The following is a 72089-nucleotide window of genomic DNA, read 5'->3' on the forward strand; positions in this document are numbered from 1 at the left end:
TAATAAGTAAAGATAAGACAAACGTACCAATTAGCTTGTTACTGTTAGCGATATTGACTGTTGGAATAACTGAGAATGATTACATAAGCTCCAAATTGGAAAATTGTGTCGAACTTGTATTCCCGTGTCGAGGTAATTCCGGACAGGTCGTTAAGTAATACGAGTCCAATATTCATTAAGTGAATCTCTATTGTCAGGTTAGGTACAAACACGCAATGAGTTTAAATGGCCTTTCATATATGAATTATGGCGTAGACATTAATAACATTAAGATAAATCGTTAATGGTAATCTGTTATACTTCAAATTACTGGCAGTAAATTTGTGGTTAGTAGTTCAATGGGAAGCGTCCAGAAACATACTGTTACTTCGTAAAGGAGTGCTCAGTTCACCCGGAAAGACGTGGGTTCGATTCCGGAGTGACACTTGGCTCAAAGGTTCACTAAGCCCACACCAAAAATTAGTACCAGGTTAAATCCTGGACATAAGGGCGGCCGGTCATAGAGCTAATCACCCCACCCCACTTTGTGCCACTTGTACCGTCTACTGGCAAACCAGTTGGTAGTTACACTGGAGATAAGGGCGGCCGGCCATAAAGCTAATCACTCTACCCCACTTTGTGCCACTTGTACCGTCTACTGGTAAACCAGTTGGTAGTTACACTGGAGATAAGGGCGGCCGGTCTTACAGCTAACCACTCTACCCCACTTAGTGCCACTTGTACCGTCTACTGGTAAACCAGTTGGTAGTTACACTAGAGATAAGGGCGGCCGGTCATAGAGCTAACCACTCTACCCCACTTAGTGCCACTTGTACCGTCTACTGGTAAACCAGTTGGTAGTTACACTGGAGATAATTCATGGCAGTATGGTTTGCATATTACCACCTACGTGTACGTGTTAGGAAGCCACCGCCGTAACAGGCGCTGGCTAGGCTTACTTTCACTTTAGAATGAGGTGTAGCGAGCAAGATGGCCGTGCCGTGGGTTCGAATACCACTGTCGGCAACACTTAAGATGGTTTCCCGTGGTCTTCCATTTTCACACCACGCAAATGCTGGGGATGTACCTTAATTAAGGCCATGGCCGCTGCCTTCTCACTCCTAGCCCTTTCCTTTCCTATCGTCACCATGAGACCTATCTGTGTCGGTGCGACGTAAAGCAACTTGGAATGTATTGGCTGTGGCCTTAATTAAGGTACGCCCCAGCATTTGCCTGGTATGAAAATGGGAAACCACGGTAAACCATCTTCCGGGCCGCCGACGGTGGGATTCGAACCCACCATCTCCCGAATGCAATCTCACAGCTACAGGACCCTAACCGCACGACCAGCTCACTCGGTGCTGGCCCCTCTATATTCAGTACAGTATCAGGAAAGTGAGGAGAACGTTACGTACTGTGTGGCTGGAGGGAAGAGAAGGGAGGAGAGAAGTAGGATTTACTTATACTGTATTTCTCTACCCTCCTGAGTTCTCTCATCGGTGCAATGAAGCTAAACCACAGTTACCTCGTTTATTACTTATTCCGTTCCTGAAATTCATTGATCAGATACATTATGTATTCCGCTGTAGATTCTAGAAATAATCATTTTGATAAATAAACTCTCACTTAACTCAAGCACAAATCTGATTTCAACTTTCATCAAGAATGTTTCACCGCACTGCGGGCTCCAGAGGGGCCATGGCAATCGCAGAGCGCTGCCAAGCGGGAGGAATTGAATCACAAGTTCATAATGTGATTCCTCAACTCGCCGTTGTTTAATAACATGGTTCTGCTTGCTTTCTTCCGCCATCAATTATTTACCATGGAAATAGGTTATTCAATTGTATTCCACTAACTGTATAATCATAAGCAAAATTCTATGAATGTATTAGTGATGTATATCTTGTTAAGGTTTGTTATTGCCTAAGTTCCATCATTGAATTAGTTTCTCTCCGAATAATAGTATTTGTTCCCAGGCTGGCAATGGCTGAGTTAATAATTCACGACCAGACTACGTTAACCATCGCTCGTGCTGCTACCGCTCCCGGTGGGCAAGGGAAGAAACCACAAAACAAAACAAGAACATTGCGCGTTACTAAGATGAAATTAATTCACAACTGGAGAAGCTTAATATAGAGCTGGATCCAATTACTGGTCTCTACAGAAGTAAATATAATTTGTAGCCACTGAGGATATGACTTATTTACATTTTTCCTTGGGTTTTGAGTAAGCTATTGCATATGTAATTCGAGGAACGGTTCGACAAAATATATATCTAGCGAAACCTAGTGACATTCGCTGGACTTTCAACCAGATGAAGCAGATATTTTTCTTATTAAGATAACATGATTATTATTGTTGTGTTTTTGTTTCAAGGGACCTAATGTTAAGGTCATCGGCCCTGGATAAAAGTAATATACAAGAAAATAAAGTAATTTTCTGGGCTTCAGTATCGTTACAAATTTTATGATTTTACGCCTATCTTCGGGCTCTATGGTCATGAAACGCAAGCGTTCTTTATATTTATAAATCCCCTCCTTCGTACGAAGATTTCCACTTCTGGAGGTGCATATGGCCCTGAGGTTCACTCAGCCTACACCAAAAATGAGTACCAGGTTAATTCCTGGGATCAAAGGCGGCCGGGCGTAGAGCTAACCACTCTACCCCATTACGTGCCGAGGTTAACAATGGTGGAAGCCTTTACCTTCCATTCCTCCAAGGGCCTTCAAGGGCCTTCAAGGCCTGTACGGAGGTGACTTTGTTTTGCTTTGCTCTTTCGTACGAAGCTCAAACAATTTTATCTGTTCTGTTTGCAGAACATCCAACCAATCAGCTTTACAATATTCCTCTTGATTGCCTGGAAGCCAATCTCGAATTCTGCTATGGTGAAAAGAGTACCAAGATAGCAGTTCTCTTTGAAACATCCGCGGAATTTACGATTTCTGGTTTCTTTCTAGGGTTTTACATTGGATAGTAGCTAGTGAACTACTTAGTCAGGAGTTACTTTTTATTTATTTAACTTATGGCTGAAAAGTGCCGGTGGTGTCCGAGGATGTGTTCAGCTCGCCTGGTGCAGGTCTTTCTATTTGACTCCCATGGGTGACCTGCGCGCCTAGGTATGGTGTGGTGTGCTGTGGTGTGGTGGGATTATGAGATAGGGAAAGGGTAAAAAGCAATTTCAGCACATAGCCTAATCCTGTCGAATAACATCGAAGGGTCTGGCTAAGGCTTAAATTCCCCATCACAAGTGTCATTTGACCTCACTCCATATGAATACTGCGGAGAGGTCTGGCACTGAATCCAGGCTTTTGGCGTGCAATCTACTGATTATATATTGTATACCACCACCTCTCCTAACTTGCCGGCCAACATTCTGATAGTGAAAATTTTTACTCAGCCGGCAGAGAACTTGCTGGATCATTATTTTACAATTAAATAATGAAAATAAAAAAGCAAGCTCTTTTTTCATTAATTAGTTCAGAATTTGAACATCGTGAATGATGGTCTATATCTGGGCTCCATAATCAGTAACACAGGACATACCGGGCGAGTTGGCCGTGCGCGTAGAGGCGCACGGCTGTGAGCTTGCATCCGGGAGATAGTAGGTTCGAATCCCACTATCGGCAGCCCTGAAGATGGTTTTCCATGGTTTCCCGTTTTCACACCAGGCAAATGCTAGGGCTGTACCTTAATTAAGGCCACGGCCGCTTCCTTCCAACTCCTAGGCCTTTCCTATCCCATCGTCGCCATAAGACCTATCTGTGTCGGTGCGACGTAAAGCCCCTAGCAAAAAAAAACACGGGACATTGTAATAAAGAAATAAAACTACGGATTGTCCTAGGTCCTGCCGCAATGGTTAAACTTGCAATGATCTGGCAGAACCGGGCATTATCCAAAACAGGGAAAATACGATTGGTGGAATCACTGGTGTTCGGTTTTCCTGTACGGTTGTGAGACCTGGACTGTGAAGGCTAGTGACAAGAACCGAATAGATGCCTTTGAGATGTGGTGTTGGCGGAGAATGCTACGTATACCATGGACAGAAAAAAGAACCTCCATTATAGAAGAACTGAGCGTCACAAAACGTTTATCTTCCCGCGTTAGTGAAAGCTACCTCCAGCTCCTGGGACACAATTTAGAAAATACCATTCTGCAAGGCAAAATTGAAGGCACCATACCAAAAGGCATAACAACAAGGATATTACCGGTCTACCTCATCACAATATCTTAAGAAGAGCTGAAGACCGCTCAGGATGGAAAAATTTCGTCAAGGATGCAGTTACTAATGAAGTGAAGAAATGAGGTCACGACGCTCAGCAATGAGTAAACCGACTGATGATGATGATTTCTTCTTCTTGTCATTCATATTATTTAGAAAAATATATACCTGCATAAAATTATCCATGATGTTTTCAAAGGAGATATATATTTTTAATCGTTTCTGTAACACTCATAATACGTATATTTGGAAAGAAAAATGTATTTTAACCCTTTCCTGAATGTGAAATTTGAAAGAAATATAAGACGGTATGACAACGGTATGTTCACTCGTTCTACATCTGAAATCTCGTCTACTGGCACTTGGGTACCTACGCCTTCCCCCCATATCAGTCACTAACACTGGAAGACAGAAGTGTCTTTAATTTTTATGATAAAGAGATACAGCGCAGCTAGAAAATAGCAATACATTGTTGTGCATCGACAGTGTCGTTTTACTCCTCTGTTTTGGATCAGTCTACCTGAATATTATAACAAAAGCGTTTCATTTAAATGAGGAGGAGGGAACATGAGCCTACGTCATGTGTAAATTACGCTAAAGAAGGTATTCTACGTGACGCATTAATAGCGCGTAAAGGAGGTTTTCTATATGAGATGCAAATCATGCGTAAAAGAGGATGTCTACGTGACAAGTAAATCAGACGTGAAAGGATTTCTACCTTTCGTATATTTTATGGGTAAGAGAGGTTTTCCACGTGACACGCGTAAGTTACGCGCAGAAGAGGTTTTCTGCGTGACGCCTATATATACTGTACATACCACAGGCGGGCTGGCGTCACAGTCTCGTCAGCATGCTGGCTGGGAAATACGTCATGTTCCCGAAGACTCGCCGTGCAGCGCGCTCATTTCAAACAGGTGAGGTGGCACCACAATAGTAATTGTGCGTAACCGAGGTTTCCTACGTAACACGTAAATTACTAGTAACAAATTTGTCTACGTAACGTGCAGATTACGCGTAAAAGAGGTTTTCTACGTGCCATGTCAATTATACATAAAAAAGGTTTTCTACGTGACGTGTTGATTACGGACAAAAGTGGTTTTCTACATGCAACGGAAATTACAGGTAAAAGAGGTATTCTTCGAATCACGTAAATCGCACGTAAAGATGGTATTTACGTGACGTGTACACTTCTTATTTAGCACGTAATCTTGAGTGAATTTATTCGAATGTTAGTACCAAAAATCGCCTCTCAAATGGCTATCGTTGTGAAATGACCTTCTTTACAAATTCAAATTATAAACGTTTTATTAAACATAATTTGGAATTTTCGAGAAATATCGGAAGACAGACTTCTGTTATCCGTATGTGCACTAGTACAGTTCCACTGAAATATGTAATCCTGAACTTTTAGACGAATGGTATCTTCCACAGGATGCAATAGTCTCTGCCTGCTACCTCCCTTATACGATATAGTAAGTGTCGAGGGTGATGGTTACATTTCCTTCAAGCAGGTGACTGTTACTGCAATGCAAAAAAGCCTTAAATACGCACAGTTGTTGTAGAATACATCTATTATCCTAAATTTTACATTCAATTGTCTATAAAAACGATTCACTTTATTACATTTTAGAAGTGTGTATGAATGTTGTGGTTGATGACGAATATGCCCCCTAATATAGAATATATTTAGATATAACGGAACTTAATACCAAAATACGCGTTGTGATGATGTGGAGTTGCCTAATAGAGATGCAGGAAGTGCTGTTTAAATGCGCGTGAAATAGGTTTTCTACTTGACATATTCATTACGCATAACACGTGTAAAATACGTAAACGCGTAAAAATACGTAATACACTATAAACAAACAGAGAAGTAGAAGGAAACGTGGCTACAAATATGGTTATTGTTGTGTAAGAAGAAGTGGTTTAAAATAATCCTTTTGAATTTACAAGTGGTTCCATACTGCACTTTTGCAAACCTTCATATTCACGTTAAAACTAGTCTACAAGCTTATGAAGAAGACACATCACCATGCACATTTTGGTACTTTGGTACTCGTCAACACAAGGAGTTGTCAGAAGTTGATTTTCGGTTATTAATATCCTAGCATCTTCAGTCTAACTTGAAAATCTGTCCCATAAATGGTACTTCGTGCTTAATAGTATAAGAAACACAGCGCAGCTTCGAACACTCGAAGAAACTTCTTCAAATATATTACACAAATTACAAGACGAAACCAGTTATGATTATTAGTTTGATTAAAAGTGTGTGTGTGTGAGAGAGAGAGGGAGAGAGAATAATAAATATTTACAAAGTCTAAAAGAATATTTTCAGTCAAAATGACATGACATTATACAATGGCATATTTAGTGTTGAAGCATAATCTGCCATTTTTGTAAAAAATTAAAGATTCTGTTCCATCAACAATTTTTTTTCTTCTCGATATTTGTAACAAGCAACTTGTATCTTTTCAACAGTTATATACGTATGAAAATAAAGTGAAGGAATTCGAAACTGTAACTAAAGCTTTGAGATACAATCTACATTAAATAAATTGTAGTGATACCGATACAAATTTTAGAGTACGACACATTTATCAGCAAATTTTTCAATTTTTTTAAAACTAGTAAAGTACAAATACATTTTTAAAATTTGTTAGTAGCTTTCTGTAAACATTTACTTCGAAACTAACGAATTCATATTGAAATAAATAACTAAGTTGTAATATAATTAAAAAACTATTAAATGTATGTTTTTGCGGCTCGAATTAAAATACATAATAATCTGTCTAACTTCTGAAGACGTGAACGTAAGGGCTTTCCACAGTTTACTTCTTTCATGCGAGAAAAAGGCATATTATCATGATTATAACTATTAAAGTGTCCGTTTCTCTGATTTTCGAAGGGACATTAGTTTTATATATGCATAAAACTGGTTTTCTACACGAAGTAAATAAAACCAGCAATTTTCGTGTACCTTAACTTACGTAAAGAAACGGAAGAAATGCATTTCCTGGCCAACTCAAGCGACTGAACTTAACGGGCAGTGCGCCAGTTTAACAGGTGCGTGCGGCGGGTTGCTTTGGAGACGGACACTTAGATTCAAGGGGAGCCACTCAATGACTGAATGGTGACAGTCCTAGTACTTGGGTGGCGTCGTTCTGCGTTCGAATTCCGACCGAATCGTTGGATTTTAACTACGTATGATTAATTCCTATGACTATCTAATATTCGCACAACTCTCGCTGAACACATTACACTTTTCTACCCTGCTACGTAGTTTCCTTCTCACGGCAGATACCAACCACACTCATTTGAGGGTCCACCTTACAAGGACTGTACCAGCCATTAATAACTATATTAATAGCATAAAATCCGTTGTAAGGTCAACGCCCGGGCAGTAATTAAATTCAAGCCAAGTGATAACACATAATTAATTGAACAGCTACTGTGAAAAGAAGCATTGTCGATGCGTTCACTTCGAGAGAGGAAGTCAATTGGTCTCCCTAGCTGGCTGATGAAATCAGATGCATTCAAACAGAACTTGCACAAAATGTGCGTCGATCCAGCAACTCCGGCTGAGGCTAGCGTTACTTATAATTTTTAGCAGGCTCCTTCTACGAAGTACGAATTCTTTACGATATTGGAGAGAATGTATTTTGCAATTTAAAAATTTTTTTGGAAAGCAACCCCTCTGATGTGTTCCCCACGAAAATTTTCGGTCAACCAGGAATTCCTGCGCAAACTTGCAGCTTCTTAGTGCTTATAGTTTTTGAGAACTTATTGTTCATTTCATATCCCACATTCTGCCCCAACTCCCTACAAATTCTCGTTTACAAACTATCCAGGTAGATTTCCTTGAAAGAGAGTTAGTAGATACAAATTATCATTCTGCACGATAATGATCAAACTAATTTTTCAGTTATATTTGTTGAAAACTCTCCATTTTAGAATAATCGCAAGAATTTTTGACCACTAAATTATTATTATTATTATTATTATTATTATTATTATTATTATTATTATTATTATTATTATTATTATTCATCTACTTCCCCAATATCATATTGAAACAGACTTAAACACTGTATATAGCAAATAGATGAAGACAACCTGCTGACTCAGAACCCTGCAAACTTGCAGCTTCTTATTCTCTCTAGTGTTTGAGAATTAATTCATTTCTAGACACCCACATTCACCCGGCGAGTTGGCCGTGCGGTTATGGGCGCAGCATCCAGGAAATAGTGGGTTCGAATTCCGCTGTCGTCATCCCTAAAAATGGTTTTCCGTCGTTTCCCATTTTCAAACCAGGCAAATGCTGGGGCTGTACCTTAATTAAGGCCACGGTCGCTTCCTTCCCACTCCTAGGCTTTTCTTATCCCATCGTCGCCATAAAACCTATCTGTGTCGGTGTGACGAAAATCCAATTGTAAAAAAAAAAAAGATACCCCATTCTGTCCCTCTCCAACTAGTGAATTCTTGATACGTTTCCTTGAAAGGGAGGCAATAAATACAGACGATGAACTTTTTATGGAAATGAAAGGAACTCCTTATGGGCCACCTGCTTGCAAAGGTAGATAGATCCTTTTAGGCCTTTGACACTTTTGAGATATTTTTGTTTCGACGTAGAGCAGAAAGACAGAGGAAATTATTATTATTATTATTATTATTATTATTATTATTATTATTATTATTATTATTATTATGCATCTACTTCTACAATATCATGTTGAACAGACTTAAACTCTGAATATAGCAAATGGATGAAGACAACCTGCTGACTCAGAACCCTCCAGAGTAGTCTACTTCAAACCCTTTGAGGAGAATATCAATTATTTACGTTTAACTACAGCTATTATGGTTCAGTTTGAAGAAAGCCAAGTAGAATGTGGTGTGTATACTAGGATACATGCCACTTTGTCCTTGTTTCTTGTGGTCGCTGCTAATATGTAACGAGCAAATCCATGGTTTACTAGCATATGAACAGCCAACAGACCGGCACCTGCTGTGGGATTGCTACCATTACAGATAATATGGTTAAACCTCCAAGGGAGTGCATGTGCTCTAATGAACACATTGATTACCGCTGGACCAATCACGAGCACACAGAGAACCGTCGCTCATTGGCCACACAATACGTATATCAATAGCCGCTCTGTACTTGATTACCTCCTTGACACCCCAGCTCTTTGCGTAAATCAAACACAATATAATCTCCATTTCTGTTCCGTCAACTACTGTATGTATTTACTTGTAATAAAGGACAGGGCTTCCAAACTTTCAAGAGTCTGACTCCTCTCTTTCCAAGAAAAATGTAGGGAAAAATCTCTGATCAAAACCTTGAAAATAGTACTTTACATGTTGCCTAAATATTAAGATATGTTTAATCCTGTGACCATTAAATTTGTAGTTTAAATATTAAATATTACCACAAAACTGAACACGAGACTGGCTAATTATTAAAAATAGTGGTTTCTACCATTTTGTCCGACTCATTGACAATGGTCAGCGTTGCGGCTTTCGGTTCAGTGGGTCCCGGATACGATTCCCGGAGCCTAGGGGATTTTAATCGCATCTGATTAATTCTTCTGGCTCAGCGACTGGGTGTTTGTGTTTGTTCCAACACACTTCTCTTTATATTCAGACAACAGACTAGACTACCAACCACTACATGAACACATAATAGTGATTACATCCCTCCATGTAGGATTAGCGTTAGAAAGGGCATCCGGCCTAAAACTTGGCCAAATCCACATATGTGTGACCCCACAGATGTGGAAAAAGTCGTGGAAGAAGAAGAATAAGAAGGATAAGAATAATAATAAGAAGTAGCCTTTACCTCTTTCTCACTAACAATACCCCACGTTACACTTAGCTCTGACCAGACATTTCCCTGTGGGTGGGGGCTGTAGAATAACACCCACGGTATTCCCTGCCTGTCGTAAGAGGCGACTGAAAGGAGCCTCAGGGGCTCTGAACTTTGGAGCTTGTCTTGGTGACCACGGGGCCCTCAGCTGAGTCCTTGCATTGCTTCCACTTACTTGTGCCAGGCTCCTCACTTTCATCTATCCTGTCCGACCTCCCTTGGTCAACTTTTGTTCTTTTCCGACCCCGTCGCTATTAGGTTTGCGGGGGCTAGGGAGTCTTTCATTTTCACGCCCTTCGTGGCCCTTGTCTTCCGTTGGCCGATATCTTCATTTTTCGAAGTGTCGGATCCCTTCCGTATTTTCCCTCTGATCAGTGTTATATAGAGGATGGTTGCCTAGTTGTACTTCCTCTTAAAACAATAATCCCCACCACCATCTGACCAGACAGACCGTATGCTTGAAAATCCTGTGAAACTTCAGTTCACAAAGCAAACCATCAACAATCTTGCTATCATTTTATTTGTATTTTAAGACTGCATGGAGCTGATTGTTTAAAATCCGACGGCATTCTTGTATCCATTTTAACTCGTATTGATTGTGTTATCGCATAAAATCGCTAAATGCATATTTAGTAATTTATTTAAGAAAAGTAGCTTATACACTGACTGAGCAAATGTCATGGGATAGCGGAGCACTGATGCGCAGGTGTGTTGTCTGCGCACCACACGCCCCCTGTGCCAGCGGAAGTTGTATAGCAGACCTTGTGAGCAGTGGCTATGCATGTGACAGGCGTAACATGGAACGTCGTCGTGAGGTGACGCCGTTCGAACGGGGTATGGTGGTCGGTGTCCGACGGATGGGAAGTGCGATTTCGGAAGTTGTGCGGAGATTCGGCTTTACACGATCAACCGTGTCCAGGGTGTATCGTGAATGGTTGAATGCGGGTGTCACCGTCCACAACAGATGAACGACCGGCCGTCCAGCCACCCTCGATGACCGTGACCAGCGACATCTTAGACGGATTGTCAATAGTGACAGACGGGCAACCGTGCAACAAATCACGGCTCAATTCAACACAGGCCATGCTAGACACGTCTCCCAGTGGACAATCCGTAGGAAAATGGGTTCTATGGGGTATGGGAGCCGGGGCCGCACACGGGTGCCACTGTTAACCCAACGTCATCGGGCACAACGACGCGCATTTATCGCCAGTCACCAGGGATGGACACTAGAACAATAGCGTAACGTGATACGGTCGGACGAATCACGATTTCAACTGCACCATGCCGATGGGAGGCACCGTGTATGGCGCAGACCACATGAAGCAATGGATCCCGCCTGCCTCGAAGGTGTGGTCCAGGGCGCTGGTGTCTCTGTTATGGTCTGGGGTGCATTTTCCTGATATGGAATTGGCCCCCTAGTTGTTTTGAAAGAGACTTTGAATGGCACGCGGTATGTTGAGCTGCTCGGAGACCATCTCCACCCATTTTTGGCCTTCCGGCGCCCAGACGGTTCTGCGGTGTTTCAAGATGATAACGCGCCGCCACATCGCTCCCACGTCGCCCGGGAATTGTTCCAGGAACATGTAGCGGAGGTCCAACGACTGCCATGGCCACCCAGGAGCCCCGATATGAACCTTATCGAGCATATCTTGGATGTCCTGGAACGCAGGCTCCGTGCCATGGATCCTGTACCCACGAACAGATCAGCATTGGCGGCCGCTCTGCAAACGATTTGGTGTCAGCTTTGTCCAGAGGACTACCAGGGACTTGTCGACTCACTTTCACGGCGTATTATTGCAGTTCGCAAGGCCAGAGGAGGCCCCACACACTATTAGATGACTATCCCATGACATTTGCTAAGTCAGTGTACAATATATTTCTAAAATACAGGAAAAATTAGCGTCCTTTACAATTGCATTACGGAACAGAGCTCCTGACCTTCAAACACGGTAATTAAACTAATGATGTAACCATTGCCGTGATTCGCATGATAAAAGGCTCACATTAGAGGCCATGAGCTGCGAAGTGATTCTAGTTAAATTTAAAATACCCACAGTACCTTTTCTTATTCCTAGCGCCTCATCATCATTCCACAACATAATGATAGAATAGGATATAAGACGATATGCTCACCAAGTAAGAATCATTGGCCGGTACTCTCGTTGCTGCCTCGGCCCGCTTGGATAGTTAGTGGTTATACACGCCGAATATTTGAAGGTTTCTCATCAAAAGTGAAAGGGTGAATATTAATTAGTCCACAAGCGTCATGATTAGGAGAAATTTCTAAGCATTCACTTCTCACCTGAATTTTTGTTTTTGATTTCTTCTTTTAAAAAGTACATTTTAGGGATTGATACAAGAGCTGATGAGGAGAAAAAATAATTTAAATGTTTTATTGTCATACGTGTTCTGGAAAGCTATCAGCACAATAGTGCCATTAAGGTGTTAATTGAGTCATTTGTTGGATTATTTGAGATAAAAAAGGCAAAAGTAAAATATCTTAAAAGTGTGGTAACTAATTCTTTGGGGAGGGAAAACCTAATAATGACAAATGTTAACAAAGGTGGAGTAATGTAAAACACGAGTGAAAAGGTTTCCATCTATTCAATACGTATACATATTGGAAACTAGTTTCTGTCTTGCTAGACCCATCATCAGTCAAAATCATAAAGTTAAGGTAAGACATAAATTATAATACGTGCCATTTATAAAATAAGAGTGTGTTGTTGACATTCGGTGTAGGACAAGTATAGAGTTCATTGATAATGTCAACAACACACTCTTATTTTATCTATTATAATTTATGGCTTGCCTTAACTTTACGACTGTGACTGATGATGGTCTCTAGCAACACCGAAACTAGTATCAAATATACGTAACTTTTTTAGGTTGCAATAAATAGTATTGAATAGGTGGAAACCTTTTAGCTCTTGTTTTACATTACATTGCTCTGGAATACGGAATAATATGAAATTTACTACCTGTGATAGGTGGAGTAGTTTTATACAGAAAGGTTTCCGGTAGATATTCCATTTAATTTATTTCTAGCAGGTTTCTCAATATTTCATACCTGTATGGAACATTTTAAAATATATGTTTTCCTTGTTCAGGCACAGGTAGACAGCATTATTTACACAGATAGCAATGGCTCTACTGTTGCATCGACAAATTCTAGACGTGACACTTGTTGGACAATCACAGCAGCAGTAACTATGGAAAAACGTTCTGCGAGACCAGCAACATCTTTGCAGTTCGGGTTGATACGGCAATTTTTTAAGTCTAACCCAACTGACCGCCGTGTAGGTCAAGTGGGAAAGTGCTGTTAGAAGTATCTCACTCCTCACCCCTCCCTCTACAAGGTCAATTCTGCAATCATGTTACATTGGGCTCCTTAATTGTTCCAGTAATAGCAAATGCCACTAAGGAGGCTATTTCTGACTCCCTCTTCATTTTACACCGAACATTATATAGTTTATTTGTTCAATGTTGTTTCTCCACGTTTAATTCAAGCCACTCGTAGAGAGATGCAGTAAGAACTGGGTGATGTCAAATGCTAGTTAGGTAAATGAGGAAATCTTATGGAGGGAAAGGAAGAGCACTGTTGTGATCTCCTGGAAAGGACCTCATTTTCAGCACACAAGTGTAGTTTTTGTTTCTAGTTTTAATGGGTTTTCGTCTCCTTTCGTTATGAAAAAATAATAACTGTTTTGATACAATTCCATGTTATATATTCCTATCATGTTGTTAAGTAATTTATGTTATAATTTCATTTCGTCTTTGTACTACTACAAGCAGACATGTCCACAGGATTATCATAGCAATGCATGCATTTGATAATAATAATAATAATAATAATAATAATAATAATAATAATAATAATAATAATAATAATAATAATAATAATAATAATAATAATAATAATAATAATAATAATATATCCATCTGCCTCTGTGGCGTAGTGGTTAGTGTGATTAGCTGCCATCCCGGAAGCCTGGGTTCGATTCCCGGCTCCGCCACGAAATTTTAAAAGTGGTACGAAGACTAGAACGGGATCCACTAAGCCTCCGGAGGTCGACTGAGTAGAGGTTGGTTCGATTCCCACCTCAGCCATCCTCGAAGTGGTTTCCCACTTCTCTTCCAGACAAATGCTGGAATGGTACCTAACTTAAGGCTACGGCCGTTTCCTTCCCTCTTCCTTGATTATCCCTTCCAATCTTCCCAGCCTCCCAAGGCCCCTGTTCATCATAGCCGGTGAGGACGCCTGTGCAAGGTACTGGTCCTCCTCCCCAGTTGTATTTTCCCGTCCCCAAGTCTCCCACTCCAGGACACTGCTCTTGAGGCGGTAGAGATGGAATCCCTCGCTGACTCCGACGGAAATACCAACTGGAGGGTAAACGGATTAGGAAATATATAATATAGCTTCATTAGTGTTATACCTTTCAGCGTTCAGTCTGCAAGTCTCTGTGAATTAACTTAACACCTCCACAATCATCTAGTTCCAACAAGCTCCAAGACCTCGTTTAGTTCCACACCCCTTATTATTGAACAATTAAAAATCGAGTCTAACCGTCGTCACCTTGGTCTCCCTCTACTTCTCTTACCCTCCGTAGCTGAATCCATTATCTCCTAGGTAACCATTCGCCTCACATGACCATTACCCTCCAATACCGAATCTGATTTATAACTATCATCCACCGACTTTATCCCTAACTTAGCCTTTCTCATTCCGAATACCCTCCTGCTATTGCTCTATGTTTGTTGCAGCAATCATTCCCGCTACCTTGATATCTGTTACTTCTAGATTATGGATATCTTGAGTCCACTAAGCTTTCAATCCCGTACAGCAAAGTCGGCCTGAAAACAGACCGATATAAAGATAGTTTCGATCAGAAATTCACTTCTCTCCATATAATAATAATAATAATAATAATAATAATAATAATAATAATAATAATAATAATAATGATAATAATAATAATTTCTGTAGCCCATACCAGAAGACATAGTGCACTGTAAACACTAAGTCTCGCCGGCAAGGGCATAATAATAATAATAATAACAATAATAATAATAATAATAATAATAATAATAATAATAATAATAATAATAATAATAATAATAATAATAATAATAATAATAATAATGGTCCGCCTCTGTAGTGTAGTGGTTAGTGTGATTAGCTGCCACCCCCGGAGGCCCGGGTTCGATTCCCCGTGGTTTTCCGTGGTTTCCCACTTCTCCTCCAGGCAAATGCCGGGATGGTACCTAACTTAAGGCCACGGCCGCTTCCTTCCCTATCCTTCCCAATATTCCCATCCTCCTCCAAAGCCCCTGTTCAGCATAGCAGATGAGACCGCCTGGGCGAGGTACTGGTCACTCTCCTCAGTTGTATCCCCCGACCCAATGTCTCACGCTCCAGGACACCGCCCTTGAGGCGGTAGAGGTGGGATCCCTCGCTGAGTCCGAGGTAAAAACAACCCTGGAGGGTAAGCAGATTAATAATAATAATAATAATAATAATAATAATAATAATAATAATAATAATAATAATAATAATAATAATTTCAAGTAATATATCGTATTTTCTGACCTTTGACTTTGTTTTGTTTTTCAAAATAATTTGAAGGCCGTTAAGGTACTACGTTATTGTTGTAACATCCATCATCATGATAGACCACTGCCAGGATTAACAAAGGGGATACAAAGCTCATTTTTATATGCGCACTGCTAGTAAAGTGTGATGGAGAACACATTTCTAGGTAATTATATTACTCAGAGGATATGAAAGTTTGAACAACCTCTATTGGGAGCTTCTGCTCGCTAACAGCTCTTCACGTCTCCTAAGTCCAATAATTAATGAGCGTTGGGCAGTATGAAGTGTCTCTCGCACTTGAACTGTATATTCACCAAGAGGCATCGCTATGGATAGTCGGGGATAAAATTATCAATACAATTAATTCATCTCTTTCTCATCCTTCAAATTTCTGTTGTTAGTAATAATCATGTTATTGATTTTACGTTCACCTAACTAATTCTACGCTTTCCAGAGACACCGAGGTGCCGAAATTTTGTAAATAGACCGTCACGAAGATCACCTATTTGAGTCGGGATCGAACCTGCCAACTTAAGCTCAGGAAGCAGCACTCAGCTGTCTGAGTAAATAAGCCCAATATGTTGCAAGCAAAATTCAACGTTCGGTGAGAAGTATGCTCTAATTGGTTTGTTAATTCCTCAACCTGAAGGTTGATTGAATCCCCAACAGTTCCATCATCAGCTATCATAGAAAGCACAGGGATTCCTGAAGGGTTATTTTTATTTCTTTTCCTCTTTTGCTTTATTTCTCATCGACACAGACAGATTTTATGGCGATGATGGGATAGGAAAGGGCTAGGAGTGGGAAGGAAGCGACCATTTTCTTATTAAGATACAGCCTTAACAATTGCCTGGTGTAACATGGGAAACTACCGAAAATCATCGTCGATACTGCCGACAGTGGGGGTTCGAACTCGCTACCTCCCGAATGCAAGCTTACAGCTACGTGACACAAACCGCGTAGCCAACTCGCTCTGCTGGAGAAATACGCAGTGAGAAAGTTTTGATGAGCCATAAGGTGTTATTAGGCCTACATACTACCCTGCGAAACCACTGAATTATACACAAAAACTTACCCTGTATTCAAATCTTTCACACAAGAAAACACTGGATGAGGAATACTGTCACTCTCCTACATGCCTTCTAATGTCATTCCACGCGATCTCTCCACTGACAGCTCAGAACACCCCTCTTAGTCGAGCAGCTCGTCTCCTTTCTCCAGAGTCTTCCCAGGCCATAGCCTGCAACATTTTTTTTTTTTTTTTTGCTATTGGCTTTACGTCGCGCCGACACAGATAGGTCTTATGGCGATGATGGGATAGGAAAGGCCTAGGAGTGGGAAGGAAGCGGACTTGCCCTTCATTAAGGTACGGCCCCAGCATTTGCCTGGTGTGAAAATGTGAAACCACGGAAAACCATCTTCAGGGCTGCCGATAGCGGGATTCGAACCCACTATTTCCCGGATGCAAGCTCACAGCCGCGTGCCTCTAACCGCACGGCCAACTCGCCCGGTCTGCAACATTTTGATAACGCTACTCTTTTGTCAGAAATCACCCAGAACAAACCGAGCTGCTTTTCTTTGGGTTTTTACCAGTTCTCGAATCAAGTAATCCTGATGAGGGTCCCATACACTACGCTAATTGACCTTACCAGGGACTTATATGCCCCCCACAGCTATCTAGTCTTCTGTCAGTACCGAGCGAATTGGCCGTGCGGATGGGGGCGCGCAGCTGTGAGCTTGCATTCTGGAGATAGGGGATTCGAACTCCACGGTGGGCAGCCTTAAAGTTGATTTTCGGTGGTTTCCCATTTTCTCACCAGGCAAATGCTGGGGGCTGCACCTTCATTAATGCCACGGTCGCTTCCTTCCCACTCCTGACCCTTTCCTGTCCCATCGTCGCCAAAAGACCTAGCTGTGTCGGTGCGACGTAAAGCCAATTGTAAAATTTAAAAAAAACAGAAATATTTTCTGCAATTCTATCAATAACTTATTAACTGACATTGCACCAACTATTGTATGACTTTATACATGTTTTGCGCAGAATAATATTTACTTCTGTCGGTCATTACCTTATGAATGTCGTCTTATTTTCCATTTTGCCATATTGTTTCCGGATTGTCAGGCTGTTTCCTTCCAGTACCTTTGCAGTCTAGAATAGGTTTCGGCTATTCACCGTTGTCTGTTCTAGCAAACTGGCCACTCACACGAGTCGTGTGACTTTCATAACTCCTGTGATCTTGGTGTAGTTCCTCGAATTTGGTCCCGTGTACAATACAGAATATCGAAAATAAATAGTACAGTTACTGCAAAATTAATTTTATGAAATATAACAATTTTGAGTTTGAAAATGTCGCACCAACACTCATCGTGACCTGCGACTCCCCTGAGTGTCACGAGAATGCTCCATCTAGAAATAAACGTAGTGCCTTACGCACCTCACTGCAAGGAAATTAAAATAAACAGAAATATTTTCTGCAATTCTATCAATAACTTATTAACTGACATTGCACCAATAACTATTGTATGACTCTATACATGTTTTGCGCAGAATAACATTTACTTCTTTATGCAGGCTGGCGACGCGAGTCGTTCTAGCAACTGGTCATCAGTAAGATGGAGGCCGCTGCGGGGATTCCCATGGCAGGCAGCCACGTGACCGAGGGCCGTGCTTCATCCAAAGAAGAGAAACTCTCTGCCACTCAGCAGATGAGTTCCAAAGCGAACAATCAGGTGAGAGAACATGGTGGGCACTGATAATAGGATAATGACGTAGTGTGGTATGAACTAGGTGCTCGTCAGTTCTTTGACTTCAATGGTTCAAGCAAACGCAGGAAATATCTTCATGTATTCCAAAACATAGCAAATTATATACAGACATAACCTTAAGCGTCAGATGCGTTCATTGCCACTCGCTCTGTTAGTTACCACGCTAAGATTCTCAGAATGTTCCCAGAATGCCAAACTGATTTCCAGCATTTTGTAGGTTTCTACTTGACCTGAAACATGATCAAAATGTTAACAAATGTACAAAGTTACTTCTGATATTTATTTGTGTACATTAATACTCGCCAATCCCACGGTCTACGGGTAGGGAGCATATCTCTCCCCGAAAAGTCTCGTGTTCGATTCCCAGCCAGGCCGGAGATTTTTATCAGGATCTAAGAGCTTATTCGAGGTATACTCAGCGTACGTGAGATCAACTGAGGAGCTATGTGAGGGTGAAATGGCAACCACGGCTTAGTAAGCCAAGAATGACGGCCGAGAGGATTGTTGCGTAGACCAAGCGTCACCTTAAAATCTGCAGGGTTGAGCAGAGGTCGCTTGATAGGCCCCATCGGGACTATAGCGCCATAGGGTTTGATTTGTTTTACACTCCTAAATATTAAAAAAAGGGTCAAAACACTTTGTTGACGTGCAAAATTGACATTTCAAACGGAAATACAGAAAGAATATCAAAATTCAAGTCCTAAACGAAGTATTCCAATTTCTTTGCAATCCATATCTCGAAGGATGTAAGCTAAGAAAATATCACAGGAAAATGTTCACCATTTTAGAAGTTATTGTATGTTGAAGATAAGTAAAGCACTTAGAATTGTTGTTGTCGCTATCCCTCACACTATCAAGACACGTTCAGCGGCATACATCCTTATTATTGTTTTGGTCTTCATAAATAATCACCACCACCACCACCACCATCGTGATTCTCACAATCACGTATGTTGTCGGAGAAGTCATGAAATTTAAATATTCATTGTCCGGAAAAGAGTTAATAAGTTATAACTGTTCCTTGGCAACGTAATTTGGAATTGCATACTTTCTCTATGAAATCGATACACAAGATACTGCCACCCGTCACATACAACTCACTAAAGGCACGTAGTAAGAAGAACTATTCAAACAATAACAACAACAACAACATATCATTGCTAGCACTATAAAGGTTAAAACTCCTTAATCAGAGAACAATTTGAATGGTATTAAATTGAGAAATCAAACCTCAATAAATCGACGGTTTTTATGAAGAGTTTCACTCTGGTGCATCTTTTCGTTGTAATCTACCACTCACAAGCCAATTCGTTTTCTTTTCTTTTCTGGAGCATTTCATGCATACGCACTCTATATGATATCCTGACAGTCAACAAAACCAGTAGGCCCTAAGACTTAAAACTACCGAGCTCGATAGCTGCAGTCCCTTAAGTGCGGCCAGTATCCAGTATTCGGGAGATAGTGGGTTCGAACCCCACTGTCGGTAGCCCTGAAAATGGGTTTCCGCGGTTTTCCATTTTCACACGAGTCAAATGCTAGGGCTGTACCTTAATTAAGGACACGGCCGCTTCCTTCCCAGTCCTAGCTCTTTCCTTGTCCCATCGTCGCCATAAGACCTATCTGTGTCGGTGCGACGTAAAGCCAATAGCAAAAAAAGGACTAGAACTGGCCAGCAGAAAACTGTAAACCCAACCTGTAAACAAAGAAACAGAACAATGTTCCCAATTCCGCGAGAGAAAATCACTTGATAAAAAGGAACTCTGAAGAATAAATCGATGGCCTAGTTCTAATACCACGTATCTTAAAACTTTTCACGCCTCTCAGCCACGTGTTGCTATGTAGTCCATCAGAATATTTTTCGTTGGAATTTCTATGCTAATGTGAAAAGGAAAACGGCCCTTACCGTGTCGTCCTGTAGGAATTTCTGTTTGCATGACATATTTACTCACTCCTACAGTATATTTATAATTATAACTAGCATATTGAAATACATTTTAAACATAACTGGCACGCAAGGAATTGAACCATGCACTATATTTCTATCCTGACTATTGTTACTAACCTAGAAACATCATTTTGGTACTACAGAAGTCACTTTTACAACCAGTTTCAGCAATGAATACAGAGAAGCATTGTCCATATATGTATGTATGTATGTATGTATGTATGTATGTATGTATGTATGTATGTATGTAATGGGAAAGTGTTACCACGACGTCTATATCGATGTAACGACCCAACGAAAAGCGTTACTATTTTTCGTTTACCATGATTTCTACTTCAACAAACGTTGTTTAACTTACATGAATAAAGAAACTATCAACATCCTGTTTTAAGGCTAGCTTGAATGTAGTTTAAGTACAGGATCACAAACCAAACCGAACGTTGTGGTGGTACAGTTCTGATAGGCCTACTAAGCAACTGATCGTTAATCCCCCCCCCAAGATTATGAGGCATGATCAGCGACTCCTCACCACCGGTATTCTAGAATTTCTAGTCGGGACTGCTATCTCACCGTCAGATAGCTCCCCAGGCTGAGCTGACCTCGAACAAGCCTTCATATCCAGGTAAAATTCCCTGACGTGGCCGTAAATCAAACCCAGGACCTCCAAATAAAACGCAAACTCGCTACCTGTACACCGCGGGGCCAGAACAAGATCACAAGAAATATGATGTTTGTTAAAATCAGAGATAGCCACGTCTCTGCTGGTGCCTATTACACATCTAGTATGCAACCCGCAAGACAATTCATATCGAGTAGAGTTCAGCAGGCTTTGCCAACAAGACAATTTGCTAGTCATATAATTAATTCTCTTACTTTTACAACACTTTTGTGAGGAGGTAAGTAATTGGTTCCAGTCGCATAGCTCTTCATGTTCAGTGAGTAAGGATGAAATAGCTAGTTTATGATTGTCTTTATCTGTTTTCTAATGGATTTCAGATAGTGGTAGTAGAATATTGCTGTAGATGTTTAGATTTAAAGCGCGCATAGCTGTCCTAAATATAGAAAAACATCATTATTATTCGTGAAATTCAGCTGTAATTGCAGTTAGTACTTCCTGATGAACAAACAATTTGATCAGATGAACATCACTAACTGCTCGAGTGCAAACACGACCGAAAGGAAGGTGTGTTTATCCACAGACATTTTTCGGTTACTTAACATATGGAACTCTACCTACGTTTTGCCAATAAAAAGGCTGCACTTATAGGAGAGCCTGGTTAAATCCACACTACAACTAATCGGCAGTAACCTAAATATAGCTCTACTGTTGCTTTATCCCAGCATGAGGAGAAAGTTATGTCCTCTAAACATCCTGTGCTCTGACATTAATGTTGTAAATTGTGCACTAAACCACCCAAGAAACTTCAGTAAATACTATTTCTATTTATAAATTCTATTTATTGTGTTTGGAAGACAAGTTTCTTTAAGGTGAGTACTTCTACAATACTTATCCCTACTTTTAAGTAATAATACTTGCAGTGCATTGGCAATTAATTCACGGACTACAGCGGTATTAGCCATACCACGCTGCGGTACTACCCGCATTTCCTCATTTTTAGCAGAAGTATTACAATTAATGGAATTAACTTAAAAGGTAGATTCTAACATTGTTTAAAGTACTAATTAAATATCGTATAAGTAACAATGTCCACCTCTGAGGTGTAGTGGTTAGCATGATTAGCTGCCACTCCCGGGTTCGATTCCCGGCTCTGGCACGAAATTTGAAAAGTGGTAAGAGGACTGGAACGGGATACATACAGCCTCGGGAGGACAACTGAGTAGCGGTGGGTTCAATTCCCACCTCAGCCGTCCTCGAAGTGGTTTTTCGTGGTTTCCCAATTCTCTTCCAGGTAAATGCCGGTATACTACCTAACTTAAGGCCACGGCCACTTTATTCCCTCTTCCTTGTCTATCCCTTCCAATTTTCCCATCCCCCCGCCAGGCCCCGTGTTCAGCATAGCAGGTGAGGCCGCCTGGGCGAGGTACCTGTCATCCTCGCTATTTGCATCCCCCGACCCAGAGTCTGAAGCTCCAGGACATTGCCCTTGAGGCGGTAGAGGTGTGATCCCTGGCTGAGTCCGAGGGAATAACCGACCCTGGAGGGTAAACGGATAAAGAAGAAGAAGATATATGCCCCTAATGCAATACAGTATTAGACCCTACAAAATACAGAATAACTAGTGCAGTACAGAATTAGAACAAAGCAATCTTCGCACACCTTCACTGACCGTACTTTGCATGCTTACTGGTTTGAAGAAACTGCTCATCTTTTGTTGTCTTAATTTGACATTAATCTCTTGAATAATTTATACATACGGACTGCCTGCACGAGGCAGTAAAGGCGTATTCGGTTTGCCCGGAAGGACGTGGGTTCGAATCCCCGTCAGGAAGTTGTAAAATATAAGAAACGAGATTTCCACTTCCGGAGGTGCACATGGCCGTGACGTTCACTCAGCCTGCTCCAAAAAGGAGTACCGGGTTAATTCCTGGGGCAAAAAGCGGTCGGATGTGAAGCTCAAGTGCCAAGGTTACGGATAGTGGAAGCATTGTCCTTCCAACCCTCCAACGACCTTCACGGCCTGTACGGAGATGACTTCGCTTTTTTAAAATAATTTACACATGCAGATGCCTCAGATACTCGTAATATGCAGTTATGTTTTCATCGTTGTTATCTTCAACGTATTTAATTACAATGTTTAGGTGGTCTTTAATTTCACTGAGTTTTAGCTTTGGTTTAATAATGTAACCTGCTTCATCCTGGTCATCCATTTCAGAGCTTTCTCCAACTATCACACTTTCAACGATCTCCTCTGAAGACCCGAACCTGCATACCTCGTATTATGAGCTCAGCACGTTTGCCATTACGCTACGAGAAAGCTCATGGAAGGGGTTTGTGATTAATTATAAATATAGAAGAAAGGAGAGGACTAAGGGACACGCACCAGGAGGGATGATAGTATTAATTAGGGAAGAAATCAGTGAACTGGTGGAGGATATAGAGACAGATATGAAAGAAATCATATGGTTGAGATTGAATATGGGAGGGGTAGAGAGAAGGGAGAAGAAAATAAATCTGGCGTTCGTATATTGCCATCCTAGTAGTTCACCATATGCAAAAAAGTATCTTTTTGAAGATTTATTGGAGGATATTAGTATGATAAGAGAGAAGTTTGCAGGAGAAGAAGATATGTTGTTATTCGGAGACTGGAACGCTAGAATAGGGGAACAGAGCCCAGTATATGGTAGGGAGGATGGAAGGTGTATGTTGAAAAATAGAAGTAGTGAGGATAAAATTATCAACAGCTATGGGGAGAAACTCCTAGAGATGTGCGCTCAGGGAAATTTGTATATTCTGAATGGATGGAGGGTGACAGTAAGGGGAAATTGACTTATGTTACTGAGAAGGGAGGTAGTGTGATAGATATTGTTTTAAGCTCGGAAGGAGTGTTGGAGGATATTGTAAGGATGGAAGTAGGCGACTGGGTTGAAACACACCATTTCCCAGTGTGGGTTATGTTGAAAAGGGGAGAAGAGACGCATATAAGGAAGAAAGTTGAGATGAAGGATAAATTAGGGAGTGGATATAACAAGTATAAATAGACAGAGAAAGTGGGACGGGATTGGGATAAGGATAGGGTAGTAATAGAGGAATTACAATTTCTGAAATATGGTTGGGAAGGTGCGTTAGAGGAGAATAATATTGATAAAGCCTTGGAATCGATGCTACATCCAATAAAGATGATAGCACAGGAGGTAGAATGTAGAAGGAAGAAAAAGAAAGAGGGTGAAGAATGGTTTAATAGAGAGTGTGAAGGAATGCAGAGGAGGGTGCTGGGTGCGTTACACGAGTATAGAAAGAAGGGTCGGGGTGCAGAAAGGGAAGTTGAGGAAGGAATATATAAAGAATGTAAGACTAACAGCATTGAAAAAGTTTGGGAAAGGATTAACAGAATAATAAAGGGTGGAAGGAGTCTAGAGGTAAAGAGCATTGGAGATGTACAGTGGGTGAGCTACTTTGGTTAATTACTCGCGGGTGAGGAGGAAGAATGCTGGAGGAAGACGGGGGATGAAGTAATTTGAGGAAATAGAAGAGTGGCAAATTACGATCTGGACAAGGAAATTACGAGGAAGGAAAACTTAAGAGTGATAAAAAGAAACAGGGGCAGGTCTGCAGGGGGTTGTAATGGGATCAATAATAAGTTTTGGAAAGAAATGAGCAAAAATGAGACAATGATAGAAGGCATAGTGAAACTATTTAATAAGATCTTTGATCAGGGAAGTACCCGAAGGAATGGGAAACAGGAACTGTATGTCCAATATATAAGGGGAAGGGTAATGAAAACAGTTTGAATAATTATAGAGGAATATCTCTGTTAGATTCCTGAAGTAAAATTTACACAGGGGTGTTGGCGAACAGTTTGAGTGAATGGGCAGAAAAGAAATCCAAGGAGGATTTAGAAGAAAGAAAAGAACAGTGGATAATATCATGATAATGATGACAGTCCTGGAAAAGTATAGGATCCTGTCAAGAAGGAAGGTGTATCAGCCGGCAATCGATTTTGAAAAGGCGTTTGATAAGGTGGATAAGGATTAAAGAAACTGGGAAGGTTGGGAGTTACGGGACAAATTATGAGGGCAGTAGAGGGGATATATAGGGTAGTCAGGTTCTGTGTAAAATTGGGAGACGATAGGTTGAGCAGACCATTAGTGTCCAAGGTGGGCTTAAGGCAGGGGTGCAAATTATCGCCAATTTTGTTTATTTTATTTGCTAACGATCTTTGAGGGGCATGGGGCAAGCAATTGGGTAGTGCCGGTAATTAATGGGGTGGAGGTCCCATGATTGATTTTTGCTGATGATGTGATTTTGATGACTCTAACCCCAGGGGGGATGCAGAAGGCTTTAAATGCAGTGACGGGTTTTGCGAAGAAATGGGCCTTGAAAATTAATGGGAATAAATCTAAAATTCTAATAGCCCAGGCACACAAGGGAAGAAGGGATGACGGGAAATGGGTTGTGCAGGGAGAAAGGTTGGAACTGGTAAGCTAGTTAGAATATCTAGGAGTCATTATTAATAGTAAAGGCACCTGGAATGATCATATTAGAAGGGCGAGGAACAGAGGGTTGGCCGGCCTAGCCTCAGTCAAAAACTTGCTAGCGAAATATACGGGTATCAGTTATAAAACCCTGAGGTTAGTTATAAGATCGGTGATTTTCGGGAGGGTATTGCATGGCGTTGAAGTTTGGGGGATGGATGACAAAAGAGTTGAGTTAAGACGAATTATTACTAATTTCGATAAGATGGTGATGGGGCTCCCGATGTGCACAGCCAATGCAGGGGTGGAATTAATGTGTGGGGAGGATTTGGAATCTGAGTGTGTGAAAAGAATAGTTAGATATTGGATGAATTTGAAAAGACAGGAAGGAGGGAGGGTATTACAGGCCGCGTACGAACAACTAAGGAAGAGTATGTATAAGGGATGCTGGCTAGATAAAATTAAGGGATACTTGGAGATGATAGGCCTGGGGTACATGTGGGAAGAGGTGTGGACGAAGACAGAAGCTAGAGGGATGAAGGTACTGGTAAAGAGGATTAGAGATCTGGGTAGGCAGAAATTATTGGCCGAAAGTAGATTAAGAAGTTCCCTTAGTGTTTTTAATAAAGTTGAGGAAGTAACGGGGATAAATATTAGATACGTGGATAGGTTGAGAAGGAGAGGATTGGTATGGTGGTTGTTGGGGTTACATAAAAATACGGGGTGGCTAAGAGGTAGAGAGAAGGCAGTATGTATACTTTGTGGGGCGGAGAACGGTGATTTTCAGTTATTAGGTAAGAGTGAAGAAACAAATAAGATTAGAAATAGTTTATTGAGTGCCAAACATCGGAAAATTTTAGGTAAAGGGGATGAGCAGGGTATTAAAAGGTGGATTATTAAGGAATGGGAAAACGGAGGAGAACTGAACAGGTATTTATGTGCGGTAAATATTCCTGTGTGAAAAAAATGGAAGAGGAAGGGGCATAGGACGATATGTCAGGATGTAAGGGAGAAGTGGTTAAGAGTATGAGGATATTCAGTCGTTGGAGTTTGTTGCAAAATTTAGAAGCTAGCGAAGTGTGGGTGATGTGGATATAGTGAAGTAGTTTGAATTCGAGCCTGGAGGCTAAGTAGGACCAAGTGATATCAAACGTTGTTGAGGTGGTGAGGTAGTGAGTGAGTAAATGTTTAGGTATCTTGGAATGTAAATGTCTTACCGATTGCGATATTGAGTATTGTACGCAATTGTTGTCATTTGGTTAACTTGAATCCAGAGGAATTAGGTCATGGAACAAATAATGCGGAGTAAGCAGTAGTGATTACAAGGGCGTGAGCCGAAACTGTTGTAATGTACAGTCAGCGGTTCTTGCAGCACAATCTGTTGTGAAGGCCATGTGGTGAATGCAAGGTCAGGGTAGGGCCAGATTAGTTGTTTTGAGGTAGATTTTTGTTTATTATTATTATTATTATTATTATTATTATTATTATTATTATTATTATTAATAGAATTATTGCTTTGTGAACATGTATCTTGGCTGGAAGCCTGTTTTGTTCATTAATAAATACTACTACTACTACTACAACGATCTCCTCCTACGTAATTTACAACATAGCGCTCGTAACTCAGCTTTATACTGCAATAATTGCATTTATGTGTGTGTTATTAATAAACGGCTGTCCGGATTAAGCGAGGTCCGGACTAATGAGGTTCGGATTAATGAGGTTCAAATGTACTTTATCTATGGTTCATTTAACATTTACATCTCTGAATAGGAAAATGAACACATCGAACATTGTTATGACGGATTGCTTATCCTTCTTCAGAGGCGAGACCTGTCTTAAGGATAATTATTATTAGGAACAGCATGGTGATGTGTTTCTTTACGGATGATATATAAAATGCAGCACCCAACTTATACTACTGTAAGTACCCGATCCTGGTACAGATTTATGATCAAGGATTCAAGTACCGAGCTCGATAGCTGCAGTCGCTTAAGTGCGGCCAGTATCCAGTATTCGGGAGATAGTAGGTTCGAACCCCACTGTCGGCAGCCCTGAAAATGGTTTTCCGTGGTTTCTCATTTTCACACCAGGCAAATGCTGGGGCTGTACCTTAATTAAGGGCACGGCCGCTTCCTTCCCACTCCTAGCCCTTCGCTGTCCCATCGTCGCCGTAAGACCTATCTGTGTCGGTGCGACGTAAAACAACTACAAAAAAAGTATGACTCTTAAACGTGTGTACGCAATATTAAAAAGATAGAAACACGGCATATACAGTGGAAACTCGATATCTCGAACCACCTCGGAAGCTAAATTTTATTTCGAGTTATCAAAATTTCGAGATATCGAGAATACCGTTTACGAGCATGTATAACTCACAATTGATCCATATACTTAATGCATTATTTTAATAGTATTTAAAGATACACGCCAACGGCCGTAGCCGTGTTGAAACACCGGATCCCGTGAGATCTCCGAAGTTAAGCAACATTAGGCGTGGTCAGGAGTTGGATGGGTTGCCACGCGCTGTTGGTAGGGGAGGGGGTTAAGGGAATAGAGGAGCGGAAAGGAACTGGCCACCCTACCGCACGTAAACTCCTGCTCAGGAACACCTCTGCGGAGGTTCGGACCTACCTTCGGGCAGAATACACCCTTACCTTACCTAAAGATATAGAAACAAACTCTATTTTACGGCGTCACTTGAATTATAACACTTATTATATAGTAACTTTTTAGAAGACAGGATAGAGTACATACAGTAGTAAAACAAGAAACATAACATACCTTGGTTAACACCTTCGGAAAAAACCCGCTAGTCTCTTCTGTTTGTTACTGTTAACCTGTCCTCCATTCACGTTAAAACTTCTCGTCAATACCACGCAGCCGAGGTTCGTAAATGGAGCTTGTCATCCGCTACTTCGAGGGTTGCTTTCTTACGTGATCGGTCACTAATTCACACTCGAGAAACAGAGAGGATTTGCCGATTTTCCGATCATCAGAAGTTTTAGTTTTTCGGTTCCCATCATGTTAGCTCCCAGCATCACTGTAACCCTTTCTTTACTTGTTAACTATTCCTCATAAACCACAAATGACGTATTGCACAGTGAATGTTGCACAAAATTCGAGTTACAGAGTATTTCTTGCTTCAAGGGAGGAAATGTTTGCTTCGAGAAATCGAGAAATTCGTGTAACCGAATTTCGAGAAATATAAAAATAAATACAAGTGAGGAATAGGACAAATGGTTCGGAAATTTAAGTTACTTCGAGATACTGAAAGTTCGAGCAATGGAGGTTCGAGATATCGATGTTCGATTGTAAATATAATACGACGATGATAATGTTAAATGGCTGAATAACTAAACTACAGCCCAGAGCAGTTCTCAGTAATATGGACAAGCACGCTTTGTACTCTCAACAATACAACTGTAGCCTCCTGACACTTTCCGCACCATGGCGCACTCATTTTTCAGCTGGCCTGTTAACAAACGAACAACTACTTTACAAGAATGATGACGAACATGGCTTCACGTGACCCGTACTTACGCGTGAAATGAGTAGCCTATTCATTAGTGAAGGTGACCATTCTCAAAAACACAAGAAAGCTAAATTTCCTCGAGAACCCTTAGAGTTACGAAGAAATTGCATAATTCTATGATGTTTCTTGTAGACAATTTAATTTCAAGGCCATATGGTGCACTTCAATTTTATAGGACCATCCGTTTACCCTTGATTTTAGCTGATTTAGAGTGAAATTTGCCCAAATTTGGGACAAACGCCTGTAAAATCCCTCACTAGTTCGAGACGGTTAAATACCTAGGTATATCAAAATCAAAATATCCCTTGCATGACTCTAGATTTCAAGTTCTATCCTTACCTAACCCTCAAGTCTCAAGACTTAACTGACATAACAGATTGTTTAAATGGAAGTGAGAGGAGAAATAGAGTAGCTAATTTTGAGAAATTAAACACTTTCTCCTAATTTCACTATATAAATTTCGCTCTGACCAACTGGTATTTTAAATTCATCTGGTCAGGGATGTAGGCAAATAAATAAATTGGAAGGATAGGAGATAGCAACCTGCTGTAGAGCTCGCGTGGCTCCACAGGGCTCCAACGTTACTGTTCCATGTTTATTACTTCTCCGTCCAATGCTTGCCCAATGCCAGGGGTAGATCATTTAGAATTTTGTACATTATTTGAATGGTGGATGATGGTGTTGAAGTTCTCAAGTCACGAAAGTGAATAATAATAGAATTTATAGCTAAGAGATTTGTAAGATTTCAAACAGATCCGTTCCCATCTTATTAGCTCCCGGCTTCACCGTAAACCTTTCTTTTCTTGTTAGCTATTCCTCACAAACCACAAATGCCGTACCGCACAATTAATGTTGCACAAAATTAGAGTTACAGAGTATTATAATTAAGAGAATTATAGAATTTATAGCTAAGAGATTGGTAAGATTGTAAGAATTATTTTCTTTTTTAAATAATTTACACATGCAGATGCCTTAAATGTTCGTAATATGCAGATATGTTTTTCATTGTTGTTATCTTCAACGTATTTAATGTAAAGCTTTATTATTTATTTTTTAAATCATCTCGTATTAGAATAACTCCTTGTTCATCATCTGCATAGCTCCTTATTGCAACCAAGTTAACCATTTGCAATGCATTGCAACCAATGGTTTCTTTCTTTAGGGGTATGCTCAGACATAAATTACTATCGTTTAATGTGAATGACTTGAGTTCCAGGTGGGTACGGTGTTACTGTACGGTATCCCCATCGTATCGCTGGTGATTGAGTCCCAGGAGCGGCTGTGTCTAGCCCAGATCTCCAACACGCTGCTCAAAGAGTACAGCTACAACGAGATCCACAACAGACGCGTAGCATTAGGGATTACTTGCGTGCAGTGCACTCCTGTACAGCTGGAGATCCTGCGGCGCGCCGGCGCCATGCCCGTGTCATCACGTCGCTGTGGTATGATCACACGGCGCGAGGCGGAGCGCCTCTGCAAGTCCTTCCTTGGGGACAACTCCCCGCCACGCCTCCCCGAGGACTTCGCTTTCGCTGTGCATCACGAGTGTGCCTGGGGCTGCCGTGGAGCATTCCTACCCGCAAGGTGAGTGATCGTCTGGTATTATCTCTTTGAATTCAATCTCTTATTGGCAGGTCTTGTAGCTTAATTGATAAATAAATTATTATATGAAGTTGTAGCAATGAACGTTTAAAACAATCGTTTATCTGACCAAGTTATTCATTCTCGTATTAGACGAACTCCTTGTTATCGTCTGCATAGCTCCTTATTGCAACCAAGTTAACCAGTTGCAGTGCGTTTAATACGTACGGTTAACCACTGTATATCGTTTACATATGTTCTTCAGATTTAAAATAGATTTTAAAATTCAGATTTTATTTTAATTTTTTCCTTTTTTGTTATTGTAATAATTCGTCGCTGTTCGGGCAAAAGTTCATATTTCAGAATGCTCTTCCTATCCATTATTTTCCTTAAGACTGGTCACGCCTCCCAGCCACTTATGGATATGCAGATCATCAGAACAATTTTCGTTGTGCTCATTTTCGTATGCTAACGTGTAAAGGAAAATTAACCTTAAGTATATTATACTGTAGAAGTGCGTAAATAAGTCATGCAAACATACATTCCTATAGTGCGGTACGGTAAGGTTCATTTTTCTTTACACGTGAGTATTTTTTTTATTTTGTATTTATTCTTGAGCATAACAGGCGTTCATCCCAAATAAGTGTTCACAATAAAAACAACTTACAAAAAAAAAGGACAAAGGAAAAAGGAAAAAAACACGAGACTCCTTGAGCATGCCATGAGGTCCATCAGATACTCCGGAAAAGTGACACTCCCTAGGGAGAATCACCACAGTAATCATCCTCAGTCCCTACATGCCACGTCCATCGACCCCGCTGGATAAAAAATAAATAAATAAAATAAACAAATAACACAAAATAAACTACCGTCCTACTACTACTGCTGTCCGGCCATGTCATCATCCCTGGTGAGAAAAAGACCGCCCTCCCATTGATGACACGACCGGCCCTAACCGTGGGGCCCGTAAGAAGCCCCCAACCACCCCTACCAGATGACAGCGCAGCTTTCTCACCATTCCATTAGCGGCCGACCTTGTGAGGCTGAAACCGCTCTCCTTCTGTACGCCGCCTCTCTCCTCCTCGTTCAGCATATATCTCTTTTATTCCTATGCGGTAGGCTCATTTTTCTTTACACGTAAGCATAGGAAAATTAATACAACGAATATTGTTCTGATGGACTGCATATCAATATGTGGCTAGCAGGCGTGACCTATCTTAAGGAATATAATGGATAGGAAGAGCATTGTGAGATATAACTCTTTGTCCGAACAGCGACGAATTGAATTGTTTTCAATGTGGATGCTACTGTACATAAAAAGGCTCATTAGCCTCAGTGCCAAATTGTAACAAATACATTTCAACACAATCCAAAATTCTAAATTCCAATAAGTGGCAAAAATAATTTCTTTGGTATTTTTCATTTTTCCAGACGTTATACCTTCCAAAAAATAAATAAAACGTCAATAAAATTGTTTTCGAGTGGGAAAGGATTTTAAGCCGACATTATTCAATTTGGAGTTATGACAGTTGCCTTTATTTTCCTCAACAGGTATAACTCATCACGGGCCAAGTGCATCAAGTGTACGTTTTGTGGCCTCTTCTTCTCGCCCAACAAGTTCATCTTCCACTCCCACCGGACCGGCCCTGCTTCAAAGTATGTCCAGCCGGATGCTGCTAACTTCAATTCTTGGCGCCGGCACATGAAACTCAGTGGAAATCCTCCAGAGGAAGTGGTGCACGCTTGGGAGGACGTCAAGGCCATGTTCAATGGTGGTACCCGAAAGCGTCTCTTGGCATCCGCAGCCGCTGTGCAACACAATGGGTCATCATCGACTCCATCAGCCGCCAAGCAGCCAAAAGTCCAGCATGACCCCGCACCATCCTCTGCCCCGCCATTGGTACCATTTTCTGCACCTCCGGCTACTACTCTTCCAGCACCGCCCCCTAGAGTACCGCCATTTCCGGACTTGCCGTTACCCTTATCGCGTAGCCTCGTCATGGATTACGTGTGGCACCATAGTGCCAGTACCATTAAACACCACCAGTTCCCGTTCCCTCCGTACGCAGCCTTGCCATGGCTAGCGGGAGCCAAAAGGGGGGCGCCACTCCTCGGCTTTGGCGCTGCTCCACCTCAAGACAGTCCACTACACATCCATCCCCAGCTCGGCGCTCTCCATCAAGATCCCACTAGCAGCCCCGATGGTAAGCTTTACCCGTCAGCGTTCAGACCCGTGTACCCGCTAACTCGGCCTGACACGGATCCTGAGCCGGAACACGACGCCGGGACTCAGCCTGACCCTGAAGGCAGCGACGACGAGACGGTCGATATTGAAACCACGGAGGAAGAAGTGCCGGTCACACCAAGCTCCACAACCAGAGCAGGCTCCGCAGATTCCAGTGCTGCGTGTTGGAGTTCGCGGAAAGAACAGGTAAGATCTACCTTCCTTGTTAACTCGGCTATTAGCCACAACACGAGCGAACAATGGACTTGTTTCTATCTCCTGCTGTCTTTATAGTGTCTTTGTAATTAATTTGTTTAGGATAGGTGAGAACCACTTGAACCAGTTTGTAACTGATTTCATTTTTGGATATCACCTCACATATTTCTTCCGTTGTTACGGTCGGCAATACTGTTAATGGCCCCTCGGCCTTGGATGCATAATAGACAATGGTCCGTCTACATCACAACCAATCAGCATCAGTCGCTCTTTGCTGTTCGTGCTGCGAAAACCTCAGCGTAACAGAAATGCGTTTATTTGAATAAGTATTATATAATATTGTAATAAAGTTACCCGCATTTATTTCTGTGTATATCTATAGTATATGCCAAATGAGAAGCATAATTGTCCAGACAAACGACTGCAAGGTCGTCCCATCTACTCAATGCATTGCGCTCCACGGGAGATTTCATTACGTTAAGTATCACTTGCGTGAGACCAAAATAATTTTACTTCATAAAAGTGAGTTCTTCCAGAGGGCGATAAGTGTTTTGTAAACAAGCCGAAGCGTATATGATCCTTAAGCAACGAGCAGGCGTTGGGAATTTATTGAACGACATTGCCAAATCTCGGGTACAAACAGCGTTTGCTGGTCAGCACTGGGTATGCAAACAGAAACCAATTAGGTACTCTAATTAAAATTACTGTACCTAAAAAGGAAAGTGGAAAAGTGCAGTTGAGATACCCAGGATATAACATATGGTAGCAAAGCAAGTATTGTACCTGGAAAATTTTGATCGGGATGAAATACAATGGAAGGTATTCAAGTTCCCTTCAGCAAAGAAGTTGGCTCGTATAATGCATGAAGCTACTAGTCTCTAATGGGAGTAGGCCTACTTCTGTTCATAAAATGTTAAAACAAGTGAGTTTCAAGAATATAATACGTCATAATTTTTAATTGAACATAACGACATAGCTTCTTTGTGAATTCACGAAATCTGAGAGAAGCAAATTCAGAAAATGCGTCGGATACACTGCCGGGTTATTGTTAGTTATTTATATGATACGATAAGAAGCAGGCAACTTGCGGAGAATGTTCAATCTCTCAGACTGACAAATCAAAGTTTCCGACTCCTGATCTAGTAGTTCCAAGTGTACGGCTTTTCACACCCAGAACAACCTCGATGCTAATTTGCAGCAATTCAAAGTAGCTTGCCAGACACTTCTAATGTAATTCAATGGAGTGATGCATACCTCGAGGAAACCAGTAGAGAACCCGTATACTACGACTATGCGTAGTAGTAGTATGCGGCTGCATAGCTCAGCCGGCGTCTATAAGCAGCGGAATGACCTAAGAAGTAGTATCGCTGAGGTAGCGCGTTTCATGGTGATAGATCTGGGTCTTTGGGTTTGGAGTAAGGTTGTAATAATAATAATAATAATAATAATAATAATAATCCTTGTTCCTAAAGTGCTTTTCCATTCCACGCGGTGTTCCTCCAATAATAAATGACCAAGAACCAGTAGGAAATTTTGCGGAGGAAGTCTTGAAACATCCCATTCTCTACAAATTCAAACTACCTGGGTATGAAACGAATAGTCTGCAGGTTTTATTTGTATGTATGCAAAAGAAAAAAAATAATAAAGGTCATCTTCGTAAAGGCGATAAAGGCCTTTGGAGGGGTGGAATGTAAAGGCTTCTACAATTCATAACCTAGACAATTGGTGCAGTAGAGTGGTTAGCTTTACCCATGAATTAACGTGGTACTCATTTCTTTTGTAGTATGAATGAGCCTTAGAGCCATGTGTACGTACCTCCGAAAGTGGAAATCTCGTTTCTTAACATTTTTGATCTCGTGACGTGGAATCGACTCACGCCCTTCCGGTTAAACTGAGCACGGTTTTACCGCCTCGAACAGGCATCCCTTTTTTTAGATATGAATCGACCCAAAAATGATCTTCCTTCCGTTCTATGTAATCGTAAGCCATAATAGTAAAATAACAATGCGCCTTCCGCGTCACTTGGAGCACTCGCTGGCGTTATCGCGTAAACATAAAAAGGGAATGAAGAAACAAAAACTTAACTAGAGTTAATAACGCAGGAGTTACTGAATTTCCTGCTCGTAAACATGAGACGAATGGCGTTACCGTCGATTGGGGTGAAGTGAACTACGGTATGGTCATCTTCTAATGGTATACAACACAGGTGCTCAGCTGGGCACCCATTGAGGCCAGTCCAGTGCGTGCGGGCTGGCGTGACGTAAATGCGGGCAGCTTACGTAGCATGCATATGTCACAGTGAAGCGAGAAAGCGAGTACACTTGCCAGGGAAATGAAGGCGTGAAATAGTGTCGTTCAATTGTGACTACGAAGTTCTCCTCCACTAATCAGCGAAATGTTGAGTCGGGTACAGTATTAAAAAATCAAACGCTCTAATCACAAGACAACCGACATTTTCGACATATTCCGGTTTGATTTCTACTGTGCTTATATAAACAGTCCATTTTATTTTCTTACAAAAAAACTGACACATTATAATTTTTGTGTTACAATTTACAAACCCCCAGTCTATAAAGCCAAGAATAACGGCGAAGAGGATTCGTCGTGCTGACCACACGACACCTCGTAATCTGCAGGACTTCGGGCTGATCAGCGGTCGCTTGGTAGGCCAAGACCCTTCAAGGGCTATAGTGCCATGGGGAAAAATTACAAAGATACAGGGTTTAAGCATACAAGCTGCGATTTACAATTCTTTGGATGGGAATGAGAGTATTTCCATTGAGAAAGTACTGTACAATTCATTTTATTCATTCAGCAAAACGTTATATATTTACATAATTCAGCAAATGTAATGCTTGATTTTGCACACTGTTTTTGTGTTATGTGACTTTCCCTGTTCACTGAATTCCTGAAAATATTATTTACAACTTATCAGGCGTCCAATGATAAAGCTAGCCTCTAAATGGCGAGAGGGAGTTTCATCACGAGCGAGGGTATATATATTTACTATCCAAGATTAAAGTAGAACAGTGTAATTGCATATACCAAATAAATATACAGTATGCCTTCAAATAAACAATCTAACTGATGTTATACCCGGTAGTCATGATTGGATTGTTGGCGAGTTTATCAGATAATTTAAAAGCAAGCAACCATAAGGCAGACATTATTCTCCTTAAGTCCGTATTACATTAGAAATGTTTCTAAAGTACCTCTTAAGATATAATATTGAAAATTGTAATTCATTACCTACAGTACAAAAATATTTATTGTATCCGGTCAAATGACACAAACTGCAATGAACATAAAATAACTTATTTCTTACAACGTACCGTAAATTGAAAATGATTTCTGCTTTCTTTCTTTCTTTCTTTCTTTCTTTCTTTCATTATTTTCTGCCTCCATTTCAAGCTCGTGTATCACCGCAGTGATCGAGAGTGATTGGAGAACTTCGCCCAACATTCACAGCCTGTGACGTAACGACAACGTCACTGTGTCTCATCCGCTGCCCGGCTGCTTACAGTACTGTGTACCCGCTCGAGCACCTCTGGTATACAACATATTCGCTACTCAAATCGGCGAAACATTTAGTCTCGTCTGTGTCACGCCTTGAACGGAAGAGCATTAGTAAGTCCACAAGACGGCTTGTTCTCAAGTCTTCCTATCTCGAGCGTGAACCTGAGTTATAACGCAAAAGAAAGTCGCTATTGATTGGAGAACAGCCGAGTGAGTGTGTTCACTTCTCCGTAATGGTCGTTAACATGCAGGATAAAGACGGCCAAATGGCAGTTGTTTTAAAAGCTCTTTAAAAGTGCAGGCTAACGCTACTCCGGGGACTCATTCACGTCCGCGACTAAAATTAACTTTGAAGTTCATTTGCACACAATTGAGAATTAAATATGGCACCATCTAAAGGTCCGCTTCTCCTTACCAAGGACCAGTGATGTCAGCGAAAAGAGAGGAAGCATCTCATTAATCGCTGCAGTTACGTTCTCAAAGAAAGGGGAGAATACTTTCTCTTCCATCCCTCATTCCCAGGACGTGGCTACCGCATTTATTCTTTGGCGCTTCTTCGTCAGTGTTGGCCTCAATGACTTTATTGGGTTTTCTTAAATATGATTGTCTCATGTTCATATGGAATTATAATTTCAGAAACGGGACATGTCTACTTTTGGCAGAGAGTACGCCAAAGGTTTCGGAATCATACATGGACCACTGAGTGATTTTTTAAAAATCATTACAACCCGTGTTTTACCTAAAGATATATTACATGGTATTCACAGTTTATTCACAATATATACAGGGTATCCCATATAAACTAAGACCGTCCAAGCGGTGCTTTGACTCTCCGACACGTAAGCTGCAGTATAGGAGACGCGCGCATAGTTCTTGACCATGCAAGCAGCGTGCACGTGTTCGAGCTCGCAAGCATCAGTCGCCAGTCTGAATCTCAGCTGTTAACATGGTGAGACAGGTATCATTGCAACACCGCATTTTCGTATGTAAAAGTTATTTTAAGTATGCGTCGGCTCGATGGGTATGCGATTCATTTGTTCAGCAATTTCCTGCTGAAGTGCCATCTTCACCAGCACAGATTCGCGTAATTGTAAATAAATTTGAAACTACTGGCTCAGTAGTAAACTGAAAGAAAAAGTGTATCGAGCAAATCCTCACACAGTGGAGGAACTGAAAGAAAACATTAGGAATGAAATCATAAACATTACAGTGGCAGGACTCACTCGTGTCAGCCAGAATGTGAAATCAGGCGAAGTATATCATATTAGATGTGAGAGCTCAGAAAAGAATACAGAGATCTAATAGCACAATTTTAGGTTCGAGATGACATTTCATTATTTATTATCTGGTCCTAAACTTTTTTTTGCTAGTTGCTTTTACGTCGCACCGACACAGATAGGTCTTTTGGCGACGATGTAACAGGAAAGGGCTAGGAATGGGAAGGAAGCGGCCGTGGCCTTAATTAAGGTACAGCCCCATAATTTTCCTGGTGTGAAAATGGGAAACCACGGAAAACCATTTTCAGGGCTGCCGGCAGTGGTATTCGAACCAACTATCTCCCGAATACTGGATACTGGCCACACTTAAGCGACTGCAACTATCGAGCTCGGTCCTAAACTTTTGACCGGTACTGTACAATGCCTGTGTAATCCAGGAAGGAAGACACTTCCACCATCTTTTATAAGGTAAGATGTCATATAAGATTGAATACACGCTTAAAGCAGGGCGGCCGTGCGCGACATAAGTTCGACTGAGGCAACTGCCGTAAGGCAGCGTTCAAACACCGTGCGTTCGGTCTGAGTTTATATGCGAAACTGTATACAGCCTACAGTATTTTTAGAACATATTAATCTTGAAGTGTGTTGGAGATGAACTTGAGTAAGCTGGCAACGTTGACTGTGTTAATGTGGTATTGAAGCACCTGATGTAGTGGGAGAGTTCGAAATACTGCAAGTCTTTCTCTGGAAAATAGTGTGCATTCCGTCATGGGATGATTTGCCGTAGGTAGGCCTACAGATTATTAAAGCCCGGATTTTTATGCAGTAACAGGTTAGATTGCAAACTAATTTGGTTAGAAGGAAGTGTCGGCCATCCGCTCTTCCATAGTGTAGCAAGAGTTACATACATTATGGGGGTTCTGATGGGCCGTACCCCTCATGTTTAAGCAAACCCCATAGCATAATCGTTGTGAAGCTAGACTATACTTGCTACTCGCTTCAGTAAGTTTGCATTCTAACCTATTAATGCATAAAAATCCGGGCTCTACCGATTATTCAGGACAGTCACAAAGTAGTGAGGGAGCCTTGATGGTTCTGTGCTAAGCGTTACAGACGCATGAAGTTGAAATAATTTCTAGACAACAAGTGAGATGACAGTAACCATATCTCATTATATAGAGAAGGAAACAATAAAATTCAGTGTGGATTTGAAATAACATTGTTGACATACTATTTCTTAATATTCTAAACAAGTTTACAACATTTCAAGACAAAGTCTATATGTAATTTCATGAGAGTTCAATCCTGATGCAAACAAATAGGCGGAGCACGTTGCCTTTGCATGTGGACATAGACGTAGTTGATTGGAGAAACAACCGTCGCACTCACTCGACTGTATGCGAGCTCGAAGGAAAGTAGTACGTGGAATTTATTTTATTTTATTTTATTTTAATTTATTACATTTATAGAGTTTGGAGGAGTACGCATTCAAACGGCTTCCATATACCGGTATGTGTTTTTAATATAAAATAGTGATTAAATAACGAGAAATGAAGGCACAAGGCGTGGTGTAATACAGGAAGTTTTCTCGGTTACGTCTCAAAACTCACGAGTTTCAAAACTCACGGGTTAAAACTAGTTACAAATAGTATCAAAACTCACGACTACAAACTGGTGGCTAAAGTAAACATTCTAATGAGTCTCAAAATTCACGACTCCAGCCAGCATGTGCTTGCGATGACCGCAGGAGGGATGAGGTGCCCGGTGGCTCACGCTTCCCTTACGACAGGCAGGAGATACTGTGGATGTTGTTCTGCCACCGCAACCCACAGGGGCAAAATAATGGCTGGAGAATGAAATTATTATTATTATTATTATTACAATATGTTGCTGTTGCTTTAAGCGAATATACTGTATTTTTTACCTTCCACATAAATTTATAATAAAGACGTGTGGCCTCTGGGGAGTTCTGGTACAGGTCTGTAGAGTTGACACCGTATAGGTGACCTGCATGTCTGTGAAGATGAGGCCCTACTTGAGATGAAGTCTAATGCTGAAAACGGCACGAACACCTAGTCCCCGAGCCATAGGAATTAACTAATGAAATTTAAGTCTCCGACCCGACTGGAAACAAAACTCGGGACCACCTGGATCCCTTGGACCAAAGGCCAGCATGCTAAACATTTATGCATGCAGCGGTACGACATAAAATTAAATTAGATACCGGTATATTGCCCGCTGCTAGTTAAGAGAAACTATCAGTTGGTAGTACTGGGGCTTAGTTCCATTATGCAGCCAGAAGGTGGCATTTACTTTTATAAGGAATTGTATTTAGAGATATTAAAGATCAAGGCAGTTAATTCACTCATTTACTTTTAACACTTGGAGATTCATCTGGACAAAAGGCGTATTTCTATTTTTCGTAAGAGTTCATCTATTCGCTTATTTTCATAGATTGTCTACTCGACACACTTAAACCGAAAAAAAAAATATTCATGACGCATCCGATTATTCTGTGCGATTTAACTGAATTATATCTAAAAACTCATTCGATTATTTAAACTGATTATTCATTCAATTATTTAAATAATCTGATGGAAGTTATTCGATTATTAAAAGTATTCCATTTTCCCATCACTAATAGGATGGACATTTATGCATTCAAAGAAGAACTGGCCCTGCTTGAGAGTTTTGAGACTGGCCCAGATAGAGAAATCTGTTCTTACTAATCATCTTCCTGGAATTGATGAGTTTTCAAACTCGTGATTTTGAGGCTCATGAGTTTGGAGACGGCACGTTCTTCTCGTAGTGAGGGAAAGTCCCAAGCTGTACAGCGTAGAGAGAAGTTTTAGCTAGAATTCTATAAAGAAATTGCACTCAAGGCCCAAATTGGGTTGACGGGCTAAAATTACTCACTGGTATTGGGACTTCCCGACATCGATGAGAATTGTAGTTGCTCCCAATAAGATACCTGATCTCGACACCGGTGAATTAAATTATTTTCTTGGAATTACTATAAGCCCTTTTTATTCTATCGAAAGCGATTGCGATCATTTTGAAGCTATTTACTGTCTATAAGTCGGGATATTTTGCGAAAGAAATGTTTCATTTCCCACTGATGTGCTTTTAGGGCTGTCGCCCTTGTGACAGATTCACCATTAGCTGTTTACCAAGTATTTTTAAATGATTGATTTCGATGAAATTAGAAATTTATCGAATATGTCCCTTGGTAAATTATTCTGTTCACTAATTCCTCTTTCTATAAACGAATATTTGTCCTCTTGAACCCCAACTTTATCTTCAAACATTATGAACTTTCCTACTTTTGAAAACTCCAATCAAGAGCGTATTCGTCTACTATCGTCATCTCCCGCTATGTCTAAACTAACAGCTTGGAACATACCGCTCGTCTCCTTAGCTCCAAGTCCTCCCAGCCCAAAAGGTTATAAAAATTTCGTTACAAGGCTCTTTTGTTACCAGAACAATTCGTTCTGCGTTCGTCTTCTTCGCACAACAGTTTTCCCAAATGTTCACTATTTGATTTGCTTCTTCCTATACTTGCAGAAATCACTGGAATGGATCGAACACAAATCGACACAAATAACTACTGAACTATTTGGAAGTTACACTGGCGTTTACATTTTTATGTTCACCGGTATTCTGACGTAAACTTTATTAGTCTAATTTTTTCATGGAGACCTATCTATCGATGCTAAGCTAAGCCTCTGAGGTTTTATGACTTGTGGAAAGTCACTGAAGACAACTAATTGCAACACTACTGCACTTTACAAAAATTATCACTTGCATTAATGATCGTTAATCACAGCCAATATAATACGAAATATCAGTTATTCATGCTGAAGCCTGCGTTTCGGGCATATTATATGCCCTTTCACCGTCTGGTCCCGATGTCCTACCTCTCCAAAGTAGCTGCAGGTGAGTCGAGACCTCTTCTTTGGGGATAATTTTTTTGGAGTTGGTGGTTTTCTCTTCTGAGCCTTATTTGCATTTTTAGGCGTTACACTTTTTCAAGATGATTTTTGGAAGAGGAGGAAAAACAGAAGCCGGCTCCGTAAGATTTTCTATTGAGGTGGTTGATGGCGGCGTTATTGGAGCAGGGAAAGATGTTACAGGAGGACATAGTATATCTTTCTTATCTTCTGATATGAAGGGTCTACTTTTTTCATGGAGAAACATCTGTCTATAGATACTAAATCCTTGAGGTTTGATGACTTGCGGAATGTCACTGAAGTCATGCGGTGGATCTTCTGGAAGGATGGTCAGAAACTATGGATTTCTTTGTCACACTACACTAGTCTGCTCGTTCATACATACAAAGTGATCTATCTGGGTTATTTGTGGAATGTTTTTCATTCCAGCACGAACTTGTTTCGCCAGTCATAAGTAGGAATTGTTACATCTCCGCTTTCTGTGTCAACAGCGACAGGAATAATAGAGCTAGAAACCTGACAACTTTTACGGGCGACATTAATTACATCTTCAATAACTGCAGTTTAATTTTCCCGGAATGCTCTCTTTAAACAACCAAAATACAAATCAGGTTGAAATTTCGTGTGTCCCAATGACAAAAATGAAATTTTGCAACTGTTGTTCTTTCCTATCATAACTCTCCACATGAGGTATCCCATTAAGATGTTGTTTTTATTTTGCCTAACACAGTTATCAGCATAGAATTCTAAATGCTCCTCACATAATGAAAAATTTTCCAAGGAGTGATTTACAAGGGAAAAGACAGTATTTGCTCCTTTGCCCGCAATACAAGCTTCTGGAATAATGAACAAAACAAATTTGTTAAGCGGTTAACACACTACACCAAAGCGACCCACTTTGTAGCCTGTAAGAAAAGAAAATGGACCCAACTTATTGTGGATCGTATGGTAAGTGCACCTGTTTCGCAAAATCAAAACTATAATGCATTGTGCCTTCGTATGTGTTACAGCTATGTGGCCCAAGAGACAAAGGTGTTTCCAGTTGTCTAATCCCTTGTCTACAATTGTCTATGGTGTTTATATAAGCAGTCCGCTCTGCTTGGACGTGATTAAGATGTATAGCCTTCTCCATTAGATTTCTTTTTTCCTCCTCATCCATAATTGACAGTTTTCCTATTACAGTTTGATTGCTTCTTCAAGTCATACAAAGATCAGTCTTGGGTTTCTGAACTACTACGTTACTGCAACAATGTATGCCAGATGGGATACCAGGACGAGAGTGATACAGGAATTTTCTCTAATGATTTACAACAGTCAGAATATAATGTATGGACGTACTTCTTGGAGATGCTGGTTGGGAGAAGCATGAGATCACTTCTTCGTTTTGTAGGGATCCGGGCTGCCATGACACGTGCATTTTGTTCACTGAAATTATTCATAAAGTTGACTGCATGTTTATGATCACCACAAGGAATAGATTTTATCTGAGAAGTCTTTAATACGTTTCAGGGAATTTTAGGCTGCACCCCTTCTTTCTTGAATTGTCCCTTTGGATTTTTTAGCCTCTTAGAGCCACAAGCGAATACAAATTGAAAGAAAGACTGACACACCTCCTGCCCTCTGAAGTGATAAACTGTGTAAGTTTTTTCCTGTCATAATTTTTTTTCTTAGTAGCTGTCGTCATTGGCTGCTTTCCTACTAATGCATTCATCCTATCCACCATTAATATGTGGTGGTGATTGACATGTTCTCCACAATTGTGATCCAGTTCCTGACATTCTATTCTCGAAGAATGAATGAAACTTTCGGGGAAAAGACCACTGCAATTTCCTGTACAGCCACAATCCTTGTTTACAAATTCTTTAACCTCCTCCGTATATTCGGAGGCTGTTTGAACTTTTGGAACATCATGTAGAACACTTACATCCGCATCAAGAGCATCCTCCTGCAACTCGTCTGATGTGCAAATTTCAAAAGTTTCACTTTCCTCAAAATCACTATCCTCACCAGAAGTTTTACTTTCAAACTCGAGGGCTGAACTGAAATAGTCCGAAATAGCATTCGATAGTTCCGGTGGCAAGTCACAGTCTGTATATTGTTTTATTTCACAATAACATCTGATGCATCACTATACTGCTAATAATAAGAGTTGGTGTCTGACATTTCTTAGAGGGAGGTGCGTTTACTGCCTGCCGAGGCGGGATAAAGGGAGTGGCTGTGTGGTTGCCATGGAAACGAGGGTGGGGCAACTGCGGTTGCCATGGAGAAAAACTTCAGGGCAGCTCGTCTTGCTGGGAGTTGCCAAACCTGTCACTGTCACTGATAAGAACCTGATTGTTTGTATAAGAGTGATCGCAAATGGGACGATACCGCCTGGCCAGGTAGTCTACAACAGATCACAGCGGTCAGAATGAAGGAGGGAACAAGTGAGCCGGAAGCGAGGGGTAAGAGCATGTAGAAAGGAATGCTGGAATGTGGCAACATCGTGAAATGGCACGTGCAGTGCTCCTCCTTCCAACCTTACCTGTCAGACGCCAAATTTAGTTAAGTCTAGTATAGGCCCTGACATAGTGAGAACTATTTCTCCTTATTTTGGAACCGAATCTATTTAAAAAATGTAAATGAACTTAAATTCACAACTAAACGAATAATAAGGAAAACATCACACTTCTCCACACTATGTAATAGACTTAAAGACTGCATCGATATCGGAAATGTTTGGAGCAGACAGTACGTTTATTAAACCTATTACCTTTAAAAGAGCCCAGCCAGGGTTTATTTATCATAAGAAAAGATATCCGAGTCATCATATATTATGTTCGCGCAGCTATGAACGCGAGAGAGTGTGTGGAGCTTCGCTTATGATGCGATAAGTGGTCCCTTTTCTTGGTATTAAATAAAGCTCATGTTTTAGCAGTAATTATTGTCAGAGGGCTTTTAAATTCTCGCAGTGAGTAGATGACGGTCTAAGCAATGCATATATATCAAAAACGAAAATTCGGCATTTTACTCCCTCGAGTATTTTTTTTTACAATAATTATTTCGTGAACTGTTGACCGAGAAGTGGCCCCCTTTCTTATGTACGCACACCTATATTGAAACGAAAAAAGAGTCTTTGCTCGATAACCTACGGTGACCATTCTTCTGGACGGTGCTCCAAAATGGTTATTAATTTTCTGAAGTTATGCTCTCGTGTACATGCATGTCCCTCGCGCCTTGTTGGTATAATCTTACTGGAGCCTCAAGGGTGGAAAAAATTAGACATAATGTACTTACTTTTAATATTTACTATAACTCTGTTCACAATGCGGTAAGTCACGAAAAAAAAATTAACTTGATACACATTTATTACAATATGTTCATTTTTTTTACCATTATGTGTGTACCTATGTTGACTGTGATCTCTTTTTCTGATTTGCGCTGTATGTGTTCGTGTGGTAGTGAAAAAATGCAATTTATTGTGTTCTCTTCGTGTACAGTACTGTTTTGTATTACCTATTAATTTTCAAATTCTTCGTGATACCTTCAAATTAGGTGGAAGGCATGTTTCTGGAAAGTTCTACTAACATCATGTTAAATATTTTAAAAATCTGTGCTGGCTCGGTGATCGTACCCGGAACCTCTCGAATGGAGTCCGCAGTGTTACCACTTCGTTCACCAAGTACAGCTATTCAAACATGTCAACTTATAAATTCAATTATTTATCACCCGCCCCTCACGGCACCGTTGGTGATACCACTGTTACAACTCCTAATGATAAAGATGACAAGTAATAATAATAATAATAATAATAATAATAATAATAATAATAATAATAATAATAATAATAATAATAATAATAATAATAATAATATATTATACAAAATAAAAATTAATATTATTATTTATTTTATTTTATTTATTTTTATGAGTATTTGTGTGATTGAGAAATATTACTTCATGCTGGTTAATGTACAGCATAATTTTTAATTCCCTTATAAATATGAGTGAGAGTGATAGCGCGTGTGTTAGTATAATGTAATTCTACTAAATTATAACGTAGGCGTAATATATCTGCACAAAATTATACTGTGCGCGTGATTAGGTGTAAGAGAGCACCATGCGCCCTAACTTCACCACTCAAAAGTAGACGAACGAATAAATAAATAAATAAATAAATAAATAAATAAATAAATAAATAAATAATACCGTTCTATGAAGAAACAGTGACGAAATTAAATAAACCTAAATGTTATAATAAATTAAATCTTTCGTCTGGCTATTGCTGGACTGGTGCAGCCTTTTGTTAGGCAGATCCCCCGACGAGGGTGGGAAACATCTGCCGTGTGTCGGAAAATGCGTGTTATTGTGGAGGAGTATAGTATTGTGTGGTGTTTGTATTGTAGGGATTTTAGCGACAGCACAAACACCCAGTACCCAAGCCAAGGAAATCAACTATTTAAAACTGAAATCCGTAACCCGGCCAGGAATCGAGCCCGAGGACCTCTAAACCGAAGGCCACTACGCTGACCATTCAGACAAAGAGCCGGACAATATTATAATTATAATGCAACTGTTCAATGAGTAAAATAAAATTAAATTAGTAAGATGATAATGTATGAGTTTTCTATAGCACGTGCTCGGTAGACAGGTGTACAGCTGCTGTTTGCCCAGCCCTTAGGGTGTGTTGTGGTTTGCCTATTCCGCAAAAAAAGGCGATTTTGAGACGCCTCGTATATTGTAATCAACCCGCTATGCTACTTAGAAATGTATATAAAAGCAAAAGACATATTTCACGTTTGAAGAAAAATGTTTGTCATTTAAATAAGTACATAGCATATCCCGAACAGAGATTCATTTAAACCATAGTGTGACAGATTGTTCCAGTACTTGACTGCTGTCTGGTTAATGTAGTCGCAGTACAATCAGATACGAAACTAATTACTCAGTCGAAGAATAAACGACGTCAAAAGAAGGCGATTCTTCTAGAGTACAGCACGTGGGCATACGTGTTTCCAATATTATTCATCCAAGTGTCAAAAACTGTAAGCGCTGTTTTATACATAAATGACGCTTTAAAAATTACTTTTCGTGGAACATTATCGTCTCTAAATTATACAACAGTTGCGGCCACAGCGGGAGATCGAAGAGCCTGATATGGCTCGCGTAAATAATATATGAAGACATACCATTTTTAATACTGCTCGGCTGTCCCTGGCGCTCTCAAAGCAAACACCGTTTGTAAGTGCCGCATAAACAAGTTTCTCATACGATTAAATATTGTAAGAAAATGATAATAATAATAATAATAATAATAATAATAATAATAATAATAATAATAATAATAATAATAATAATAATAATAATAATAATAATAATAATAATAATAATAATAATAAATATTATATTAATATAATATATTTAATTTAATTTAATTTAATTATATTATTATTATTATTATTATTATTATTATTATTATTATTATTATTATTATTATTATTATCCCACATTTATGGGTTAAGGGCTACTTTGGTCATCGGTCTACATAATTTTGTGAAACATCTCTCACGACCTGTATTGGTAAGCATAATCTGGCACAGGCCATAGCAAAGTGTAGCTTCCACTGAAGTCCCGGTCTCATCCATGGCTGTGACAATATGGAAGCTGCTGGGGTATGTGTGGCGCTGAGTAATGACATTTGGAGCACAACTAGTGTCTGAGTGTTACGAAAGGTGTTGCTCATAGGATCAGTCGTGCTGCAGCGGCACCTTCTGGTCCAGTGAGGAAAGCAATGGCAAACTACCTCACTCCTCATCTTGCCTAGTACGCCTCATTTGGGCTCTGCCATTGGTTTTTGCTGTTTCCCTATAACTGCATAGCCTTTGGTGGTACTATTTGAGGATCCAACCAGCCTCTGAGCTGATGACCTAACAGACAGACACAGACAATCAAATATGTAACTGCATTTATATCTCTTTAGGAATTATGCAATAGTATTAAAACCAGTTTGGCGATAGGTGATGGTGGGGAGGGGAGGAGTGGGTGAATCCATGGTAGCTGAGTGACGTAGCCACTGACATGATCAAGATGACCTTCGTTCGAGCCTCGATTACCATACGTGGGAATTTTGAAGTGAAAAATAATATACCAATGTTTCGAGCTCCACGAATGACTGGAGGTTCTGTAGCTATGATAAAGTCATTTAAAACGGCAAGTCAGTCTTTTCGCTTTCTTAACAGTTTTTCCATTCCCGTTCGTCCTGAATTCAATTTCCAGCTATGGCAGGAATTAAAACTTGCCTTATTTATGATTTGGATTATTTGTTTAATGTTCCTTCTGTTGCTATAGATGTCCTCCTCCGTGGTGTAACGGTTAGTGCTATTATCTGCCGTCCTCAGAGGCCTGAGTTCCATTCCCGGTACTGCCAGAAAATTACGATTGGCAGTAGGCTGATATGGTTAGAAAGACACACAGAGCTCACCTCCATTGAAGGCGTGCCTAAAAAGAGCTGCCCTATCTCAATGACACGAATATTTATAAACCGGTATTACAATTGTTATAGATTTTAAGAGATGTAAGGATGTCGGAATTTTGTCCTGCATGAGTTATTTCACGGAGCTGTCACTTTCAGATTTCAGCGGCTTGACCCAGAATCGAACTCACTATCTTGGAAGAGAAGGACAGCGATTAACCGACTGTACTACTGAGTTCGTATTAAGACTAGTTTGGGAGTCTGGAGCAGGACATGGCCGGTCTAAGTAGACACCTAAGAAGAACAGAGGGTCATTATAGATTTGATTTTTCGTTGATTTCCCACCATCTCCAAAATATTTTTTCACGCTGGTCAATAAATCACCACTATACCCCTGCCTAATATGCGTCCCCCAACCAGATACGAACTCTTCACCCGGAGTTAAAATAGTAGTCTACGTCTACGGGTCTTTTAACCACTTCTTCTCACAGTTGTATTCCTTAGGTTGAGTGCACGTCGTTTCGGAAACCTCATCTTTATTGGGGATGTGCTTCTAAAAGAGCTTCAATATCTCGGTGTCACGAATTTATATATTACACATTGCTTTAGATTTTAAAGACTTATGGACGTAATTTTGTCTTACAGGAGTTCTTTCACGTATCAAAAGCCATCGAAACGGAACTGCCAGTCTTAAATTCTTGAAATAACTCGGAATTGAACCGCGAACAAATGAAAGATATTTGGTTTGAACCCCGGTAGTGCTAGTTACCTAGTAACTATCCTTTTCATTCTTAGCAGCTCCTCATGGAGTCAATGGAAGTCTGAGAAATTTCTCCCATCAGTTGATTCTCTCTGGATATAAAAGAAGGTCAAGGAGCAGCATGTCGTTGTTTGCACACTCATTTCTTGCACGAAGAAAATGCGGAGTCTTAAGCTCCTACTCCCCATTGGCTGTCTTATTGTAGGTAATACATCGGCAGAAAAAATCATCCGTAGGCATTGAAGAGCACCTAAACAGATCATAAAATATCAGAGTTCAGTCGCTTACGCGAAGATTTATAACTACTGTACACAAATCATCTGTGTCAAAATTGTCTCGATAGTACAGAATGCAAACCTCCCACGCCAGTTTTTGACATTTTAGATTAAGACATGTACATATTCATGAATTGTCTCTGAACACACAGCACAGGCGTCCTTGGCTATCTTTTCCCAATACAAAAGAACCTCTTTTATCCGGATTAAGAGGAACCGGAACTGATCCAGAAAATCGAAAATCCGGATAATCCGAAAAATCTAAGAAACAAATACAGTACATGTTATATAATCTATTAACATAAGCTCTACAGTAATACATTTTTCAATTGTACAAAAAATATAAGAACACTTTTCGTACATTTGCGACTCTGTTTTATACACTAAAATACTGTGTGAGTTTTTTTTCTGTTTTACATTTGTATAGCGTTTGCGCGCAACATGATCACGAAGACGGTTTACTAATAACAGTTCTGCCGGTGTGGTTTCAGTCAAGGATTCTAAATAGGCCATCAGTTTGTCCAGCTGCATTGTTGCCTCTCCATCAGTATGTTTCTTCTGATGGAGCTCCGGTTTCATTTTCGAATTCGCCATCAGTGAATTAATAGTGCATTGCATTCAGAAAAGCGTGGGTTCGAATCCCACCTCAGCCGTCCTGGGAATGGTTTTCCACGGTTTCTGATTCTCAATTCCAAGCGAACGCCGGAACGGTAGGCCTGACTTCGATAGACCGTGGCCGAATTACTTCCAAATTCTGTCCTGAACTATCCTTGGTGTAAAGGATAGTCAAGAAGAGTCGACGCCGTAAAGGAAATACCGTAGGAGTAAAAATAAATTTTTATTGTTTTCGATCCGGATAAACCAGAGATCCGGATTAGTGACAGCCGGATAAACGAAGTTCGTGTGTACTTCCTCACACAAGATTATACATCTGACTCAAATGCCACAGTTATGTAGGTCCAAACAATTTATTTATTTTTACTGTCTCTTATAATGTTGACGATTAGGGGATCGGTATGTGAATTGCCGCCTCTCTGATTAATGAATACCAACAGGTCTGTAAGTGTTTGGAAGGAAATCTAATACTAGAATATTCTGAGATCAAGGAAGTAGAGAACTGACACAAACTGCCTAATGAATACGGTTTGTACTAGAAGACGAAATCTGTGCACCTGTGTTGGCGTTGCTTGAGATCATTAAGACCTGCGGCGTAATTAAGACGAGAAGCTTGAGAACATTGACCCAAATTAGTAAGCGATGTGCTCATTAGTTATCCTCTATCCCTCCCTCCTCATCTTTCTCTCCATTAGCTGTGAGCTGATTGCTTTATTTACTGCATTTACGACAAGTACAAGACGGCCTCCTAACAAAGCATTGGAAGTAGGACACTACATGCTCTCCTGTTTCTTCACGATTAACAACAAATCTTTGCGTCTCCTATAAACGGTGTCATTCGATTGTGTAATAATAATACATTTTTGGGCTTTTGTCATGTCAAGGAAAGAAACTGAAATTCTTAACGTTTCGCAGAGAACTTTGCTCCACGTCTTCAGAAGAAAATCTTGTCTCTTCACGAGGAGGACTTCTCTAATAATGACGATTCGAATTTTAAAATAATTTACCGTTGGTCTATTTGTAATTGGTACACCCATGCACGGAAATTGTGTCCTAACATAAACAAGCAACACTGCCCCACTTCCAGTACTGTAAAGGAGGGGAGGGAGTGAAGGGGTAGTGTTGAAGGCCACTATAGAACCGAAAAGTAGGGGAAGAGAGTGAACGGGTAGTACTGTAGGCACAGTGCGAGTTATTAACCCACCATCGTGTCCATTTCAATCACAACAATCTTATTTCGGGTTTTCTACCTACATGAATGCGTTAAGAGAGGAGGTTTCTGTTCATGCGTGTACTCTCGTTCGTCACCGTGCGCTAGCCTTTCGAGTGGAAAGTGACGATGCCATCTTAGCTCCAATTACGATGTTTCTTGTTCAATCGTATGTGCGTTGCGAAATAAACAGCAAGGTCATCAGACGAATCAAGGACGAATATAGTAGAAGAAATAAATGAAATATTAAAATAAAAAATTGCAACAAAATATTGGCAAGGATAGAATAATAGGATAGAGCTGAAAATGGAAAGAAAAGTGTGTAGCAGAAAAAAGAGTTTGACTCGGGCGGTGGGAGGGGCGGAAATAAGGACCTACTAAAACGACTTTGAAGACACGAGAGTGAAAAGAAGTAGGAATGATACAGTAACAGGTGTATACAGGTTATAAAATTATGACACACAGTTTAGAGTGAAGCATCTAGTGATGAGGATGCGAATTTTGACAAAAGGAAACGAAATAATAATAGTGAAAGGGCAGGGAAGAGAACTAGGTAAGTAAATCCTTAATGGCAGGCAACCACGCATTACTTAACTGATGGCCAGTGTCGCAGTTGAAGTTATTAGGCTTCTCGTCCACTGGATGCGTACATCTGCGACTGCGACGTTGAGCGTGTACGCGCGACGTGAACCAGGTCAGTGTCGTACGACAGTGCATCGTCCTTTGCACGCGTTTTTCGTCTGATAGCAGCGGAGTCAATCTTAGCTCTGTGATGTGATCATGGCCTTCCATGATGATGCATTTTTACTGTATGCTTTAGAGATGGCTTTGCTTGCGAGGCGAAGAGCCCGAAAGAGGAAAAAGGAGTGGGTAAATGAAATGTTAAGCAAAAGGAGTCGATTTGGTGAATTTTCCCACTTATATGACGATCCTCAAGTTAATGAAGCTCAACATTTTTGTTATTTTCGGATGAGGAAAGAAACTTTTCAGTACATATTATCCAAGGTGGAGGATCGTCTGCAGAAGTACAGTAATTTCAGGGACACCATTGCACCCGCAGAACGTCTAGCACTAACATTAAGGTAGGGATAATTTAAAAGTATTTATACAAGACAGGAGAAAACTAAGTATCTGTATTACAAATCGGAATCATACAATAAATCATTACAAGATGCAATTAATGTGGTAACTAATACATTAATTAAGAAAGCGCGTCACTGAAAAATAAACAGTTGAAACAACCAATGCCCTATTGCTGAGGATCAAAATTCTCAGAGTACGAAGCAGTGCTAGAATCAGTGAAAGTGAAATCATTAATTTGACAATATGAAGATTGAGATGATGAACCTGTTGAAGATTGATTACGTCTCTGTCTTTCTGCCTGTTCTACCAAGAGAACATTCATTGATTCCATCCGTATACGTAATTTGTTTTCCCGTGGTACTTCACGTAAATGTGGGAGAAGACTAACCAAAAACTGGTAGTCACTGTCTCCATCATTTCGTGCTCTTGTCTGAAAGAAAGACAGTTTCTTGTTTTCAATCTCAAGAAGTTTTTCGTCGTAATTAACTTTTTTATTCTTCTTCTTACGAGGGCTCTGAAATGTTCTATTTCCTGTAATTTTGGTTGTTTCTTTACTCGATTGTGAACATTACCCTTCGCAATCATTGACATCCGGTTGTGCATTATCCTCCTGATTTGAGTCTGTATGGACTGCATTGGAAGTACTAGGACCGTCGAAGATTTCATCTATTGTGTTGTTTGTAATATCAGGAACGCTGCTTTGCATGCTTTTTGGTTGCATAGTATGAGTAAGAAAAGTCATTTGGTTGAAGAAAGCCCATGTATTGGACGATTCTCTACCACTGCCAGATTTTTTTCGTTCATTTTTTTCAATTCTCTCCTAAACGAATCACTGAGATTCCTCCATATTTTCTTAAGTTCCTCAACTGCAATAGAAAGGAAAACGCAGCGAAATTATACAACAGTCAAGTGAAAAAATAAGGAACTGTTGTAACAGATCCTTTGAGGTCCTGAAATTTACTTTACTACAATTCAAACTTCTATGCTAATCATCGACACAAAGAAAATCAAATAAATCAATTTCATTAAATCACAACAAAAAAAACCAATGAAAACATTGAACATACTAATTTTTAAATAATAGCCGTTAAGTTTTTAATTTTTTTTTTGTAACTACCTCACTGTGGATGCATTTTATTACAACATAACCACATGCTTTGTATTTTGCAGGTACTTAGCAACTGGTTCATCTTTCAAAGCACTGGGTTATTCTTATCGGATATCAGATGCTACAGTCGGAAGAATTATTCACGAAAAGTGTTCTGTGTTATGGGAAACATTACACAGAGACGACATCCCATTCCCTTCTGGCGAGCAAATTGATGAAATTGAATCACAGTTTTGGAAATAATGGAAATGTCCTAATTGTGTTGGGTGTATAGACGGTAAACACATAAGAATCAAGTGTACGAAGCAGTCTGGAAGTATGTATTACAACTACAAAACATTTTTCTCTATCTTACTGCAAGCAGTGGTAGGAGCAGACTACAAATTCATTTGTATTGATATAGGGGCCTATGAAAAATAGAGTGATAGTGGAATTTTCGGGTACTCAAACTTGAATAAACAGCTGGATCATGGTGCGTTAAAGGTGAAATGCTTGAAAGAACTTCCTGGTAGTGATGTAACTGTACCATATTTTCTGATAGGGGACGGAGGATACCCCTAAAACCCTATTTGATGCGCCCTTATCCTATGAGACATTTAACACCCGAACAAGTCATGTTTAATAAACGTTTATCGCATGCAAGGCAAGTGGTCGAGCGTGCCTTCGGTATAATAAGCAATAAATGGCGCATATTAATGAAAGCAATAGAAGTTACCCCCGAGAGAGCGGAAAACATTGTGAAATGTATTTGTTTATTACACAATGTGATAATAGACAGAGAAGGCTAACCAGAAATACATCCTTCAACATAATCGACTAAAAACCACTCTAGGTTTGCTAGCAGGGGTGAGAATAGGAGCAGTCTTAAAGCTACTGATGTAAGGGAAAAATTAAAGACGTATTTTGCTAATAATCCATAATGATCATGAATGTTAACAAAAACTGTTAATCTGAGGTCGGAAATATATGATCCCAACTGTAACTTGAATCAGAGTTGTTAAATACAAACATAATAATGTAAATAAATGTAAATATGAAATTAATAACATGGTAATTACATAATATAATGCACCTGATTCTTCCATTTCAAGTGCAACTTCCTTCCACAACTCCATTTGCACATTCCTCATGTGATACTGAGGTTCCTTCTTGTCCCACAGATATTTTCGTTCTTGAATTAAATTAATGAGTTTCTCACAATCCTTTGGTGTCGTGTGTTGTCGCACAGAAAATCCAAACTGGACTGGATGTAATGCGGCGTCGCACGTATACGTACTACCAACCCGCTTCCAGAGGACGAGCTCCCATCCCTCTCCATCTGTTTGGAACAGTTCTGCGTTGTCGTGCGTATACAGACGACACTTCATCGCTACTTGTCGCATGATTACGCATCCAAAGGACGAGAGGCCTTAGGATTTTTACGTACTCTACTTTCACGACTTCCCGTATAATCGTATCGTATGGGTGAGAGCTCGAACATCCTGGAACACGACATAATGGCCCGACGATAGGGTGCGCTCAACTATTGCTGACTTGTCTGGCTGATTGAGACAGATATTTCGTTGGTGTTCCTTGATACGAGTACCAATGGACCGGCATGTTTGGTCAATGCATACGTTGCTGCAAGTACAGGGGATTTTGTACCCTTCAGGGTGTAATAATCAGGATAATTTGTCCTTGCTTTTTCGTAAACTGTGAACAGTGTTTTTGACGGTGTCCATCACCGCTTTTATATTATGGCTTGCGGAGGACCTTGCCAATTCGGTCTGTGGACAAAAGGAAGGTGTGCATAAAAATGTCTCACAGTTTTTAAATCATTCGCCACATTCAGTCGCTACGCCATCGCTCCGAAATGTAGGCTACTGAGTGCGCGTAATCGAGCATACAAAGCACGAGGCCTCCTCAGGCAAAGGTTACTCCATCGCGCCGAATTTGTTGTTGAGCAATTTAGCTGAGACCTTGAGTTACCTACACAGGGTGAAGCGAAATTCGCGCACTCGGGCGTCACAGCGCGACTCCTCACATGCCATCAATAAAAAAATGTCTCTCACAAAACTTCGTCCTGCGCGTATATCCGGCAGAAGAAGGACTTGAAGAGTGGCAATCAGGCAACAATGTAACCACATGTAGGGTAACTATCTATGTCAGCACATATTAGTCGTGCTGAGTTGGTGCAATGGATAGAGTTTGGGTTAGCGTGCGTGGGGCCGAGGGGTCGATCCTGGGTTGAGGGATATGCTTTTTATTTCGTAAATGTAGTCCAGGTGGTATGGTATCTGGCATCTTAAACGCTTCGGGAACATGTAATAAAATATGGAGGTAGTGTATAATACATTGTATCATATCATGACCATAATTCATAATAAAAGGAATATAGGAACTTTTTGTAAATTTAAAGTATTAATCATCATCATCATCTGTTTACCCTCCAGGTTCGGTTTTTCCCTCGGACTTAGCGAGGGATCCCACCTCTACCGCCTCAAGGGCAGTGTCCTGGAGCTTCAGACTCTTGGTCGGGGGATACAACTGGGGAGTATGACCAGAACCTCGCCCAGGCGGCCTCACCTGCTATGGTGAACAGGGGCCTTGTAGGGGGATGGGAAGATTGGAAGGGATAGGCAAGGATGAGGGAAGGAAGCGGCCGTGGCCTTAAGTTAGGTACCATCCCGGCATTCGCCTGGAGGTGAAGTGGGAAACCACGGAAAACCACTTCGAGGATGGCTGAGGTGGGAATCGAACCCACCTCTACTCAGTTGACCTCCCGAGGCTGAGTGGACCCCGTTCCAGCCCTCGTACCACTTTTCAAATTTCGTGGCAGAGCCGGGAATCGAACCCGGACCTCCGGGGGTGGCAGCTAATCACGCTAACCACTACACCACAGAGGCGGCTAAAGCATTAATACTGTTACATATTGTATGAATATTACATATTTCACAGATATTTACTACGTATTTATGAAGATATTTCGCACGTTGACCTTAGCTTTAAACAACAAGCATCATCATTATATTACATAAAAATTCGGGCCCTAGTGATGACATACTGTACTAGTGGTAAAGGTGATGTATATAATTTGTTATCTATTTGTAGCGCACCGAGCAAGTGGCCGCCCGGTTTCGGTAACGTACCTATCTATCAGCATGCATTAGGGAGATAACGCGTTCGAACCCCACTGTCGGCAGCCTTAAAGATGGCTTCCCGTGATTTCCCTTTTAAACACCAGGTATATGCTGGGGCTGTACCTTAATTAAGGCAACGATCGCTTCTTTTCCACTCCTTGCCCTTTCCTATCCCATCATTACTATAAGACCTGTCCCTGTCGGTGCGACGTAAAGCACATTGTAAAAGAAAAAAATAGTTCCCAGCTTATTGATGTCTAATATTGCTGTGGTTTCGCCTCCTCTGTCTGGACATTTATTAAGGTACAGCCCCAGCACTTGCCTGGTGTGAAAATGGGAAACCACGGAAACCCATCTTCAGGGCTGCCGAATGCAAGCTCAGAGCTACGCGACCAAAACCACACGGCGCGGTTAGCCCTTCAGTGGGCTTGGCAGATTGATATATATATAATGACAATATCTGCATCGGTGATGGGAGCAACGTGATAGTACTTCACTTCTTAGTACGTCCCTTCAGGGACAATTATACTATTTATGAGAGTTTCCTTTGTACTCGTAAACTAGCCTGGTACACATTGTTCGTAAAGATTGAATGAACCGCAAGATCATATGTTTGTCAGTAAGTGCGACTCGTTTATACATTTTTTGACCTCCTGGTGCGGGGAGGGGGATCGAAGTTCCATCCTTCCGGGTGGACCGAATACGCTTCTGTCACCTTGGCTAGGAAGTCCAATGCCCAATAGTTATAATATTTTAAAAATGTATTATGTGAGAGCGAAACATCCGGGCCCTAAAAACTGGTGTATCGTCGAGACACCACCCATGTTGCTGAAGACTAAGCAGCCAGCTCTGGTGGTAACTCAATACCCTCACTTCCCGAGCGATCCATCACCCCAGGTGTACTCATGGGGTTGTGGGTGAGCAGTACGTCATTAAGTAGAACTACCACTCAAGTTTCAATCTCCTAGTCGAAAAAGATGGGCGACGGATTGTCCTTTCTCAAGATATGGCATTAAGTTAGAAATATCATCATGGTCTTTACCCGACGAACGGAGGAAGTTACAAGGAATAGAAAAAAGTAACGAAAGAAAAAGGTGGAAGAAGGAACACCAAGTGCCAGATCTGTTGGAACACGAATTTTTTCTGACAATTCTTGCCAGAAAAATTAGATACTTTCGTAGAATCTATTATTTCATTGATTATGGTATTGCGCATTTTGAGTTGAAATACTGAAGCAAAACACAATAGATCATATCTTCAAATGACCTTGTTATTCCTTATCCTTATTTATATGACATACTTTTCTTTTCTAGAGCGCTGAAACACAAAAATATACAATTTACAACACTATAACACACCTAGAAAAATATTAGTAATATATTTAAGTTATCACGAAAATGTCTCGTTTTCTGCCGAGAATTCTTTCTTCTATTTCTTAATCTGGTTACCCTCAAGGGTTGGTTTTTCCTCGGACTCAGCTAGGGATCCCACCTCTACCACCTCAAGGGCAATGTCCTGAAGCGTGAGACTTTGGGCGGAGGGATATAACTAGAAAGGAGGATCAGTACCTCTCGCCCAGGCGGCCTCACCTGCTATGCTGAACAGGGGCCTTGTGGAGGGATGGGAATATCGGAAGGGATAGACAAGGAAGAGGGAAGGAAATGGCCGTGGCCTTAAGTTGAATTTGCCAGTAGGAGCATTGGGAAACCATGGAAAACCACTTCGAGGATGGCTTAGGTGGGAATCTAACCCCTGTCTACCTATTTGACCTTCCGAGGGTGAGCGGAGTCCGTTTCATCCCTCGTACCGCTTTTCAAATTTTGTGGCAGAGCTGGGAACTGAACTCGGGCCTCCGGGGTTGGCAGCTAATCACACTAACCACTACACCACAGGAGCTGTTTCTTCTCCCTTATTTTACTTTAGTTTCTTTGTCCTTATCCTGCTCCTGACAGTATAAAAAGTTTCCATTATGCTGTAGCTTTCACTTACTTTTTATGTAATATTTTCTTCAAATTTCAGCCCAAATGACAGAAGTTACTACTGTTCCGAAAATTGCATACTTACGTAAACACAGCAATGTTATTTTGTAGAAATATCCCTTTTCTCGGCCTGAATGTCTTTACTTCAAGCTGTGGTCACCATTCTCTGCCAAAATTGTCAGTAATGGCAATATTACAAATCCTATCGCATGAAGCAAATCAAACGACACTGTAATGTTATGTAACTGCGTTGGTACAGTGTGTGTTCAAAATGTGGACTATCTCGTTTCATACATTGTACATAATGTTTCTGAAGATAATTGAACATGTTGACTCCCAAAATCTTAAAAGTATTTAGTAGGACGTAAAGCAAATACCATTATAATTTGAACATATGGATGAACAAAGGTCTGAAAACTATATGTTGCAGAATAAATCTGGCTCCTCATACATGCATACATTATGGACAACACTCGGCAGCTGAACTGATGGGCTCAGACGGTGGTCTTCTGACCCCAACTTGCAGGTTCGATCTTGGCTCAGTCCAGTGGTATTTGAAGATACTCAAATACGTCAACCTCGAGTCGGTAGATTGAATTGCACGAAAAATAACTCCTCCGCAAAGACATTCTGGCACCTCGGCGTCTCCGAAAACCGTCAGAATAGTTGGAGGGACGTAAAAAACCAATAACATTATTATTATTATTATTATTATTATTATTATTATTATTATTATTATTATTATTCAATATTCGGCTGCAGTACTGTAATTGGGTTCTCTTACCGCTTTTGTTAGACGCTAAGAAACTTGAATGCAGTATGCAAATACACCCAGTTCTTTTAAACATCCGCCTAACAGCTTTTTCTCGCCGGGCTGAGTGGCTCAGACGGTTGAGGCGCTGGCGTTTTGACCCCAACTTGGCAGGTTCGATCCTGGCTCAGTCCGATGGTATTTGAAGGTGCTCAAATACGTCAGCCTCGTGTCGGTAGATTTACTGGCACGTAAAACAACTCCTGCGGGACAAAATTCCGGCACCTCGGCGTCTCCGAAAACCATAAAAGAGTAGTTAGTAGGACGTAAAACAAATAACATTATTACTACCGGTAGATTTTTCTCTCAAACCGAGTTTCAGCTATGTTCGTTGTAGACGACCCTTTGGTGACTGAGACATCTGTTGGAGAAGTCTTATATGAAACTCGTCTGTGGTGACGGTCCTTGAGCGCCCTGTTATCCCCTTCCGTTCACATAGGACTGATCCTGTAAAACGTAACTTGTCAGCATCAGCTAAGTTTTTTCTGTTATTTGGTATCCCCTTATTAAATCGCTCATCGTACTGTTCTTTAACGTGAAACAAACTCGGCCTAATTTGACGCCCCATTTTGTATGACCGGAAATAATGTTCCATGATAAACACCTCCAACTCATCATCGAGGAGAAATTGAACGACGAACATCTGTGGGGAGACGGAGAAATTCCTGGCTTAAAGTTTCTGGTATGGATGAACTTCTATTGAAATCTTTCGAGCCACTGTTAATCATAATCAATAGGATAGCCAGCCTTCGCAGGGAGGCGACGTCCAAAGAAGAAGATAAACACTTCTGCTCTGTTATGAGAACCATAATTGCAGAAATCAACAGAACACTGAATTCACAATATGTCAAACTATTATTTACAACAAATAAATCGTCGCCTAAGAATCAAAACCTCGTATCCCACAAAGTTCTTCCCACCCATTACGTTCCTAACGATAGGCCACGCCTCCCAGCCATTTGTGGATTTTCAGTCACTCAAAACAATTTACGTTGGTTACGTGTAAAGGAAAATGAATCGTATCATACACTACTGTAGATATTTATGTTTGCATGACATATTTACACACTCCTAAGAAGCCTCCGTGGCTCAGGCGGAAGCGCGCCGGCCTCTCCCGCTGGGTTACTTGGTTCAAATCCCGGTCACTCCATGTGAGATTTGTGCTGGACAAAGCAGAGGCTGGACAGGTTTTTCTCCGGGTACTCCGGTTTTCCTCTCCTCTTTTATTCCAGCAACACTCTCCACTATCATTTCATTTCATCCGTCAGTCATTAACATTGCCCCAGAGGAGTGCGACAGGCCTCGGCAGCCGGCAAAATTCCTATCCTGGCCGCAAGATGGGGCTTCATCACTGATCTCTATACATGGATGGCTGGTAGCTTGGGCAGCAGTAAGCCGAATAGAAGATGACTGGCGTAGTAAGATGGCAGCGAGCGCACGGTGCAATAGACCACGAGGAACGCGCTTGCTTTGTTTATGCTTAGTTCAGTGACGCCAGGCCTCTTGACTGTAGTTCCACGAGTGTTCTGTGCTGTGTTATTGCAAAGTAAATAGTAGTGTATTTTACGATTTTAGGTTCGTTGCCTTGTAGTATACTTGTGGATTACAAGATTCAATTTAAATATGTATGTGTTTATCTGAAACATGAATGAAGAAACATTTTACGGGGTATTAACATACCGCAGTGTTCAGCTTATGGATGTAAAAACAGAACCGATCAACAGAAGGAGAAATCATTTCATCGGGGAGTTTTGTACTGTACATAAGAATCTTCCTAGGGTAGTGTTTTGAGTTTTAGGTTTATTGTATCTTTTTTCGCATATTCCGGGAGCAAAATGGCAATTAATTTTTGTAGGTTTCCTTTCTCGAGACCCGAACTTCTAAGATCATGGATTAGGAGTATCAGGCGGGAGAATTGGGAGCCTTCTAAAACAGCTGTTCTCTGCTCGGATCACTTAGAGGAAGACTGTTTTGATATAAATGGACAAACTTTACACCTTAGAAGTGATGTACAGCCAACTGTTTTCAATTTTACTGAACATTAACTGCAAGTACAGATTTACTTTTTTCCCCTCATAATTAAACTGACGGTTTCGATGAAATAATTGACGTGACCTTCTAACAATCTTAGAAAATGAAGTCTGGAGGAATTCTAGACCTTATTTACATCAGTAATAATTATGGGTTTCAGACACTGGAGTGGTGGGAGAAGGGAAGGTGTGGTGGGTGTTTGGGGCTATCCCATTATACTATTCGTGGTATTTGGGACTCTTTTAACTGGTGTTACATATTTCTGATGATGACTATCAATATCGCTTTGCTAGCTGAATTTAATTAAATAGGTCTGTAATAGTAAATTAAGCTGCAGGTAATGTGATATATTGACAAGTTTTGAATATTTGCTGGTTTTATAAATGTGTACATTTGCTTCAATGATATTTTAATTTGATGATACTGTGCGCGTTATTTCATGGAAACAGGAAACAGAAATTCATTATCAAGCACCGATTACGATATGTCGAATCTAGGCCTGTATAGTGAGCTACGTTTATAGGTACATCATTTTAAGAATGCATAATTTCGTGGCATACATGTATACAATTTACAGCAATGTTTCCAGAAACTGGTTTTCACTCGTATTGTGTTACCGATCGCTCATTGCATGTGTTCAGTACCTAAGTTAATATTTGTCGGCCGTTATTATACACTCATGTTTATTGCTATCCCGGAGATTTACTGACCTCGGAATGACGTGTCAGTGATCCCAATGTCCTTATGCTTTGAGTGAACATGTCTCTATATTTTTAATTATTCCAATGCGCCATTAATTGCGACTTAAAATTGACTATATTATCATTGCTTCCCCATAAGAAGAGCTCTAGGTTGGGTACGCCAACATGGCGAACCGCGCGCTCAACTAGGCGTACTTTCTCCTGCAGCGGAGACCTGCCATCAGCGATCCATGTATAGAGATCAGTGGGCTTCATTCATTCCACCCCTGACCCGGTCAATGACTGGAAAACAGGTTGTAGGTTTTCATTCATTTACGCACTCCTACAGTATACTGTATGCAAGGTCCATTTTCCTTTATACAGCACACATGCATATCAAAATGAACACAACGGAAGTTATTCTGTTGTACTGCATATCCATACGGGGTTGAGAGGCGTGACCAGTCTCAAGGAAAATAATGGACAGAAAGAGCATTGTGCCATACGAGGTATTGCTTCTTAAACAAACAAACAAACACCGTGGCACTACAGCCCTTGAAGGGCCTTGGCCTACCAAGCGACCGCTGCTCAGCCCGAAGGCCTGCAGATTACGAGGTGTCGTGTGGTCAGCACGACGAATCCCCTCGGCCGTTATTCTTGGCTTTCTAGACCGGGGCCGCTATCTCACCGTCAGATAGCTTCTCAATTCTAATCACGTAGGCTGAGTGGACCTCGTACCAGCCCTCAGATCCAGGTAAAAATCCCTGACCTGGCCGGGAATCGAACCCGGGGCCTCCGGGTAAGAGGCAGGCACGCTACCCCTACACAACGGGGCCGGCTAAAGTAAACTCGTGCCCTCATCCCGAGGTGGTGTAGCTCTTTTCAGGCACACCCCCATTGGAGGTGAACTCGTGTACTATTTGAACCACATACAAGCCCTCCTGCCATTCTTAAATTTCTGGCAGTACCGGGAATCGAACCCGGGCCCCCGAGGACGGCAGGTAATGACACTAACCGTTACGCTACGGAGGCGGACGGTATTGCTTCTTAGGCGTCGAAATACTTCGTTGCTAGGATTAACGTGGACAGCAGATGACCAATTTTACGGAGACGTTGAGGTGTCGGAATTTTGTCCCGCAGAACTTCGTTTACGTACCAGTAAATCTACCGACATGAGGCTGACATATTTGAGCACCTTGAAATACCACCGGACTGAGCCAGGATCGAACCTGCTAAATTGGGGTCTGACGGCCAGCGCCTCAACAGTGTGAGCCACTCAGCCCGACTGGAGATCTTCTGTGAACCGGTGAATCTAACGACACAACGCTGATGTATTTCAGTAGATTCAAATAACACCTGACTGAGCAGAGACTGAATCTGCAAACTTGGACTGAGATGGTCAGCGCTTCTATAGTGTTAGCTACTCAGAAGACTGTCTCATTCGAACTTCAAAGTCGATATCATAGCTATCGTATCATACGTAATCGTAATCGGCATCCCAAGGAGAACCGTAATAAACGGATAAAACGCTCTCGATGTAATCATATTTTGAGGATGGAAAAGGTTAAATGGTGCATGCAAGTAAAATGCATTAAGATTGACACACTTAGAACATAGTGTTACTGTCATCAGCAAGTTGAACAATAATGATTTGCTATGAAGAAGTGATCGAAATATCAACATTCCGCACACTTTCCACATCTAGTTAAGGAAATGCCGTTGTAGTTAGAACATATGTTATAAGCATTAGAGAAACAGTAACCATAAATGCCTGTTCGACGAGAACCGAGTCATTGGTTAAACCTACTTTGAACCATGAGCAATACTGAGCTTCCTTGAACCAAAGAGATGCAAACTAGAAATAGGCTATATATGTTACGTGTAACAACATACATTAGTCTTCGTCTGTTCGGTATTTTCTGTTCACACTCTACAAAGTCTGTTGATGTAGGTAGATATCTAGAGGTTATGTGTCCCTGGCCAAACCTGGAAGATGGTATGAATTGTCAAAGTTTCCCAGGATTTTGCTCCGGGCGCTTTTTGTATATCAGCTGCAATTTTATGTGGACGGTAGTCATATCATATGAGTAAATTACCATTTGAACTGGGCATTTCTGGTGTGAAATGTTTCGAGGAAAGAATTAGGGTAAAGACGGCCAAGAGTGCGCATCGTCCAAGAGTATACGCAGTGTAAATTTTGAGCAGTTGGTAGTATGGAGAATGATGTGCGTGCGTGCGAAAAGTTTTCATTCCCCACACGGAAGGAGTGGGGCGGGCCACCTGAAGGGCTACGCCCTCCCTCTGGCCAGGAGCTTGGGCGGAGTGGGGGAGATGTGTGGAAAAGTAGGGTGTGAGAAAAGGGGATGTGAAAAAAGATGTGCGGTAGGGGCCTCTTGGCTAAGTGAGGTGTAATGATACATATGTCTTTACTAGTAGATTATAAATTAAGTGCAATACAGGTGAATCATACACCTATACAGAGAAACTAGATTTAAAGAGTTGAGCTAGGGAAAAAGTGGAGAGGAGCGAAGATGTGTAAAAAGGAGGAGAAGTGGGCAAGTGACGTAAGGGGAAGGCGAAGGTTGTCGGAGGGCAGCAGATGTGGGAAAAAGGAACTGGATTGTGGTGGGGGTAAAATGGTGATAGGAAGTAGAAGATTGGGAGGAGGGGTAGGTGGGGGACGTCGACGAGGTGAGGGAGGTCGGTTCAAGAATTGGGGAGGAGAGCGGGAATGTTCAATGCGGTGGTGACGGCCGTAGAGATATAAGCCATGATAGACGAGGCGATGAACGTCGTCGGGCGTCGGTAGATGGAGCCGCAGCTGGTATGTAGGTCCATCGGTGTTGAAGATTCGGGAGGCGCGTTGTACCGGCAGTCCTCATTGGCGAAGGGTATGGCCGATGAGGTCAGAAGGGAGACCGGGGTCTACCACACGGACGACGCAGCTGGAAGTTGGTTGTTGTTCCATCGGTGGTGGTGGCAATGATAGGCGTTGTGTTGTAGTTTCCTCGGCCGGCGGATGGAACTGTGCGGGATGTTGAGCAGGGGAAGGAGAAGCTAGGGGAGGAAACATCATCAGGGAAAAAGGATGGGACATTACGGAGGTTGTGAGAGGAAAGTTAGGGGAGGTGGGGGCAGAAGTGGTGGTGGTGTTGGTGATGGTGGTAGTAGTGATGGTAAAGACGTGGGAGGTGTAGTGAGAAACCGAAGGTACGAGTGGTGAGCAGCATGAAGGAGGCGTTGTTGCTGGAGACGAAGTGACCGATGCAGGCGTTTCTTGGTCGCTGTCGGGGAGCTGTGCCAGGATGTTTGGGGGCGTAGCTACCACTCGATGAAGACGATTGTTGATCAGTGCGCCATGATGAATGGTGTGGCCCTGGTCGGCTGAAGAGGCCAAATAAAACAGTACTACGTCTGAAGGTCCTAGTCCGGCGAGGAGCCGGGAAACACAGTACACTCCAGATGATCGAAGGGCAGTGACGATATCCTCTTCCAGAATGTCGAGTTGGACATCACAAAAGAGTCAAGTGTATGTGTAGGGAAGGCCGACCTCCATCTCGGTGCCAGCCTATTTGCTTTATTACGGTCAATGGGGTGCGAAATTATAGTTGAGGCGTCACCCGGTCGGCGAAAAAGAGAATTGTGAGGTTCTGAAGAGTGTCTGTCTGTCGAGAAGTTTTCAATCCCTGCCCGTTGGGCGGGGGGGGGGTCCTCTAGATCGTTACGCGATCTCTCGGGCCGGGAGAAGTGAAGAGATCTGGGACATGTGAGAAATTAAGGTGGGTAATGCGAATTGATATTAGGTGGAGAAGTGATGAGGGCCGCTTGGCTGAGGAGATGTGGGTTAGGGGGTAGTGAAGGTTCAAACTGGAGTTCCGATGTGTGAGATGAAGAGGTGAAACGTGGCTGAGATGTTACATAGGGAGTTGGTGAGAAGTCGGAGTAGGTCAGCTGTTAGAGGTGATGGGATGAAGGAGGTCGTCGAAGGAATGGGTGGAGGTCGATATGGGTAGGGGGGGTGAGTTCGGGGTCGATGACGTGAGGTGTGTGAGGGTCTGGGAGGGGAGCGGGAAGGTTCCACGGTGAGTTGTCGACCATAGAGGCGTGTGCCGTTAGTGATGAGGCGTTGGACATCCTCTTCAGTTTGCAGGTGAAGACGGACTAAGTATGTTGGTCCCGAGGAATTCCAGATGCGGAAGGCTCGCCGGACAGGGATACCTGCGTGGTTGAGCTCGTGGATGACGTCTCTGTCAGAAATGAGGGGATCCACGCCGCGGAGGACACAAATATACATGATGTTGCGGGCTGGTTGTAGCTGAGGCGATGGTGAATGTTGTGTGGCATCTGCTTGAGGTGGTGGCTGCGTTGCTGGTGGCGTCGTAGAGCTTTCTTCGGCGGTGGTTGGCGAGTGGTTAAAGTAGCGGGGAGGGACGTAAAGAAAACTGGTTGGATCAGGATATGTTGGCTGAGGAAATGTAGAAGTAACAATCGGTGAAGGGTGGGAGGACGTAACAGTTGTGATAGAAATGGGAAGAAAGGTAAAAGCGGAGGTCGTGGTTGCGGTGGTTGTGGTGGTGGTGGTCATGATGGGGAGGCTAACTTCCAGTGCGGAGTCGGCCTATATGCTTTATTAGGTGGGCGGGGATCTGACAGTAGAGATGAATAGCCACCCAGTCGATCAAAAATGAAGAAGTGTTGCGTCGGAGATCGGAGACGTCCAGTTGCAAAGAGATAATCGAGATCACGCTCGAGGTCCCCTGAAGGGTGGTGAGGTACTGAGGTTTCATTCGTTGCTGACAGTCGATGGTCTTGAAGTGTACACAAAGGAGCTCCGGAAGTTCTTCTTCATTTGGTGGGTAATTTTGCTTTCAAAAATATAATATATGCCGTTGATATAAGGACTTCTACCAAATTGTAAGGAATATTTAAAAAAATTATGTTGTGCACGAAAGACATGAGTTTCCTCATGATAGCGTGCTGATAATGATCACCTGGATAGTAGGAGCTTCCATGTAGCGGTGAATTTGTGAAATATTTTCAAGATGGCCGAAGGAGGGCAAAACGTTACAGCAGATTTTTGTTTCAGTGCTACTGGAATCTTCATTCTGAAATACCCACATTCGAGGAATGTCACACTCAAGAGAACGCCAGCGAAGTATGTGTATCACAGATTCACCCACTGCCAAAATCCAATGACGCAGGCGTAAAAAAGAGGAGCAACGCATCAAAAAAGTCAGAGATTCTGTCGACATCATCATATAAAAACTTATTTCTTTAAGAGTAAAAGTTTTTGAAGAAGAAAATGAAGTCGAACAATGAATAACAGTGTCGACAAAAATAGCAGTAGAAAGCCAAACATCATCAACATCAGGAAAAATATTTTGTTTCCAGGAAGGAAAATTGAGCACCCACAGTGTTCAACAGTCCTAGATGAGGCGAGTTATTTCAAGAGCCCATCACAGAAGACTGGATAAAGTGGCATGAAGACTGTACATCCTACGAAGGAATTGATCATTTGCGTGTGATTTTTGCTAATGCGAAACCTTTTCGGCACACTGTGCTTACTTACGGACGCAATGTCGTCCAAAATAACGCATTACTGTATTTTTCGTTTCAATGTTATTTCTTGTATATAACATGCGTCTCCAAATTATTTCTTGTAGTGTATAGTTTCCAAATAAATGTGGAATAACATTCCACAATAACATGCCGAATATCTACAAAGTATGTCGTTTATTGGCAATGAAATACTAAGTGCGTACTCATGTCCGCCTTGAACCTAGGATGTTGTGTGTTCCCATTCCCATAGGAGTAGAATATCACTGAAATATCCGTAGCTTCAAATACCTTTATAATAATATTTGGGCTGGTTTCTTAGTCTTCTGAACGCCTGCGTTATAATTAGGCAATATTTAACTGACAAAACTGGATTTAAACGTGTTTGAAAACTAGCTGACTGTGCAAGGTGGCCGCGTGGTATTGGTCACGGTTGGAATCGGGAGATCGTTGGTTGAATGTCTGCAGCCCTGAAGATGGATTTTCGTGGTTTTCCATTTTCACACTAGGCAAATGCTGAGACTGTACCATAATGAAGACCACGGTCTCAGCCCTTTCTTGTTCCATCTTCACCATAAGATCTGCCTATGTCTGTGCGAAAAACAAATTCTAGCAAGTTCATCAATGACTTGGAAGACATAATTATTTTGTAGTTGATATACTTTATTCTTGCGGCAGTCTCCCACGGGGGAAGTTGCATTAATTAATTAATTAATTAATTAGAGAAAACAAGTTGGCTTCGTCAAGCCCTACACCCTCTTGGTGCCTTTTAAATAACGAATTTACGTTGTTCTTTTTGGAGACGCCGAGGTGCCAAACTTTGTCCCAACGGAATTCCTTATCATGCTAGTAAATCTACCTATATGAGGCTTGAATAGTTGAGCACCTTCAAATACCACCGGACTGAGCCGGGTTTGAACCCTCCAAGGTGAGGACAGAAAGCCTGTGTTTAACCATCTTGCTCATTCAACGAGGCATCTTGTGCCTTTTATTTCAAATGTGTGACTCAGACATTTCCTTTCGGTTGCCGATTTGGTCGACATTCCAAATCCTTCCTTGAAACCCAGCGAAAAATTGGAGCTCGAAACTCTGCTACTATGTTCTTGTAATCGACATTCTCCGTATTAAATTTTGTTGTGAAAAATTTTACGATTTTTCTTGGTGCAATCTTGTAAGAGGTTTGGACAAAATGCAGCCAATTATCGCTGGTCTTGGGAGAAACTCCCATTTTAGTAGCTTTTCGCTTCACCCAACGCCATTGGTCATAGTCATGGGCAGCACGATTCTCCCGTCAAGATACTAGAAACGTTTCGTGCACAAGGAGTACTAAAGACTTCATATTTCTGTATGTTTCCTCGAGCACTTAATGTAGTTCAAATGACTAATATATCTAACGCGTTTGAGGCTTTTCTGACCAGTTGTGAAACTGTGCTTTGGTCATTTCACTCACTAGTTGGCCGGGCTGCGTGGCTCAGACGGTTGAGGCGCTGGCCTTCTGACTCCAACTTGGCAAGTTCAATCCTGGCTCAGTCCGGTGGTATTTGAAGGTGCTCAGATACCTCAGCCTCGTGTCGGTAGATTTAATGGCACGTAAATGAACTCCTGCGGGAAAATTTTCCGGCACCTCGGCGTCTCCGAAAAGTAGTCAGTGGGTCGTAAAATCAATACCATTATTATTACTCACTGGTTGTAGACTTTTCGCTAGTATTCGAACGACAGGACATGATGTCTACACTTCCTTGGTGATGCAATACTTAGTGTGTACCTAGACCATCTGTCGTCATCATGATCAATATCTCCTTCCATGTCAGGAGGAGAAATTTCAATCTCATCTTGCGTAAGACCATAGCCAACTACGTTTGTGTAGCAGTCGTCTTCAGCGTCTATCGAGGTCTCTGAAAATGTCTTGAAACAGCGGCCACTTGAATATTCGTCGGTAATTGCAAGCACCGTTAGCTTGTCGAGAGGTATTTTGTTGAGTATTACGATGTCTAATACCATTCCACTGCAATTCAACAGCGATAATCGGTGGTATTAGCATCCTGACACAAAAAGGAACCAGTGGGAACACTAGAACTCACACGTCACTTTCCTTGTAATCACATTGCTGTTCGTAATATTGACAATACTTGCATTCCAATTGTGAACAAAGGCAGTAGAGGATTTCTAGAGAAAATGTTATATTTTTCTTCCATTTTAGCCGGCTGAAACTAGGAAGTATAGGAATTATTTAAAAAAAGCAATTTGCACAAACCCTGTTGTCTTAACAGCTCTTTCTTTCTTTCTTTCTTTCTTTCTTTCTTTCTTTCTTTCTTTCTTTCTTTCGTAACCTGTTTACCCTCCAGAGTTAGTTTATCCCTCGGACTCAGCGACGGATCCCACCTCTACCGCCTCAGGGGCAGTGTCCTGGAGCTTCAGACTCTGGGTCGGGGAATACAACTGGGGCGAATGACTAGAACCTCGCACAGGCGACCTCACCTGCTATGCTGAACAGGGACCTTGCTGGGGGATGTGAAGATTGGAAGGGATAGAGAAGGAAGAGGGAAGGAAGCGGCCGTGGTCTTAAGTTAGGTACCATCCCGGCATTTACCTGGAGGAGAAGTGAGAAACCACGGAAAACCACTTCCAGGACGGCCTAAATGGGACTCGAAACCACCTCTACTCAGTTGACCAACCGAGGCTGAGTGGACCCCGTTCTAGCCCTCGTACCACTTTTCAAATTTCGTGGCAGAGCCGGAAATCGAACCCGGGCCTCCGGCGGTGACAGCTAATCACACTAACCACTACACGACAGAGGCGGATAGCTATTTCTTTCCTTTATTTTATTTATTATTAAAATTAACAGCGGAAATATGCTCAAAATACCGTTCGTTCCGGCTAACCGATTTCTACAGCGCCACAGCAAGTAGTGGAGAATTTGCATGTGTTCTGAGGAAGGGTAACAAGGGTATATTTTTTATGTTAAGGTCATGGACACTGAGGTATGATTCACCGACTTGCCACGCGCGGTCGTCAGTCTGGTAGTCTCCTTAGTGTCTGTTAGTTTTTCAGTGTGTAGTCAAATATTAAATGATTTTAATTGTGAAATCACACCGTACTTCTTTTTATTTGTAAAAAATATCTAATACTGTTCCTTTGATGAAAATTGTATTGTATAGTATTGAATCAAAATCTCAAAAAACTGTTATTAGCGCACTTAAATTGATAAACAGTCAACCTATACCTCTCTGCCGAAATTCGGTCAGAGAGCATCAAAAAGCTTTTCTTTTCTCAGTTTTGATGTATATAAATCCCCGTCCGCTATATCCCACAAAACCTGGGACTGTTTGTTGTCTGTATATTTCTTTTGCCACTGCACTTTTAATTTCCAATCGCCGCTACTGAACAAAGCAGTTGTGGTAATTTCGATACAAGAGACAAAAATTAGTGGACATAAAATCACGTTTACAATGGTCTGAACATATACTCCAAATTAATCGTTTAACTAGACATTTCTCAGCTCTACAGCGAGCCACCATTTAACGCAAGCAAAATCGCGCAAGCAGCCTTCGTGGCTCAGACGGCAGCGCGCTGGACCCTCACTGCTGGGTAGTTCCGTGGTTCAAATCCCGGTCACTCCATGTGAGATTTGTGCTGGACAAAACGGAGACGGTACAAGTTTTTCTCGGGATACTCCGGTTTTCCCTGTCATAGTTCATTCCAGCAACACTCTCCAATATCATTTCATTCCATATGTCAGTCATTAATCATTGCCCCGGAGGAGTACGACAGGCTTCGGCAGCCGGCACAATTTTCCTATCCTCACCGCTAGATGGGGGCTTCATTCATTCCATTTCTAACCCGTGGAATGACTGGATACAGGCTGAGGATTTTCATTATCGCGCAAGCGAGCAGGACAGAAATGAAGTCTGCCGTACAACAAGGCAAATTCAATAATGGTCAAGCGGTAAACGCGTGCTCGGGCCACCCAGAAGGATGTGGGTTTGATACCCCATCAGGAAGTCAAAAAATTAACAAACTTTATTTCCACTTTGGGAATGGCACATGGCCCTGAGATTCACACAGCCTGAGTACCAGGTTAATTCTTGGGGCAAAGGCGGTCCGGCGTAGAGCGAATCAGTCTGCAAGCCCCTGTGAATTTACTAACCGCCGCTAAAATCCTCTGTTTGCAACCTGTGCTGTGGCCTCATTTAGTTCTATACCTCTTATCTTTAAATATGTCAGAAATTGAGTTTAACCATCGTCGCCTTGGTCTCCCTCTGCTACTCTTACCCTCCGTAACAGAGTCCATTATTCTCCTAGGTAACCTATCCTCTTCCATTCACCTCACACGACTCCGCCATAGAAGCCGGTTTATGCACACGCACTGCTTCATCCATCGAGTTCATTCTTAACTTAGCTTTTATCTCCTCATTCCGAGTACCCTCCTGCCACTGTTCCCACCTGATTGTACCAGCAATCATCCTCGCTACTTTCATGTCTGTTGCTTCTAACTTATAATAAGTGAACCTAAGTCCACCCAGCTTTCGCTCCCGTAAAGCAAAGTTGGTCTGCAAACACCGATGTAAAGATAGTTTCGTCCGGGAGCTGACTACCTTCTTACAGAATAGTCTACTTTTGATCGAAACTGCAAGCTCACTACATTAGCTTTACTACACCTTGATTCAATCTCACTTACTATATTACCATCCTGGGAGAACACACATT

The 72089-nt window shown here is 41.4% G+C and overlaps 1 protein-coding gene across 1 annotated transcript; it reads left to right on the forward strand.

Annotated features, from left to right (window-relative positions):
- Positions 1 to 18273: 18273 nt before the first annotated feature.
- On the forward strand, positions 18274 to 58517 carry fuss (fussel). The gene is made up of 5 exons (XM_068225108.1): positions 18274 to 18390; positions 30217 to 30584; positions 32133 to 33012; positions 42887 to 43057; positions 58416 to 58517. The coding sequence occupies exons 1-5, from the start codon at positions 18274 to 18276 to the stop codon at positions 58515 to 58517; spliced, it is 1638 nt and encodes a 545-aa protein (XP_068081209.1).
- Positions 58518 to 72089: the final 13572 nt, after the last annotated feature.

This window comes from Anabrus simplex, chromosome 1, assembly GCF_040414725.1.
Source record: "Anabrus simplex isolate iqAnaSimp1 chromosome 1, ASM4041472v1, whole genome shotgun sequence".
Classification (NCBI taxonomy): domain Eukaryota; kingdom Metazoa; phylum Arthropoda; class Insecta; order Orthoptera; family Tettigoniidae; genus Anabrus; species Anabrus simplex.

Coding starts and splice junctions, on each gene's coding strand:
- fuss (XM_068225108.1), top strand. CDS start 18,274: ATGGAGGCCGCTGCGGGGATTCCCATGGCAGGCAGCCACGTGACCGAG. Junction 18,391..30,216: donor GTTCCAAAGCGAACAATCAG/GTGAGAGAACAT, acceptor CTTGAGTTCCAG/GTGGGTACGGTGTTACTGTA. Junction 30,585..32,132: donor GGAGCATTCCTACCCGCAAG/GTGAGTGATCGT, acceptor TTTCCTCAACAG/GTATAACTCATCACGGGCCA.